This window comes from Hetaerina americana, unplaced genomic scaffold, assembly GCF_022747635.1.
Source record: "Hetaerina americana unplaced genomic scaffold, ioHetAmer1.1.p SCAF_74, whole genome shotgun sequence".
Classification (NCBI taxonomy): domain Eukaryota; kingdom Metazoa; phylum Arthropoda; class Insecta; order Odonata; family Calopterygidae; genus Hetaerina; species Hetaerina americana.
Window position 1 is genome coordinate 137,618 of NW_027287361.1, and position 72,089 is coordinate 209,706.

The following is a 72,089-nucleotide window of genomic DNA, read 5'->3' on the forward strand; positions in this document are numbered from 1 at the left end:
AATCGCGCTGTTCATGGCGACCGTTGTTTATCTCCGAGACTGTCTTGTAGATTAAGGTTACCGTGGCGACGCCTGGCGCGCGTTTTCATTTGCCATTTGAGACGACCATGGTGAAAGCATTTTTGTACATTAAAATATTGTCGGCGCAATGCCTCCACCCACAGACTAACTCGAAGTATTATCTTCAAGACATTTCTTAGGAAAGGATTGAAAGTCTCTCATTACCGGGCCACAAATGGTCGAGTAAAAAATTATTTTAACAAATAAATATGCGCAGTGATAAAGCACTAAGAGCGATGGAGGGAAAACTACATGAAAGATCTTTCGCATCACGGAAGACATTTGGGAAATTGATAGATGTAGCGGCAGAATTCTTTAACATACGTTTGATCAACTTACATCAGTGGTGCAAAATAAATAAATGGAGAATTAATCCACGGCCGTCAAAATGAAATACATTGAGAGAATTATCCCCACAAATAGGTGAAGACGGGGTAATTTAATGTAAGTATTAAAAAAATAAGCTTACAATTAAATTGAATAAAAAGGAAAATGATAAAAAATAAAAGGTCTGATCTGCGATCCACGAATCTGATGACTGAAATCGACGTCCCTCGTATGATATCAACTTGTTATAAACGAACTCGTCGGCAGCTACGAAACCTGATGCCTGCATGAGATCCAGAGGAGGTCGTAAGAGAATAAAAATATGCAAATTATATAGGAAAAAAGTAGCTGACAGCGTATGTTCAAACAATCCTACTAGGGTCCATGACCCCCATGTGTCGCAAGCACACACGCACTCAGGGTTTATGGTGATTTTACTACCGTGAAAGGGACCCATCAATCAAATAAATATTTTTTTTAAAGATAAATTAACTACAAATAAACTCTTACACGAGCTTGCTATCCATAGTTACCCCCGTTGGGCTGTAAAAGCACAATGCACTCACATTTAAGTTATCGGAGCAGAGTAAGTGCTCAGTTCCCTCAGGTGATCCCCCACCAACTCTGTGGTTTAAAAACAAACAAAATGGATTGGAGATGCTGGTTGGTATTAGGGATATTAGAAATGAAATTTTGTCTTTATGATGGAATATCCTCAGTTTAATGATAAGATGCTGCCTAATTTCCTCATGAAAAAGTAGAATTTGCTTCCTGGATGCACCTTATTTCCACCTAACCCGGGTAAATTTCCATGTGGGATAAATATTATTTCCACCTGTAATCCAACTTTTTGAACATAAATGCATGTATTTCACATATACCGCTGTCTCCTGGACAAACTTTCCTTTCGAAGGAACTATGCCACAAAAAATGCTGCGCCTGCTTTTAAAAAGCAGTTCCTGGTTCATTAGTCGTTCTTCGAAGAAAAGTCTAAATTATACAGGTATCTCAACTCCACCTTATTTACACCGTGAATAAGTGATGTGAAAAAGACAAACTTTCAGCTTCGGCCAATGCCATAAATTTTCTGGTAGATTTCTAGGGTGAGTCCAAAATTTTCTTAGTCGACTAAAATAGGCATTTATTTAGTTAAAGTTCATACAGGTCACGTTTTTGGGGTGATTTCATCCACTCAGCCGATTAAGGAAATATATTAATGAAATGACACCCCTTTAAAAATTAGACGTAAATAATTTAGAACACCGTCAACTCGGCTGTTGAATCTGTGGTTGAAATAGAAATTTTTACTGAATAAATGATCTTTAACACAAAATAATGAAATTCTTATCCTCAGATTCATACTGAATATACAATTCACGATTCAGTAAATGCTCTTGCTTTAAAAAGGTTTAATGCTTCAATTTGAAAACTTAACAAAAATTTGCCGACACAACCTTATCCTCAACTTAAAGTATATTTGAGACAAGAAACTTAAGATGAAACTGATAAGAGCCGCGTTACGATAGGATATTATAGGTAGTGTAATTGGGAAAGAATTTTAAGCGAGCACTATGAGATAAGAACTCGGGAAAAGCCCTGAAGGAGTCCGCCAAAAGCCTTACGTATTATCAATTATATATCTTATACGTAAGGCTGACATATTATCACTTGAGATAATTCAAAGAATTTAATGAAATAGAGGGAGAATGCATATTGGTATAAAAGGCAGAGAATAAGTCGTGTCTTCAGCACTCGCTATCACCATGAAGGGAATCATCGCTGTCCTCCTGCTGGTTGCCTGCACGCAGGTTAGTAGCATACCTAAAATTAATTATATGTTTGCACAAAAAATTTTAAGGGAGGCTAGGGACACCTGATATTATTTGTACCCTAATGGATAGGTGGTTAATTTGAGCATAGAGATAGGAACTAAAATTACTATAAAAAATAACTAAAATATACTAACACCGAAATTAAAGCAATCATTATGCCTTGGTTATGTACTACGAGGGATCGAGGATAGAGTAAGTTATTGAAATGGAATAAGAATAACATTTACTTCGGAAAAAGGATAATTCGATTAATCATTGAATCAGTTATTCAGATATCGCTATTTTTATTTGTTCTCGCGGAACGAAATCTAGCTGCCGCTCAGATCGTATTACGGAAATGAAACGCCTTTCAGACATTCATATACTGCGCCACTCCATTGTATTTCCCGTCGTTTTTGAACGCATGCAGAATGCAAGAATTCTCAGTAATCTACCAACCGTACAAACTCTTTTCTTTTCAAAAGGTTGTCGCGCAAGTCACATCTAAGAGAGGGAATTCGCATCAACGGGTGAATAGGGAAAGGAAGGTGTCAAATATATTCCAAAGTGTATCACGGTAATCCCTCGCTTCGAAAAAATCAGAGAATATACTGTTTTGAGTTGAATGGACATTTACAAAAGTTTTCCATGGGGGCCCTGCCGCGGAAAGGAAAGCCGGTATTCCGACTTAAGAATGGAACGGGGAACACATATAACCTCCGGACACACACCATTCCGTTGGATTGCAGGGTGTCATGCAAATATGCACATTTACACAGACTCGTGGCATAGCACTGTTTGGGACGCAAAATCTTTTGTCAAGATACCAAGTGCTACCATTCCTGTCCTCTGGCAGATTTACAAATCATTTGGCATGCACCAAATGGTTTGTAAATTTTTCAGCCACCCCAGGTTTCGTATTATACTTGACACAGTAAGGTTTGAAATTATCTGGGAAATTTTCATAGAGAGGCAGCTAAAATACTTGCCATTCCATGGGTTTACTGTACTAATACTAATGAATCTCTAAAGGATACAAATAAAGAAATTGGAATTTTTAACACATGATCAAAGAAGTAATTGTGAGGATTAATGTAGCCTAGAGGATTTTACTAAACCTTAGCTTATGAAACCTACAAACTACCTAAAACCTACTTTGAAATGAATTTAGTAAAAAAAGGTAATAAATGTATCAAATTTCTTTTCAGGCCATCAACTTCCGCAATTTGAAGCCGAAAACAATTACCCCACCAGTAATCAACCCTAAATACACTGGTGCTTACTGGGACCACATTAAGAGTAGTCAGGTCATTAAGCCAGAGGTATTCCCAGGCTTCAAAAGAGGAACAAAGCCACAACCAGGTAAAACTCTTTGCTTTAAATGTAATAAGTATAATATCCACTGCCCCTCCTTATAATGTCAAATATAATTGCTTAAGTTAGAGCAATAGTTTCATTTTTATTTGGTGGGTACCTCTAAACTGTCATCAAGGCGTTACAAAATTTTAATTATATGCAGGTGACTGACTGCTTATAGAATGGGTTATGGGTGTTTTGGGTGATATGGTACCATGGCTGCCATTAATATTTTCTGAGGTCTCTATCGAAACCAAATTATCATTTAAATTGTGTCTTTTCCTACATAATATTTATATATATTTGGTAGATACCCTTTTAAGTTTTCATGGTGCACAATGATTTATTAAAGCTTAAATGTTGTATGCATAGTTATAAATTCTTTACTTTTTAGATAGAAATATGAATACTCTAAAGTTTAAAACCATATATTACAAATTAAATTTAGAATTAATATAACATAAATGCAATGAAATCAGTACCTAAGTAAATGTAACTACAGCTAATCAAAGAGACTGAAAATCAGAATTGCTGGAATGAGTCACTTAATATTTTTACCTTATCTCAGATAAAATGTTTTTATATAAAATATGGAACAGTATGCATTACAGAAAGACATGTCTTTTGAAGATGCTCCTACATGATAAATGCAAAATAGCCATTGAAAACTGTGACAATATACCTTCTACTATCATTGAAACCATGTTCATAGCCACTGACTGAGTAAACATTTTGTTGCTTATTTTTTCTTCACTTCTCCACCACTCCCAAACTTACTCTCACCTGCCAAAATCTAAGGTTGCTGGAGTTTGAAGTCTTTTCTCATTGATTCAAAGATGGGAAAAAAATTCAGGGCATGCTATTAGAATGGGGAGGGCTTCCCAATTTGATTTCAGTTGGGAAATGACAAAACTCATCTGAATTCTACAAAAATGTATTTACCCATATATTTTTTTTTTACTCGCAGACCCTTATTCATATTATGCGTGAATTTCCAAAATTAAACAGACCATGCATTTCACAAGAATCAAATACATCTCATATATATTCCAAAACCCAACAAGAAACTAAGAATTTCAAACAAAATTATTGCAATAGTAGGGGAGGCTGTTCAATGATGATTTAATGGATATTGTTTACCATCTCGTTATCAGGGAAACAGAGAGTAAAGATTTTGTTTGAAAAATAGAAAAAAGAACTGCCAAGACAGAAATCAATGAGAAACATAGGAGTACATAAGTTTTGCATCCCTCGGAGTGATTCGATCATTTTCACAATGCCCCCTTTGATTGCTTTGAATATATTATATCATTCATGTGCTCTGGCATTCCAAATTGAGGAAGCATGAATAAATTTTCATATTATAAGATTTATATGAATAATGAGTTCCCCATAAAGAATTTTAAAAACTGAAAAATGTCCATGAAATTTTATAAAGAACCTCATTAATATAATCCATAATTAATGCCATTATTTGTTTCTTAATTTGTAATCACTTATATTAAAATACAGTATCATTTCATCCTCACAGCAACTGCAGGTATTTCATCAGTGCATCCACGCTATAGTTCCCGTATCACCGGTGGCCATCAAGCAAAGCATGGGCAATTTCCCTGGCAAGCTCTGATATCCATGGACAGTTCTTATGTGTGTGGTGGATCCCTTATCTCTGAAAATTGGGTTCTTACTGCTGGTCATTGTGGTTATCAGTAAGTATAGGATAAACTACAAGAGTTAATTCCATTACATCCATGAAACTATAAACATGTTTATATTGTGAAAATAATAGCACAAAAAAGATCCAAGATCAAAGTCAGAATAAACTAAAAGAGAAATGTCATAAAACAATTCTGAGATAATATCAGCTTCTGCATACTTGTACATACACTAGTTCAACTTTGCCTCATTAAAATCCTCCCGCATAAATATATATATATATATATATATATATATATATATATATATATGTATATATATATATATATATATATATATATATATATATATATATATATATATATATATATAATATTTGGATGGCACAAATGAATACAAATAACATACAGATAACACTTAAAAGGATACTCACTTGGTAGATTATTTGAATTCTTGGCCTTCTTCAAGTAAGACCATATATATACATATAATAGTTTTAAAGATTGTTTTTTTAGAAATATCATGTACATACACACATATATGCTTACATAGGTATGTAAGCATTTGTGCTAAATACTACAGACTAAGTACGACACACTTACTAAATACAAGCAATAGATTAGTAAAATAATGATAGACATTTCCTCAAAGTATTAAATAATTACATACACCCTTGGATATGCATAATAAAATTAACCCATTACAGTATATAGCTATAGTACAGAATGGTATATGTTACCAGTTATAACTTCAAGATGAGAGATATATAGAATTAATTGTATAATCTTTCATTAAATAAGTCCAAAATGTGCCAACTGAAAAATTTTAATTGATATCACCCTGCAAACAAGCTGAATCAAGTGATCAAAGTTTGGCTTACTTGAATCCTGTTTTAATAGATTATTCTTGGATATAGACCACCCTGGAATGTTTACCATGTAGAGGCAAGAGATGCACCTTTTATTGCAATTAAATCAGCCTTCCACATCATTGTTTAAGGTTATTAATGCAAATAAGTCATGACAGATAAGGTTTCATATGAATTAAGATCCAATCCTATATTTGACACTTTAAAGTTTCATTAAACAAAAAGGAATTTTATACCTGACCTATTAAAATCAATTTTTTCAGATTTCAAAATTTTGTCATCATTCTTGGAGCTGAAGATGCCTATGACAATTCTGAGAATGGAAGACAAACATTCCAGACAGAAGATGTCCATGTTCATGAAAATTATGATCCAGATACAGTCAACAATGACATTTCTTTGCTTAGACTCCCTAATCAAGCAGAGAAGACAAGTGAGTATCTGAAATTCATAAATACTTAGCAATTCTCAGTCATAAGATAGGAAACCTTTAAATTTAACACTCCTTGTCATTGTTTTTTTAAAAAAATCAATATGTTAGGTGTAATAAGCATTTTAATGAAACAATTTCAGAGTTAAGGCAAATGATTTTTATACTCTGCAATTGTTGCATTGAAATGCATATTAGCAGATAACTCTGTCAAAAAGTTACTGTTGCAGCATCTCCTGCAGTTTCTTGGAATGTATTATGCATAATTAACTTTGGATTTACCTGGAGGCCCCTAAGAAAATTTTCATTGATTTTTCTTTTACAGATTACGTCAATTTCATTGCATTGCCACCAAGGTCCATGCAGTCTGATGATTTAGTAGGAGACGAAGTCACTGTAAGTGGCTGGGGAAAGCCAAGCGACTGTGAGTAGTCTTAATTCTTTAAAGACTATAAAAATAGACAAATAAGTAGGGCATTAAATAAGCATACAGGCTTTTATTTTGCAGTTAAGCTAAAATAAATTTATATTAGTGTATATAGGAGTTAGTAGTATAAGATTACATTATTTTAAGTATAAATATAAAAGTATATTATACTTAAATGACTATAAAGCAAAAGCAAGTTTTTACTGGGATGATAATGCCCAAAATGTCTAGATAGTTCATTAGGTCCTAAAATGTACATTATAGACTATGTGCCTTTATTTGAAAATTTTGTATTCTGATTTTTACTAACTTTCAATTATACTAACTGGGTTGCTACTAAACACTAATTGGGTGCCCTTATAAAAGGTGCTCTATTATTTAAAGGTTAATACTATGGATTATATTTTCATACAAGAAACTAGCACAATTACTTAATCGCCATTTGTAGTGTTTTGTGTTTTTCACCATTTGTATTGATATAATTCGATAACATGGTAGAATCTGTAAATCACCATGTTGAATGAATTCCTTCCCTTGCAACTTAATTAGTAGTTAAATTAAAATTTCCACCACTGGGCATCTTAAAAAGATAAGGTAAACTAACACAGCTCTCCCTGCACTGATAATGAGGGTTAAATGCAATAGAATTTGCTAATGGTCAAACTGGAAAACTTTCAACTTTAAGGATATGATTCCCCTGTTCCAGCATGGATAGCAGAATCCAAACAATGATCATAAACCAAAGTACAAAATACAATCTACATAGCTACTTTATGTACCACATATCATTTCATTGAAAATACTGTATTAACCTTGTTAGTACATTGCACCTCTTCACTTATAATGCAATTACCTAGGTTTTAAAGAGATATTTTATTCCTTTACAGCTTCTCCGGGTATCAGCCAAATGCTGAATTATGTGTCCATGAAAGTGATGAGCAACGAGGAGTGTGCCAACACCTTTGGAGATATAATTACACCCACCAAGCTCTGCACAGACACAACTGGAGGACATTCATCTTGCAATGTGCGTTATCAAGTATTAATGTGAACATTAAAATAATGATGTCATATTCATAATAAGGAGTACATAATATATGGCATAGAGGAATGTTAAATGATTTTATGAAGTACTGAGACACAAGTAAAGGGTTGGGAAAGCATTGAAAGGCACGTTAAATGTTGGGAAGGCATTGAAAAGTATTTGTGAGGAGCTATTATAGAGCCTTCTATGACACATGAAATATATGCTTTTTACAAAACTTGCAATTAAGAACATAAAAGAGGAAGCAACTGAATGAAATAGCTTTTTACAATGGTTGTTGTTAAAAATTTATGAAAAACTTTTAAGGCAGTTGATGGTTAATTCTCCGGTATTTATTGAATATTCAAGAGTAAAATTAGCAGCAATTATTCATTCTTGTAACCTGATGAAGATGCTATTTTTGTCATCAGGAGATAGGATGTAATTTTTTATTATTTATTTTTATAGGGTGATAGCGGTGGCCCTCTGATACTTCAAGGACAAGATGGTAGATATGTTGAAGTTGGAATTGTCTCATTTGGTGCTTCAGCTGGTTGTGAACAAGGATACCCTGATGCGTTTACACGCGTTACAAGCTATCTTGACTGGATAGAAACTAATACCCAAATTGCAATCCGTGATGAATAATTATAACTCAAGACTGTCAGAGTAACCTTGGGTTGAAGATGATACAAGTTTAAAACCTGCAAATATATGTACTTTGAAGAATCTTTTTTGAGATTACCTCAATACATATTTCTCTGCTTTCTTGCATTATCATATTAAACATTATAAGAACAATGTATATGAAAATCTAAACTATACACCAGTTTGAAAATAAACATATTTCAAAATAAAACCAATATTTTTAATCCTATGCCTATTTATGGATCTTGACAATTTCGCAAAATGAGAATATTTTAAGCTAGTGAATCTCTGCTACAGTATTAATATTTTATATTGAATTCAGTGAATAAAGAAGTGTTTCTTCGCAGGATCAATTATTCACGAAGCTAATACAGTAGAAAGTGTCAAATAAATAATAAAAATGAAGTCTTAATTTAGGGTATGTACAGAATCTAAGTCCATGACTTGTATATTATTATTATTACTTTTGATCATCTGCTGGTTAAGGTAGGTTTTGAATGGACACAAGCTACCTAGCAGTATAGTGGCAATAACTTGTGTCTGCTAACAAAGCACAACCAAGCATCCTACACTACAACAAACCCTCCTCAAATCTGTATACTTCCTTCTTCCCTTCCTTTAACCTCCCTATCCTATTCCTGCCACTTACTTGCTGGCCTAACATTCTCCCCTTTATTACAGTCTTTGGCATCCCATTACTAATCAAAATCTTCTGTATCCATCTTTCTTACCTCCTTTGATAATCTCCCAACAATCCCCTCTTTAAAGGTTTACAAAAATGTGGGAGGAAAAGACTATATGGACTGATTTGTGGCATATATGAGGAAGGAATCTGGACGGAAGACTTTGTGATATTAGTGTTACTTCCTATTCAGAAAAATAAAAAGGCTACTCATGTGAGGACTACAGAACAATAAGTTTGATTTCACACACAGCTAAAGTAGTTTTCAGCATCATCAAAAAAACGATAGAGATTAGGGCAAATGATTACTTAGGAGATGGTCAGTTAAGGTTTACGAAGGGGAGGGGCATGCAAGATGCTATTTCAGTAATGAGATTACTAATCAAGAGGAATATAGAATACAATCAGGACGTATTTTATACAATTTATATCAGGGGCCAGTTATATGGAGTCATTACTTCTATATCTTCAGAGGAAGACGGATTGTTTCCGTCGAAATATCAAGAAAATACGTATGAGTGTTCTTTTTTTGTGTCTATATTGTGTGTTACTGTGTATTGTACTATATACTATCTATATATATATATATATATATATATATATATATATATATATATATATATATATATATATATATATATATATATATATATATATATATATATATATATATATATATATATATATATATATATATATATATATATATATATATATATATATATATATATAAGAGATATTTTATATATATATATATATATGAGATATTTTTTATATATATGAGATACCTTTTTGAGTCACCTGGCATTTTTCATGTATACCTGTGCCTTTTGTGGTGTCTAAACCAAGTTTTGCTGATCATTAGCCCCTACCTCCAGCAGAACTCAATTGTTTTCTCCCCGCAGTCATTCCTCGTGCCTAAATCGTAGTCCCACACCTCATCACTATCTCTTCCTTTGCCTAACATCACATTTCAATCCCCCATCATTATCAAATATTTACCTGCAGCTACACACGTAATTATGTCCTCTAACTGATCGTATATCCTATCGACCTCTTCCTCCTTATGGTTGCTTGGTGGCATGTATACCTGAGCAATGACCAAGTTTGTCAGTTCTGCTTTTATCTCTACTAGTAATATTCTATTCATTGCTTGCTCTATGTTGACTATGCTTCATCTACATCTACACAATACCCCGCAAGCCACCACAAGGGGGTGTGGCGGGGGGTGTTAGGTCACCACCCATAAAAATGAACAATACCATATGCAAAAACAACAACATGAAAAACTACACCCACATCAGCACACACACTCATGCAAAAAACCCTCCATCCAAAACTCATGCAAACACATATACCTTAAACCAACAAACAACTGCACCCTAGGATGCAGCACTAAAGCCATCCAACAACACTTGAGCCATGGCACAACAAGCAAGAATGCATAACTCCACCACCACATGTACATGCAACACAAAACACTCTCCCCCCCGAGGAGACAGTGACAGGCAGGAAATGCAAGCCAATGTTGCAGGTAATGAGCAGATACCCCATGGAGAGGGATGATGGATTGAAAAGGGGACTTAAAACAGATGAACAGAACACTAATGAGGTCATTTGGAAAGAATGAGTTATGATAACAAAACACACAAGGTTAGTGAAAGAGCATGCAATTGAGAAGAACTAATTATTCCCTAGATGCTGAGGGTGGCAAGAGGAATTTTTGCTATCTATAACCATGCAGTTGCTATCCTGTATTATCTATGGGAAGGAGGAGTCCTCGAGTCTGCTAGTTCTGGCATCTATTTCCCGAATTTTAAATACATGATCCAAGTGACCAATGTATGTAAGAGTGCGAATAATTTGTGAGATCTCGGTGCTGAAACATGCGAATCTGAATTTATTTAGTAATTTCAATCTTGCATTGAATCGTCTCTCTTCTAATGATTCCCACCCCAACTCCATAAGCATTTTGGTGACACTTCGTTTTATCGTAAAAATTTTTAACAAAACTAATGCTTCTAAGTGTTGTCAACATAGTCACCGAAAAAAGGGCGCCAAGTTCGGTCGAATGTGAAAGTTTTGCTTACAGTTCTCTTCGATTGCAGGGGGGTGGTGCATCATGAGTTCTTGCCACAGGGTAGCATGGTAAATAAGGAATATTACCAGCAAATTATGTGCAATTTGTGTAAAGCAATCCACCACACACACCTGGATTTGTGGAAGAACAAAAATTGGCTTTTGCACCATGACAATGCCCCTGTCCACACATCATTACTTTTGTGCAAATTTTTTGCCAAAAACAACACACTAATGATGCCCCAGCTACTGTATTCCCCAGATCTGGCCCCCAGTGACTTTTTTATTCCCAAAACTGAAGAGGCCTATGGAAGGATGATGCTGTGCTACTATTGACGAGATAAAGACTGCATCGAAGGAGGAGTTGAACGAGATCAGAAAAAATGATTTTTGGAAGTGCTTCGAGGATTGGAAAAAACATTGGCACAAGTGTATAATATCTAATGGGGATTACTTTGAAGGGGGCAAAATAGACATTCATGAATAAATAAATAATTTTTGAAAAAACTCAAAAGTCGCGATACTTTTTGAATAGACCTCGTATACATCGATGAGGATAGCTTAGGTCCAGACTTACTACATATCAGGCCAGCAGTGAGTACAATAGGAGACTCCCATCATACTTCTAATTACTTTTTCAAATTAATAAGACCCTTCGAATTTGGTCAACCAAAGATTCCCAAAAAGACAATAGGGGATTCTTGAACACATAAAGTTGAAGCTGTTTATGTAAAAATTTTAAAACTTCAAGTGAAGTAGAATTGCACAGAAATCAAATTTTATCTAAAAAATGTATCCCTTTAGTTTAGAATATAATTATATGATATGAAAAGAATAATGCTGAGACCTTTTTATTTCCATATCAAAAACTCAATCTCTTGTCACAAGCAACAAAAATCGGTTCACCTTGACAAATGATTGATTTGGGATAATAATCATACTGATAGTAATAATAAAAGATAATTCAAAGTGGTAATCTTATCAGGTCCCTCTCCACATGTGAGTTCTTCTTTTACCCACAATTCTATCCATAGCCTGATAACGGACATATATTTGGCAGTTGATTAGAGAAAGAAGTGAGAAGTCTTGACTTTAACTATCACCATGAAGGCTGCTATACTCCTCCTGATTTCTTTGTCCCAGGTATTCTAATATATCCCTATTTATGCTCATCTAAATTTCAAACATTTTCTGTTTGTCACATCAAATTTGCTGCATGTTTTTGGTGTTCTGTTTTTTGCAATATTTGATCACAATAATAGCCTTAACTAACAGACATTTGTTCTATCTGACCTGAATTTTAGAGTATCTTCCCACCCAACTGCATTACTCATTGATCTACACTATGTCATCATTTTAACCTTACATATATATTTTATATCAAATCACATAAGACCCCTAATGCTCTCACTTTCAACAATATCACGTTATTCTAATTTATAGCTTTTTTTATTTTATTATTAGGCAAAGAAGAACCATTCATACTCATGATGACTACAGGATATCAATATTTTGCCAATAATGAGTGTAATGCAATTAATTTGACTCACAGATTACTCAGAGTTGTGAAAATAGATCTCTGAATGACCATTGCTGTCCCAAGATATTCATTACTCTTTGATAACATGCAAAAGAACTGTACACTCTTCACTATCAAGTCTATGAGCCTGATTCTTTAAAACAAACTCATCTATCAAACTGATGAATAACAGAAGCGGGTTTACTTTTTGAGAAAAAGATGATACATGCACTAAAGAATGAACTTTTATCATTTTAGAGTTTCCTGATTGTTCAAATATCTCTCAGTCAGTTGGAGATTCTGGTTGGTGTGGGGTAGCATTTCACTTGGCGAATACCCTGTTATGCTCATGTGATAAAGCAGAACAAGGGACATAGAGAGTACGATCTTTTGCATACACAATATAACTGCATCTATTTTGCTCTGTGACTGCCTCTACTTTTCCACTGCAGGCTGTGATACACTTAAAATTCATAATTAATTACACAATGCCACCACTGAGTACTCTAGTGGTTAGAGCAATTGTGTCTAAAGAGTAATTTGTGTTCTCTTGCCTTAGTTCACACCACAGACACTGATATTCAGTTAAACAGTCAGATATAGAGTTTGATCTTTTATTTTGCATCCACGGTCATAATCAGTTCAGCCTGGCTAAGGTACCACCAGTCGCCCTGTGATAAGAAAGGAGTCTTTCCAGATTTTGCTTTTCTCATTTACCACAACTGTCTCAATATCATTGGGTACCACACAATTCATCCCAAATATATAATTAGGCAATAGGTAAGAAAAAAATGCACAAAGAAACACTATGTCAGGGGACACATCGTTATGCTTAGCAATCGACAAGTTTCACCATTCCTTTCTATGAATATTCACATTACAACAATGGCATCGCTATCCCCATGCATCCAAAAATCCTTCCCTTCCTTAGATCAAACTGATCTTTTAGTATGTACCTTGTTGTTCATGCTGTAAAGTAATGTTCTATTGATGACCTCAGTACTTTTACCACATGCGACCACCCACTTATTGTCTCATAGCCCTAAAATACTGTTGCTTTACTATTTATTGGGGTGGGAGCTCACACTGATCCAGTGAAACATTCTGGCAAATAATTTCCTTGTAAATGCTTGTTTAAGTCCAAACAATCTTTTCCTTCCATTTTTCTCAAAACTCTTAGCATTTCCGCAGAGATACTATCTATTCCTACAGCCTTGTATGATCATTTTCCAAAGAACTTTTTCAATCTAATTATCTAGTATTACAAGGCATAAACTAGCCTCGCCTTCATTACATTCCTTTGCCAAGAATCTGTTTGGTTTAATCTTTTCACCATACAATTCTTCCATGTCAATATGCTTTCTACCTTCACCTCTTTATATTCTGTTAATAACTTTCCAGGTTTATTTCATATTTTGGTATAGTTTTTCCTTTGTAACCTACTGACAATCCTCTAACCTTCTTGCAGAATGATTTACATTTCCCTGCCTCAGAAATTTCTCCTTTTCCTTACACTGATCTTCCCATCATATTTATTTGGCCCAATTGGTTTCGCACCTAAGTTTTTTTTATTTCATACATAACACAAAATTTTCTCTCACCAATTCTATGTTTAAATATTCTATTACTTTCTCTCTTTGACCCTCCTAATCTTCTTTCTTGTTATCAATAGCCTTTCCTTAGTGTTCACAATACCTATTTTATCCTTAGGTATTTCTGCTTTCCATTTTTGAGACCCTCCCGCCCCTCCTTCACAGTTCCCATTCCCTTATTTTCACTTTGATGTTTTAGAAAATTTTCCTATTAATAGTTCCCTTTTCTTCATTCTAAATCTTCAACATTATGCTTTTGCACTCTTCCAAACCTCCTGACAAATCTGAACTGAATTGGATATCCCCCTCCCGAAAGCTGGGAGTCAATGACACTATTCCCAAATCTACGAGGGTCATCCGGAAAGTAGTACCCGTTCGTGAAATAAAGACACAAAAGTAAATATTAACAAACATAAAAAATTTTATTTGAAAGAGGATACTTTAAACTACTTCTCAACATAATCTCCAAGCAAATTAAGGCATTTGTCATAACGTGTGACAAGTTTCTGTATTCCTGCTGCATAGTCCTTCGCCGCCAGCTCATTGAGATACGCGAGGGACCCATCTTGCACAAATTTTTGCATAATGCAGATGGTGTTTAACAATTTCATGAACAATTGTTCGAGAAACATTGGGAAAATGCTCACAGATGTCATCAATTGTGACGCGCCGATCGTTCCTCACGAATTCGTCAACTGAGCTCACCAGTTGGTCTGTAATGACAGACGGTCTCTCCGAACGCTCATCGTCGTGTGTGTTCCCCCTCCCCATGTTGAAGTTGCGACACCACCGCCGAACAGACGACTCGTCCATTACATTGTCTCCATACACCTCCTTTAATTGGCGATGAATATCACATGGGCGAACGTTTCTTGCATTGAGGAATTTAATCACTGCCCTCACTTCACAACTGGCGGCGTTCTCAATTTTTTTAAACATTGTAAACAATCACAGAAACAACACAGGCAATGCTAGCGTCACGCAACTTGGCTCAGAGAAGGCAGACAAGCCACTGAAGCTATCTGACCTCGTCCAGCGGCTACTCGCGTCGTCAGCACTTCATGCGGCACGAACGGGTACTACTTTCCGGATGACCCTCGTATATCTAATGGTAATGTCACAGGTACCTTCTTATTTTTCCCATCATTTAAGATGAGTACTTATGTCTTTGATAATTTTTTAATGAAACATTTGTTATTTCTAAATGTTTCTCATAAAAAACTCAATTGTTTTCTCCCAATGATTATTAGTGACATTCAGTATCACTTTATACTCCAAAGGTTTTTATGTAATAAAACCTTCCAGATTCCAGAACAGAAGTTCTCTCTCTTTTCTCTTGCAATAATAATCCATTAACAACAATTGTTCCCAAGTTAAAATCAAGTAACAATCACTAATTGACAAACAAAATAGAAATATAAAAAAAGAAATTTTGGGTTATAATGTTAACTCACAATACATCAATTATCCATCTATTGGCCACATTTTTTTAAAATTTAGAGTCCTGAGATTGTATCTCAGCTCTCGGCCTTGTCATCTCCTGCCACTTCATTAGGTTTCACCTCATACATAACCTGATATCATGCAGTGGTCATCAACTCCTGCATGAGCCTTCTCTGGAGGAATGGACTTCAACATGCACACACCATGACACAGTGTTCAAGCTGCTTTTAGGGCCAATTCCATATGTTTGTGGCAGCCCTGCCTGGTACCCATTGCTCCAGCTATTGGTCATATGGTATCATTATAAAACTTCTTGGGAAGACTAAAAAAATACCTCATCAATAAGCACTTCAACCTTGATATGAGACATTCCCACTTTTCAAAGCCTTACAGAAGGTTGCCACTCAAGAGAAAGTCCATAATTATTTTTTCTTATGCAAAACTCAATTGATTGATCTCTCTCATTGATCACTCATAATTTCTAAACCATATTCCCTCACCTCCCTCCTCCCTCTACTGATTTCCTCTCACTTCCATATCCAACTCATATGGACCAATTCTCCTTCTACATGAAGTGTATACTTCCTGCCACATCTCAATTTATTTCTTTTAGTTAGTCATTCAAACTATCTGATTCTCCCTCCCAGTGACTACTTTTTGGCAAGGACACCTAGATTACCACTAAACTGAGATCTACTTTCACTTCTATCAATAAAATTCTATCGCTCCATCTGCTTTGTATCCACTACTATTCTCCCAGTTCCCAATTCAGTAGGCAAGCCATTCTATAGTCACTGACCTGGCATTGGTGCTTCCAGTATCTACATCTGTGCCTGAGAACTCATGATGCCCTCGTAATTTTGTTAAACCATCATTCCTAGAAATTTACATATTGGAGGGACCTGTTTAGTTCTCCTCGTTCCATCCGTAATCTGATATAAATATCATATAAATGTTTATCCCATTGTTACAAAATATACAAATACTATCTCCTCTTTTCCACAGAGCTTAAATGGGCATGTGGATAAGACAGACCCACCTCTCAGTGGTCACAACCCATGGCTAGGTGAAGTATATGACAAAATATGCATTAGGATTACCATTTGAACTACCTACAGACATATAATTTAAACAGTGGGAATGTAGATAATTTGGTAAATTGATAGCTAATCTAAATTTATTGCAATGGAAATATGTATCACTTAGGACTGAATGAGTCACTATTGATATGTAATATAATATAATCAAATTAGATTAATGAATAATACAAACTTTAATTACCTCACTCTCTTCTGGCTGCTTTAAATCAGTATAATATGAGAAATTACTCCACAATATTAATTTCAATTAACCATTTTTTCATAATAATGTTCAAAAATACACAACCTAATCATATAAATCTTAGAAGTTTGAATCAATTATTTGAATTCTAAAATATGTCTTTTGATAGGATATTTTTTTATAATTAAAAGATTCAAGGATCACATCTTTTCAGACCCTCAGATCTAATATACTAGTAAATCTAATAGAGCATGTCTGAAAAACTTGGCAAAATAATATAAGAAACCCTAAGACAGTATCTTCTACTTTTTACAGGTTTTCACAAAATATCAGATATTTCAGCTGAATCAAGCTCTAAAGAAGATGATACTTATATGAGCCCTGAATTGCACATTACTGGAGGCCAAGTAGCTACTCGTGGTCAATTTCCATGGACTGTATTAATACAAGTAGACAACTCCTACATATGTGGTGGTTCTCTTATATCCGATGAATGGATTCTAACTGCTGCAGAATGTACTTATGGGTGAGGAAAAAAGATGTGGAGAGGGCTATAATTCCAACCAACAGATTCTTAAAATAAGAATATTTTAATGCCCTTTCATACCAATTAATATTCTCTCATTGTTTATTTCCTAGTTTGAAGGTCGATCTTTCAAAAATTTATTTTTTTATGATTAATATCACCTTATTTTTTGGATAAGTTCTCCTAAACAATTTCTAATTTTTTGGGTAATGAGAAGTAGCAATCTCAACTTTGGTAAATAAATTTCATTATAGTTCGTTGACAAAAAGCTTGGGTAAATGGAATGATTATTATAACTGTGAAACTTAAACTTATTATAAATTATACATGCTAAAAAATCATGTAGTTCATATTTTACAAAAATATATACCCTTAATTGTGTTCCGCTTAGGAGTAGGCGAAGTCAAAAAAGCCTGTTTTAAAGTTATTTTAAGTAACTTGATCCTTTTTAGTTATTTATTCATTCCATACTTCCTTGCATTGGCATATATCTTTCATCTCTATAGCATTTACATTCACACATGTTCTTCATGTGCCAGTGACACAATATGTTTCTTGTCCTGAGAGACTTATTGGCTTTCTTGGGCAATCTCTTCCTCACAAATAATGTACCCATCTCTGACATATCTGTTTGGTAATTCAACTCTTGTTCATTCTCTCAACATGACTATACCAGCATAGTACACTTCTTTCACAGTTGTCTACTACTAATGAATCCAAAACAACATTCATTCAAAACCCACTCCTTCTTCATTCTGTCTCCTACTTTCATCGTGACCACTTCCCAAGCACTTAATGAACACAGAACTCATTCAAAAATAATATTTATCCTGGCTTACCCAAGTACTATCGTACTTCCATAAAATAATATTTAGAGGAGTATGCACAGTCATTTTTGTCTCTTTAGACAAATAATTACTTTTATATACTCTCAACTAATAGCACAACCTTTCTTACTAGCATTTGCATGACTTTTAATCTCTTCATCTATCCTATTATTTTTTGCAATAATTCTACAAAGATACACAAAATCATCCACTTGTTCAATTTTATCATTGCTTACACCAACTATGTATTCATCCTCATTATCAACCACAATTACCAATGTTTTTATAATTTTGTTCTTATCATTACCTCCCTGATGCTATATAAGGTTCCTTGTAGATCTGTTGGGCTCTCATCCAGCATTATAAGATCATTGCCGTAGAGGAGGATAGATGCTACATTTAGTCTTCTAATCATTACGCTTCCTTATTTCATACTACAATTAATTCAAACCATTCATTCACTTTTGCCCAACTATTATCACAAATAGCTTCCATAGCATTAAAGAACTGCTCATCCCTCCAATTCTTTCAAAACCACCCATAAATTTTCTCTGTGTACCTTATTTTAAGACTTTACCAAATCAGTGTATACTGAATATGCTTTCTTATGTATGCATATGTATTTTTCAAGCACATACTTGCTGAAGTTAAAATAGAAGACTCATACATGCCTTGATAGGCATATAATCACCTTGTATTCACCAGTTTTTGATCCAAGTTATTTTCTGTACTCCTTCCATGAACTCTATGAACTGTTTAATGAACACCCTTCTTGGTTTTCAAACAAATCCAATCTTTAGGTAGTTAGTCAAAGTTATTTATTACAGATTTGCCATGTTTCAAATCTACATTGGAGCTCAAAACTGGCAGGATGATGAGGTGGATCGCTTGATTGTTGACACCACAAACCGTATTGCTCATGGAGATTTTGACCCAAACACTTTTAAAAATGATATCGCATTAATTAAGTTAAGAAACAGGATAGGATTGAATGGTAAGTTTTAAAATTTAATTTTTTATATTTTCAAACATTTTCTAAATACATTCCAGTTCTGTCATAATTTCATCTTGCTTTGTTAAGAAATATTAAACCATAAATAATGCTTGATTGGAAAGATTTATGGTAACAGGTAGAGATAAGTCGGGTAAGGTAATAGTTGACGCAGGAAAGATCCAAGAGAGATGGAAGGAGTATATAGAAGAACTGTATAGTCAAGAACTTAGACCAACAAAGTTAGACATAGAAAAGGAACATGACGTAGAGGAAGATAGCTTAGGTCCAGGCATACTCGACGATAAAATAGAAAGGGCATTAAGGGAGATGAAACTAAATAAAGCCATGGGGTTGGATAACATTCCTACGGAACTACTGAAATGTATAGGAAAATGTGGGAGGTGGAGGCTATATAGGCTGATTCATAGTATATATGAGGAAGGAATCTGGCCGGAAGACTTTGTGAGATCCGTGTTAGTTCCTATTCCGAAAAAGGTAAAGTCTACATCATGTGAGGACTACAGGACAATAAGTTTGATATCCCTTGCAGCTAAAGTTGTTCTAAGGATCATTAACAAAAGGATAGAGAGTAGGGCAAATGATTACTTACGGGTTGACCAGTTTGGGTTTAGGAAGGGGAGAGGTACGCATGATGCCATTGCAGTAATGAGATTAGTAATCGAGAGGAATATAGAACACAACCAGGAGGTATTTGCCTGTTTCGTAGATTCCAAAAAAGTGTTTGATAGAGTGAATTTGGAAAAACTAATGATTATATTGAAGAAAATAGGAATAGATTGGAGGGACAGGAGGCTAATCCGCTATCTGTACATGTCTTAGACTGCTCAGGTGAGAGTCAGGAATGGGGAGTCCGGATGGGTAGTGTTAGGAAGAGGTGTAAGGCATGGTTGCCCATTATCACCGTTGCTTTTCAACCTGTATCTAGAGGAAATGATTAAAGAGGCATGGGAAGAACTGGAGGTAGGAATGAAAGTGGGCGGGGAATTCGTAAAATCAGGTTCGCTGATGACCAAGCTTTAGTCTGTCAGTCAGCCAAGGGGTTGCAAGCATTGCTGAGTGAATTGGAAATTCAGTGCGACAGGCATGGGATGAGAATCAATATTAATAAAACAAAGGTTGTGTGATTCTCTAGAAAGAAAGAGGCTAAGCTAAACATTAAAGTAGGAGGGCAAAAACTAGAGTAGGTAGAACAGTTTACTTATCTCGGTAGTGTTTTGGACCAACACAGTCAAAGTAGTAGGGACGTAAGGAGAAGAATTGCGCTAGGCAAAGAGGCTTTCACAAGGAGGAGGGAGTTGATGACAGGGATGTTGAGTAAAGATGTTAAGAAGAAACATGTCTAAACTTTGAAATGGAGCATAGTTATGTACGGCACAGAAACATCATCACTGAAGCAGGATGATAGAGGTAGACTGGAGGCTTTTGAAATGTGGGTGTGGAGAAGAATGGAGAAGGTGAAATGGACAGAGAAGACAAATGAGGAAGCACTTGGTATGGTGGGCGAAGAGAGGGGTTTGTTGGGAGCAATCCTATGGAGGCAGGAAAAGTGGCTGAAGGGGGTATTTACCGGCAGCGGGATGTTGAAGACTGTAATAGAGGGGAGAATGTTAGGCAAACGAGGAAAGGGAAGGAACAGGATAGGGATGTTAGACGGGATGAAGGGAGGAAGAAAATACTCAGAGATGAAGAGGGACCTGATGTAGAGTAGGATGTTGTGTTTTGCTAGGAGTCACAAAATATTTAATTAGTAGCTATGTCCATCCCAAAACCTACCTTAACGGTAGATTACCTAATAATAAAGCATAATTGGGTTTAAAAACCTCTTTAAACAGTTTTGGGTAAGATGTATAAAAGCACATTGTATATGATATGTGATTCTAATTTGATATATTTCTATTCTCAGAATATATACAGCCAATCACCCTACCAAAATACTCCATGCAAACAGAAGACTTAACTGGGACTAATGCTACAGCACTTGGTTGGGGCCAAACTTCAGATAGTACGTTTTTTAATATAGTTATTTTGTACCCTGACAGACTCAAGCATTTAAATATCCAAACTGTTAAAAAATCACTGAAAAGCATTTTTCAAGAGATTGAAAAGATTTTAAAAAGGTTTAATAATGAAGAATACCTCATCTATGGCCATTATGCAGATATATGTTACTGACACTTTTTATTAAATATCTAATAATACAATTATGAATGAATGCTTTGCTAAACTTGATTAAGAATGCAATTGGTGCAGGGATAAAGAAAGAAACTTGATTGTCATACAAGTACTACTGAAACTTTTTCATTTTTCTCAATTATTTCCGGGTACCTTTAGTACCTTACAAAACCAAAAACATAGAATATTAAGGAATTTTTTTTCAGTGAAGTATACATAGCGAGAAGCCACTCATTCTTCATTTCTCATTCCTAGACACTTATTTTCAACAAATTTGAGTTTGATAAAAGTTTGCAAATTTGCAATTTCAAATGGAAATCATTCTGATGAATACTTCTGTATACATATAATGAAACAGTTTTAGAATATGGTGCATATGCACATCTTTTTTGATTCTTTAACAGTGGCTTTAAAATGGTAGTGGTGATCATGTTTTGCAATGCACCCAGCAAAAAATGACTACCACCAGGTGGGTATTTGGGAGCCTTATGATGCATATATCATAGTGATATCACTGATATCATTATAAGATGTGGAAGTAACATCACTGTGATATCTATATCAGAATGGTATGCTATATCCTTCTAATAATTTTATGGTGGTAATTTTTTGCGATGGAACAAGGACAAATAGTGCTGACTGTAATTGAAAAGTCAGTTTAAGAAAAACTATATTTGTAAATAAAATTGATTAAATTAACGGTTTAATGTAAGGTTTAGAACAAATTCCAGAGATATGAGCATTATTGAGTGGAATTCATGAATATTTGTTAAAAATGAGAATATACTATTTCCAGCAAATAAAATAGTTTATTCATGATCCAGTTTTTGATGTGGTGGTGGGGTAACATCCTTGCCTGCCAAGCCAGATTCAATTTACGCCTAGTTGGGTTTTTGTCCATCCAGGGCATGGGTGTTTGTTATTGTTTCTATTATTATATTATTGCCACAAGTCCAACATAAAGGCCAAAGTGCTGTGTTTGGACTAATGTGAAAAAAATAAATATTATCTTCAGGTTAAGAAAGTGGTTACAACTGCATTTAATATGGGAAGTATACCATATAAAGGGTTTACCATATAACTATATATATTGGGAAGTATAGGGAGCAGGAGTAGGGTGGTGATTGGGATTGTCAAATGAAGATGTTAAGTAAGGACCAGGGAAGGGGATAAAGGTTGTAATAGGAAGCTGACAATGAAATGATAATGTTGTTCATTAGTTCCTAAAAGACATGTTTGGGACATGTATGAAACACATCATATTGATTGCAAATACTGTAGACAAATATAGTTCGTTGCAATTAGAGTGATAATATGTACTAATGTGGATTCATAAACAGATATCTAAAAGCATTGGGGTTTGCATTATATTCCAAGGTGGAAGGATTTATGTCATGGCATTGCTTAGTCACAGGTGATGTCTCATACATCAGTTCGTAAGCATACCTATGGCGATCGGATTATGTGGTGGAGAGGTAGGGAAAACTAAAGGAAACTGATGGGAAGGAGGGAAGGATTAGACTTGTATAACTTCCTTTATGAGAGGAATATTCTGTTTCATACTCATGATTTCTATTGGCTCCAAGCCGTCTTTTTTCTTCCCTTTGATTTGAATATGAAGCACTTTTGCACTGAAGTCACAATTTTGATTACACTCTAATATGAACTTGGTTACTTTTGAGGTGAGATTTCCCTAAATGGTGCCAATTTTATGATCCTTAATAGTAGAGCATAAGTGGCTCAACATAAAGACTTTTAATGAAGATCTGGGTTTAGAGAATGCAAGCCTAAACTTACGCTTGGGAATGAAATTGGCTATTCAGTATAATGCATTTTTCACAAAGAGAATTTAACATAATATGTTCAAATTAACATTCTAATCAGATGGGAGGTAAGAGCTCAGTTTTACAGAGAACTGCAGCTGTTTCCTTGAGATAAAAGTGATGATGAGCATTTCATTAGAGCCTTGGTTCACTGATGAGCATTCCCTTTTTCTTCGCCTGAACATGAGGTACCCACATCAAAATCTGAGTTGTGAATATGTACAAATATTATTTCTGGAAAACTGCATGTATTTATTTTTAGCAAATGAGGTTTTTATGTACATTAAAATGGTATTTATCAAACTTAAAGTTAGTTATGGCATATAATTATTATTATTATTTTATTGAAATATATCTTAATATTTTTATGAAAACTCCACAGATGATACAACAATTAACACAGATCTAAGATTTGTGTCAGTGACAGTAATAAGTGAGGCTGAATGCACATCTTCTTGGGGAGATAATATTGGACCAGGAAATATATGCACTGATGCAACAGATGGAAAATCCACTTGCAGTGTAAGTACAATACAGTTGTGGATGATAAAACAATGATTCAATAGTTCACGGTAGTAGGTACTTATTTTGTTACTAGCCATCAATAATAATCTAAAATCATAAACTATTGTTTAAAAATGCTTCTCAATCTGGAAATAGTGTGAACATGAAAATTTTTGCTCTACATGGATGAGTGAAAATCACTATCTCAATTAATTATTCAAACATTGATTTTGTTCCATTTTAAAAATTAATTTCAGTCTTTCTCTTCATTTTATTCATTTATCTACATTATCAACGGTCCTAATTGAACTCTGTCATTTAAGGGGCAGTCAAATGAAACTGAACTCTTACCATAACACAGTCGTCACAAATAGTGGCAACACTGTTATTACATATTGATACTGACATTGCTGTGGTAGGAGAACTGCATAGTGACAACCCAAAGGCGCACGAAGTTGTTGTGTTATGTACTCGTTGGTGCACAGACTGATCTATTGTGTTCATCAATTAGGTTTTCATTTGACTGCCCCTCATAAAAATGATTTCCTAATATAAACTACTATGCAGATTTTCCAGATGCAGAACTCTGAATGTTAGTCAGTAACTTCAAGAATTGTATTTGAATTTACATAAATTAATTGGAGAATGTTAGTTTTAAGAGAGGCTATGATGCTAGGCATATTGCTACCAGATACAGTAGAAATTTGATGCATAGCAACAGTGCCCTGAGACCCATCTGTTTGGTAATACATATTAAATCCATGACATACCCAGTCAGGTAATATGAAACTGTGGATACTACTGAACAATATGTGATATATAATGTGATATTCATGCAATAAACCTAAATATTTTCAATACAAAGATTTGATGCAGGGATAAAAAATTGTACTGTACATTTCATGCATTAATATGCAGTGAGTTCTCTCTCTCTCATATATTCACATAATTGCATTATGCAATGGTTTCTAGGTCGTTGTAAACTATGATTAATTAAAAACTATGGGTTCCCAATAAGAAAATTTCGGGACAGGACTGAATGATGAACACTCTCAAATAATTTGGTGAACAACCCAATATTATGGGCAAATGAGTATATGAGATGAAATGCACTTATGGGAAATCCAATGGTCAAACATGGAAAGTAATACTGCTCACAATTATGGAACATCGGAGGGCTAAAGAAAATAAACAATTCCACCTCTCGGCAATTGCAAAGCCTGCATGGTGTAAACCAAGACATTGAATAGAAATCAACAAGACAAGGGGGTTGGCATTCTTTTTCCCAGAATCATTGCAGAAATTATGAAGAATAAGGAGAATTTCAACAGGGAGGATGAATATGTACTTAATTTGGTGTGGAAAAGGGCGATTTGAGCTCACCCAATCCAATCTCTTTGGGTAATTTGACCACTTCGAGTTCATTTGACCACTTTGGTAAAAGTTGGGTAATCAAACCTCACCCAAGAACACCCCCTCAGCCTGCTTCAGGAAATCCAGAATACAAAACACTCAATCAGGCAGTTTAAAACCAGCCATTAAACACTGCATATAGCATCCAAACAATGCAAATCACTTTGACTTGAAGAGGCTTCCAGGATTTGGGCAGATACTGGTGTCAGCAATACTTATGAATGTCACAAAAGAAGAATGAAGCTTTGAATTACTATATATCATGGAAGTCTTCAGAAAAATGACTGGCGCATACCTAAGAAAAAGAAATTTGCCTTTAAAAGTAGAAAGAACTCAAAAGTATGAATAATAATTGAGATTCAATTTTTATTACCCCATTCAGAATTAGCTTTAGCTTTTGCTTAAACTGCAAAAAAAGATAATGTGCATGTAATCAACGTTTCACCATAGTTAATAACCTTATTTTAAGACTGATAACTTTAAAAAAAATGTTTTCACACTTCAGCAACCATTTATTAGTAAACCATAAACACAGCAATTAATATGAAGGTTGGTTTGGTAGTTAATGGTAGAGCTCACCCTGTGTTAAGCCCAATGGCATTTGAAATTTACACATCAGGGTAGGGAGGCCAGTTACTTTCCCTGTGGTTTCCCAGAAAGATTTGGTACCCAAAAAATGACATCGCTTGGGTGGAGTTGAGGGTGCCCAGAGAGGTTTACCTGGGAATCAAACTCAGGCCCTCCGGTCAGTAGTCCAATACTCTAGCCCTGGAATCAAAACAGAAACCACCATTTATTAGTACATCATTGGAAATAATAGTATGGAACTCCTTAACTTAAGCCCTGAATAAAAGACTCATTTTTTCAATTACTTAAATATATCGAATTTTTTTTAATTTTACAGGGAGATAATGGAGGACCTTTGGTGTCAGAAGACAAAGTTATCATTGGTATTCAGTCATTCCTGGCTTCAAATGGCTGCCAAAAGGGTATTGCATCTGTTTTTACACGAGTCACCCATTATCTTGACTGGATTGAGGCCAACTCTAATATTGTCATCCAAAAATAGTTATTCTTTAATCAAGTATTTCATGCATAACTAAAGTTTCCAGATACATTACAATCTCTGTATTATGAAGAATGAAATTAAAATAATACTTATCAGATAATATATTTTTATGTGTTCATGCAATTTGTGTAATCATTAATATATTTGTAAAGGTACCTGGTGCCATTTTATGTCAAAAAATATTCAAAATCAAGGGCTTTGTTGAAATGTTTAATGGGCGATTTCAATGCTTTGTTTACAAGACAAGAGTATACACCTAGCTTGTCTTAACCATAACATCAATTATGACACGTCACTTCTCTGAATTAATATTTTTTAACCTAAAATATTATAAAAATATATGTGTCCACATGCCCAGCAGTTTAGTCAGGGTAATAGGATTGGTGGGGAAAATCATTACGATGAATAAACCCTCAAAGCATATGAATCTGGTCAACCGTATGCTAGAACTCTAATGCATGAAAAAATCCTTGACACCATATAACCATTCATTCAACTAATGACATTTTTAAAGGATAATAGGTTGAGGAAGGCAACCACAGTTTAAATGAGAATCTGAATAGTCAACTAGACAGCCAATTAGTCAACATTTTGACCAGGTTGGGTCATCAAACTCTATATCCCCAAATTATCAACAAAAGTCTGTTAGTCTTGGAGATATATGTGGGGTCAGACTTTGGAGATAAGGGTGGACAACTGCCCTTTCTTTAACATCAGCCATTGCAACAGAAAAAGTAAATGAGTTAATAAAATCTCAAAAATATGCACATCTTAGCACTACTATGTGCATCCTACTGGAAGGCAAAACAAAACTGGTTGAAGTGTAAGAAATTCACAGTGTTAAAATCATTTTCCTCAACCAGGATTAAAACAAGATCCCTTGATATCTCGCTGAATGATTAAAACTATTAAGTTATGGAGGCATCCTATTATGCTGTTAATTTTTATCAACTTTAAAGGAATAATATGTAGTGATGAATGTAGCGACAGACGACGCGCTCGCGCCTCGACTCTCACTTGTCCGACGATGCGCTCGCGCCTCGATTCTCAATTGTCTGCAATTGCCCTAGAGGGCCGAGCGGCAATGACCAGAATGGCCTGGCGGCAATGACTCCGCACAAGTAGTGTGCGCGCATCCACCGTAGTGTCCAGATCGAGTCCGTCAGTCGCTTCATCGAGGACCTTCCATAATGTACTCGTACTAAGTCGCCGCAATAAACCTTACTATCCAATATCACCAGCATTATTCCTACCTAACCACGTGGAACCCTACATTTTATACGAAGGACCCTTTGAGGTACTTCAAAGGGAGAGCAAGTTTTATTTGCTTCGCATCCGAGGCCGAGAAAGGCGAGTATCCATAGATCGCCTGAAACCGGCCTTCATCATCGCCTGTGAGATTCCACACGGAGCAGAGGGATCACCATCCCCTACCCAGTTATCACCGACAACGGCTACACCCGTAGTGGCATGGAGAGCTCCTTTGGCGAACCAGGCAGCCCCTCAGACAGCACCGGCACCCCATGCAGCGCCGACACCCCAGGCTCCCATTCGCCCAGCTGAGGGGCGAGCAACCCGTTCCGGAAGGAGAGTCCGTTTCCCAGCGCATCTGAGAGACTTTTCAACGTAGAGCTGTCCCCACCGCTCCGGACCCAGTTTCCCATTGTTTTGTTTTCCCCCTTTTCGTTTCCTTCTCTTTCGTTCCAGGATAACCACTGTCACTGGTGAGGGGGTGCTGTAGCGACAGACGACGCGCTCGCGCCTCGACTCTCACTTGTCCGACGATGCGCTCGCGCCTCGATTCTCAATTGTCTGCAATTGCCCTAGAGGGCCGAGCGGTAATGACCAGAATGGCCTGGCAGCAATGACTCCGCACAAGTAGTGTGCGCGCATCCACCGTAGTGTCCAGATCGAGTCCGTCAGTCGCTTCATCGAGGACCTTCCATAATGTACTCGTACTAAGTCGCCGCAATAAACCTTACTATCCAATATCACCAGCATTATTCCTACCTAACCACGTGGAACCCTACAATGAATTATCTTGCATGCAATATCACAAGTAGTCATAGTCACAGCATTTTACCACAGTCCATGAGGTTAAAGCCAAAGTTTAAACACAGTGATGCTGAGTTAGTTTGCTCTGTGCTTTACTTTAAGGAAAATACAATTGTATTTAAATGTTGACTTTAACCTAGGGCACTGTGGTGCATTGTCCAAAGTGATTGACTATGATTTCTTGTGACACCCTTCTACCTTCCCAACCAACCTTATGTTTGTCCTATACATGTGTTATAACCCCTTTTCTTTATATCATTGTGTCTTTATTATTCAAAAAATGATTACATGCAACAATGATGAACATAGAACAAAGTATTAGTCCTGGCAATTAATGAACATGGCCCTTGGAGAGACAAGACTTCCGAGGTCATATCATGGAATCCTTGCATGCAGGCATTATCAATTCGCTCAGTTTCCTGGGAGCAGATGTGGATTTAGGTTGTAGTTTAGTAAAAATGAAGAGTAAAATCAGACTAAAGAGGATAAAACAGGGAAGGTGGTTGAAGAAATGGTTTGTAGAAGCATTTAATGGAACAATAAGAAAGTTAGTCAGATTGTTGAAATAGTTTCTAGAGTAACAAATCTTTCAAGGCGCACAATAGTTCCTAACTTCTAAAAATTTAATAATAAAATAGATAATGCCGCAATACAAAACATCACATAGCTTGTATGAGAGATATAAAAGACAATAATACTTACATTAAAGAATAGATAGTGAAATTCTTGTATTCTAACTATATCATCAATTTGATGCAAGATTTAAAATTACATTAATTTCATTTATTATAATTCAGATGCAGAAAAAATTTGACTTTTCCTTTCTATTTTATTTTTGATGACTGGAACAGTAAAGTTTACTGACTTTGTTTTTCTGAAAGGAAAAAAGTAATATTTTAATCATTTCTAAAAGAGAAAGGAACTTCAAAAAAGGGTGCAACTCGAAGTATTGGCTGTAGGAAACCTAATGGCGAGAATAAGTCAGAACAGAATCAGTAATCAGTAAGAATAATTCAGAATATTTAATATTATTACTAGATAAGTTATACAATAAGGACATTCCTAAATGCTTTGTACAAAAAGAAATGGATGGAAGATTTAGCTTGTGACTCAATTCATCAGGACTCTTATGAGCTGTTCAAGTACCATAGTAAATTTGCTCTGCTTGTGATCGTATTTAATGATATGATTTTAGAATTTGGATATGAGATAAAGGAAGCATATTTCATTAAAGAACTAACCAATTTAAAATAAAGCAACCTAAGGAAAAATATATCCTTATATAATATGCAAATCCCATATTAAAAAAATTAACATTTCATGGGCATCAGCTACAATATACTCTTGGGTGTGTATTGAAACATGGTTTGTAAAATACAAGGTGTGATCAAAAAAATACCAGACTGATTTTATTCTATGCAAACCATTCAACAGATCGAAACGAGATACAGTGCGCCATCTAGCAACACATCTAATACTACAACGAGAGGTGTTGTGTTTGTTTACGTTGAGTCATTATGCAGCAGCAGCAGTGCGTGTCTTAACCTGATCGTTGCCGCGTGCAACGACAGCAATGAAGGAGCTAGAGGAACAGCATGTGTGTGTGAAATTTTGTTTCAAACTTGGCAAAAGTGCTACGAAGACATTTGGAATAATGCACCAAGTCTTTGTTAATGAAGCTATGAATCGAAGCCAGTGTTTTGAGTGGTACAGTCATTTTAAAGCGGGCAGAACCTCGACAGATGAAGATTCGCGAATGGGACAGTCCTTCCACTTCGACACACCCCAACCATGTCAATTTGGTGCGGGAAAATTGCCATTTAACTGCTAGGGAGATAGCCGAGGAAGTGATCATTAGTTTTGGATCCCGTCAGGCAATTTTGACAGACACTTTAGGTATGACGCGCGTTCAAAATTCATCTTGCTCACACATGGCGCTGACCGTGATAGAGTTTTTCGCCAGAACCGGAACCTCCATGAACCCACAGCCACCCTACTCTCCAGAAGTGGCGCCATCAGACTTTTTTGTTTCCAAAGTTAAAACAATCTTGAAAGGGCCCCGATTCGACTCTATTGCGGACATTAAAACTAATTGTACGGCAGACCTGAAGAGGATCTCTGAGGTGGCTTACCAGGCAAGATTCCAGAGCTGGAAGAAACGTTGGCAATGGTGTCGTCAGCCAAGGCATGTACTTTGAGGGCGACAAGTTCAATTAAGCTGTCTCCGTCGAAATAAACAAGTTATAAAATCACTCTTTGTCTTTTTTTGATCACACCTTGTACATGACATTTGTACTGGCACTCATTGAGGAAAAATAAAAATTTCCTATCATGAATATTAGAAGACTATTGATAGGGCTTAATCAGATGAAGTAAAACTAAGTCATTCATGAAAAAATGTGAGCATACCAACCTTCTCCAGATTTTTTTCCTGCCTTTTGATTTGTTCTTTTTTCTATATAAATAAAACCAAAGGCGAAGGCTAAAGAAATATATTAATTCAGCGGCACTTAATAAACTGCAACCAAGAAATAAGCCAGCTGTGCCTCCAAGTGATACTGAAAAAAAACAATGTAATAAGTAATTCAATGATTTAAGGCTCTCCCTTGTGAAAATTCATGATCACTGAATAAATAAATTTGGTATTTTTCACCCAAAAACTTTATTATAATACTACCAGTTTTGATGCATCAGATATAAAATCTCATAGATTCCCAGGAAATTTATATATTCTCACTAGGAGGTAAGGTGGGCTATGGAAGGAAATTTGTGGTGGGAACGGGGGTGGGGAAGTATTGGTTAGGACGCGGCCTAACCGATACTTTCCCAATTTCTGTTTCGTGGGAGGAGGGGGATTGTTACTGGAGGGTTTGTCACAGAATTCTTTGGAATTTTTTACCCCCTTCCTCCTACAAATCATATCTTAGTGTCTTTCGATGTTACGAACCTCTTCACCAGGGTGCATTTCTGAGGAAATCAATATGGCCAAGAAAGTGCTAACAAATTCAGGGGCTCAAACCCCAACACTAAACAACTTTGTGTTCCTCCTGAAATTATATGTAGAGCAAAATTATTTGCAATTCAATGGGGTATACTACCAGAAAACACAGGGGTTGGATATGGGTTCACCTTTATCCCCACTCCTGGTGGACCTATTTATGGACGAACTGAAAAAAAATCTTTTCAGAAAGTGCTCCAACATTTCAAAATAAATTTATTGCTGGTACAGGTATGTTAACAATGTATTCACAGTGTAGACTGGTATGGAGAGACAGCAGGCTATTTTTTGAGTACTTTAAACGCCCAGGGGAAATGTATAAATTTTACTTGTGAGAAAGAAATCAATGGAAAGCTCAATCTCAAAAATCAACAAAGGCTATGAGTTTTCAATTTACTGGAGCACAACCCCTGTATTCCATGATATTCCCTTTAACTCCTGCAACCATATTTCCCAAAAACCGTCCATATTTTATTTAGCATAGAATAGATAGCTAAATATTCCACTTTCAAAATTTAATTTTTAGAGAAATTAATATAATTAAAATTATTGCAGTTAAAAATGGATACCACGGACCAAAACTTCACACCAAACTCCTTGATGAAGGCCATGGTTTAGAATTGAAACTAAATTGTCAGTTTGCAACATATCCAGTCATAATTTAGCATACATTTTGGAGGGAGACAATGTGTTCATAGGATGGATGCATTAATTGACTTCTGCTGGAAGGAGTGGTCAAAGGGGAGAGGAAGGCAGTAAGGCAGGGGTTGAAGGCTTAAAAAAAGAATAAGGAGAGGCTGGAAGAGCGTAAGGTAGGAGGCAAAAATAAGAACTTGCTGGTTGGGATGAAATTTTAATTGTGATGGTGTCTGGTTTCTAAATGTCTCACTAAAGCCTTCCTACTATCGGTGAAATATCGATATTAAAGAAACATTTCTTCCACCTTCAAAACTCTGACTAGACCAAGATATCTTATTTTTTCCCCTCCCAATGACATAAATGTTGAAAGTATTGTAGTGGTTCTCAGCAATATAAGTAAAAATCAGACTTTGGAGGTTGAAGGTCAACTGCCTCACCATGTCTATGCCACACATGAATTGATAATAATTATACATCTTACCAAGCAAGTCCTCTCTACTAAAAATAATCTCTCTCTGTAGCCTTATCCTGGCAAATTGTTCCACAGCCAGCCTGAATTTCATGGTTTCCTTGTCCAATGACCTGCTAAAAGGGAAGTAAAAATATATTTTTAGAGTAAATATTTTATTGGTATAATAAATGGTAAAATAAATGGTTTTTTTCTATTTCTAAAAAATTGGAGACCTTATTTTTGGATTACCCTCGTACATACTTCTTACCAATTCCTATAATAAAAGAAAGCATAAGCAATAAGTAGTCTTTAGATTGAAATGACTTGAAGATATTGTTGGATCATTAAAATAGAAGTAGAATTTTTAATGCCCACAGCATGAAGGGTAGTGGAAGATTAAAAGCACTCAGACATAATTTTCCCAAACACTTTCAAGTCTTCTAGACTTCTGGCAGTGATCCTCTGATTTGTTCTCCAATAAATAAAAAATAGTTTAAAATAATATCCATCAACAAATAAAAATGATGAAGCAAATGGCATGATCTATAAAATACCAGAAGGTACATATTGTTGTAGTTTTTGCTGGAGTCACCTCAAACTGATAAAGCTTAGACATCAGGGAGGTGTTAAGAAAAGTTGACATCAATTAAGCTTTTCCAGAAGACTAAACACATTAAGCATTATAATCATGATGCTAACGTTCCAGTATTAAATAAAAATAGAGTTTTTAACATACCAGCTAGAAAAAATTATGACAAAATGATAGACACTTACCCTTGACTTTTTCCAAAAGACGGCAAGCAGAAAAGGATTGATAGTGAGCATAATTAAACACTGCAAATTTTAAAAACCAAATTAAACATCTAGTAAACATAGTTTTATTCAGACTGAAGTCTTACTTTTTAGTTGGATGATTTGTATCCACTAAGAAATTAATGTCATCACATTGTGGATAGCAATTACATTTGAAATTAGTTCCCCCAACAAATATGTTTGAGCCATCCAACTTTCTTAATAGATCTAAAAAATTAATTAAAAAATTACATGTGAGATGATGAAAGTGTCAGAAACACATTTTCTTTCAATTTGTTTTGCCAATTAACTCCTTGTAAAAAGCAGTTTAAAGAAGTGATATAGTACTGAATTTTTTGCATTAAAAATATTCTTACCTGAATGCTTGTGCAGGCACACAAGTCCACCAACTTTACAAACAGGAGCATTGACTGGTAAATGGTATTAGATAATAATTATTATTATTATTCAAAATTGACCAGTTAAGGTAGGTTTTTGATGGACACAGTTAAACAATGTTAGAATAATTACACCCTGCCTATCCCACAAAACAAAAACCTAACACTGAACATTTTTATAGGCAATCTATTGGTTAAGGTAGGTTTGGGTGGGCACAAATACCAAACAAATTCTCTCCTAACAAAATACAACCTAGCTCCTACTATACAACAGCCCTCTCTACCTCTCTGTATACTTCCTTCCTCCCTGATTCTGTCTAAGATCCCTACATATTCTATTACAAACATTTTCTCATTTGGCTAACATTCTCCCTTCTGTCACTCTCCAACATCCCACTGCCGATCAATATACTTTGCATTAATTTTTTCTGTCTACTTAGAATTTATCAGAGCAATACCCTCTCCTGCCCCAACATACCCAGCACTTCCTCATTTGTTTTCCTTTTGGCCCATTTCACTTCCTCCATCCTTCTATACACCCACATTTCAAAAGCCTCCAGTCTACCTCTATCATCCTGCTTCAGTGATGATGTTTCTGTGCCGTACATAACTATGCTCCATTTCAAAGTTTAGACATGTTTCTTCTTAACATCTTTACTCAACATCCCTGTCATCAACTCCCTCCTCCTTGTGAAAGCCTCTTTGCCTAGCGCAATTCTTCTCCTTACGTCCCTACTACTTTGACTGTGTTGGTCCAAAACACTACCGAGATAAGTAAACTGTTCTACCTACTCTAGTTTTTGCCCTCCTAATTTAATGTTTAGCTTAGCCTTTTTCTTTCTAAAGAATCACACAACCTTTGTTTTATTAATATTGATTCTCATCCCATACCTGTCGCACTGAATTTCCAATTCACTCAGCAATGCTTGCAACCCCTTGGCTGACTGACAGACTAAAGCTTGGTCATCAGCGAACCTGATTTTACGAATTCCCCACCCACTTTCATTCCTACTTCCAGTTCTTCCCATGCCTCTTTAATCATTTCCTCTGCATTTATGTTGAACAGTGCTCTTCCTAACACTGCCCATCCAGACTCTCCATTCCCTACTTGCATCTGAGCAGCCTGAGACATGTACAGGTTGCGGATCAGTCCCCTGTCCCTCCAATATATCCCTATTTTCTGCAATATACTCATTAGTTTTTCCCAATTCACTCTATCAAACACTTTTTTGGAATCTACAAAACAGGCAAATACCTCCTGGTTGTGTTCTATATTCCTCTCGATTAATAATCTCATTACTGCAATGGCATCACGCGTACCTCTCACCTTCCTAAACCCAAACTGATCCTCCCCTAAGTAATCATTTGCCCTACTCTCCATCCTTTTGTTTATGATCCTGAGAACAACTTTAGCTGCGTGGGATATCAAACCTATCGTCCTGTAGTCCTCACATGATGTAGCCTTTACCTTTTTCGGAATAGGAACTAAAACTGATCTCACAAAGTCTTCCGGCCAGATTCCTTTCTCATAGATGCTACGAATCAGTCAAAACTGATTGAGTTTTTTTTTCTTTTTTATGCATTTCTGTGTTTTTGTCTTTGCTCACAAATGCTAACTTCATATAAAAAAACCAAAAAACTAAAGGAACTTGGTGCACATGAAACAGCACATATTATGTGCAGTGCTTACCATGTAAACAGAACTAATAATAATTATTATTATTACTGTATAAGGTACTAAACTCCAACAAAATAAGCATAAAAATCTAAGCTGTCGAATACAAAATTCTACTTACAGCTGCTCCAAAAGTGAGGAACACAACCACAAAAGTAGAAAGCCAGTTTTCTTCTGCACGACATTTTACAAAGGTTATAACTAAAAATAGGAACCCCTAGAATAGAGAAAATCCATACAGATTTGTGATGTATTTCAATCAAAAATTGGAACCCCTAAAATAGATACTATTATAAAGAACTGTGATGTAATTGAATAACATTTTGATTTAATTATTCAACAGGTATTCAATATAAAATAAAATATAAATGTAGAAGGGTGAAATAGGATAATATAGTGATATACCTACCCGCTACATTATAATCACCTAAAGAAACCTAATCTAAACTAAGAAACAACTTGATATCACCTAATGTTTAGTAATTTTCCTGGATAAGAGATATATTTATGACTATTCTGGACACCACAAGTGTGCAAAATTACTGAAAACTTTCTTGAATCATAATTTTGCCTTTGAGAATACATCATAATAAAAGGTTAATAATGATTATGGCATTTGATATACATATACATTAAATAACAACTGCAGTAATAATACTCATTTAAACTGAAAAAATTCACAATAACGAGTATTTCTAGTACTTAAGTACTTATCTATGGCCACATCCTTTATTACTTCAATTTCCAACTTTCAAATTGCTTTTCATAATATGCCATAAGTAATTATAATGCATGAATATTAGTGAATCAATGTGTCAACATTAATGCCATGCCCGCAGTTTACTTTACATTCTCATTACCTGTACTTGATGGATCCCAAGGTTGGTCACTCAGACCATCATTCTTCTGGCCCTCATCTAAAAAGAGGCATTTACGCTGAGTCTGTTGCAACTGCCTAAGATTATGCGATGCCACAGTAATCAGAGGTACCACCGCGGTGTCTCTTTGCTGGGATTCATCAAAAGTAAACTTTTGGGATCCCCAGATTGGCACATCCCACGCAGAGTGTACATAATACTAGAACAACAGAAGTGTCCCTTTAGATGCTGATTCACCAATGAGTGAAAGTATTAAACAGCCTTAATGTAGATGCCTACATAGTGAATGGAGCAGGGAAGACTTATAAGTGAGAAAAACTTTATACTGTTTCCCTAAAGTTATGAATTTTTGGGCTTATTATGAGAAACCAGTAAGAGAAGTAAAACCACCAGCACATCCGGACTTCATTGCATGTACAAATATTTAAAATGGTTGGCAGGTAGATACTAACCTAAACTATTGAGGATTTTAAAGTCATTAATGAACTAAAGCAAATTGACCTTGTTTGGAAGACTGTTAGCTTCCATGACAGGAGGGAGTAGAAAGATTGCTTTGACTATTTGATTTACTATGTTGACTGCTGAAAGAAATGAATAAGGCCAAATTAGGTATTCCAAACCAAAGGCCAAGAACAATGATGACCATTTCATTAATTGAATGCTTACAAACAGCCATTCTAATTTCCCTCTCCTAGATTGATAAATGAATGAAATAAACTGTTTACAAAAAATATGGATGATTTTTGTAGGTGAAAGGTACTTACATTTATTTTCCCTCCAAATATACTGAACCGCCCATAACACAGAGAGTTGAGGATGTTACATTTAAGGATTTGAGGTGTATTAACTTCATCGTTATTCTCTTTTTCTTTTGCTTCAAGGACCCCTCTAATGATAAACAATTCAAGGTGTCAAATAAGTATATTAATAAGCAACACAAAAATGAGACAACATATGATTTCTCTAAATAAAGTCAAGATATGCATGCTATGACACTTCAAATAAGTAATAATCACAAAAAATATTTATTCTTATAGATAAGAGGGATAACTTTGAGTATAGCCATCTCTTCAACTTCATTCTCTAAATGTCATTTGTCCCTTCCATCTAGTAAGATGACACAAATTCACACAAATCTGTTTTCAATGAAGGCAAAAACAACTCTGGCCCTTTAAGGAATAAGAATTCATTAAATAAGGGGAAAGGAATTAAGCAAAATATTCGTATGCAGTGATTTGCTGATTATCCAACAACTTCTCATCCAATGGCTGGATTAGTTGTTGGTCCAAGAAGGTAGCATTCCTTAACCTCCTATCTACTTCTATTCCTTCCCCTCTTGCCTTGATGTTAGTGTCTAATGACATTCAATCTATTACCAAAATCATTCCTTCCACACTGAAGTAATTTATTCATGAAAATTATGATCATCAATATGATAAATCTTTAAAAACATCCCTACATATTATTAAGACTCAATGCATATGCATCTCTAACTAACAATTTTTTTTCATTTTCTTCAAAATGATTCTAAAATAAGAGGACCTAAATTTAGCTGTAATTTTGAATTGGCTGAATGCTGGAGAAATTGGCTGAATGTTGGAGATGTAAACACAATTTAGTTTATGAAAGCATGGATAGAAGGTATCTGTACCAAATACTTGGAAGTAAGGGTGGTCAGTGTACTCAATTTGATAGATCTGGGGCTTTTGTGAGAGGGCTTGGGTGGTGAGGTCTGGTTGCTGGCACCACTGCAACCTCCAAAAGGCCAATTAAATTAAACCATATGCTACTAAAAACCATTGCAGTATTTGATTCACTCCTGATCAATTTGCCCTTTAATTATTATCTTCTTTTTGGAGAGCAAAGGGGGGTACTGATGGATAGCATTGGAAGACCAATGAGTGCCAAGCCTATAACTACACTAAGTTAATTAGGGATGTTAGTTCAAACCAGTGGTCCTTTTTTTTCTATTGATATGTGGACCATTCGATAAGTTCTTAGGATAAAAATAGAAAAACAAATCATTATGGTAGATTTTTTAACATGATTTTGAGTGTATCAAGTTTTAGCTCAATACACTCTTCCAACTTTTTTAGGCTTTCCAAAAAGAAGGATTTTGGAGGTTATTCAAATTAGGCATCTCTATTGGCCATGACATCCTTGTTCAACATGAATCACTTCCCACCAAGCCATTTTTTCAAGTTTGGGAATTAATTAAGACATTTTGGGCCAAATATAGTGTATATGGTGCGTATTGCAATAATTTGCTTTAAATTCATGATTTATGCCATCAATGCCACACAGGTGTGAACCTAAGTATTGTCTTGATGAAAGAGAATTTTTTTCTTTGGCAAACAAGGATATTTTTTAATATTTTGTCCAACTGGTGCAATAATGATGCATAATACTCTCCATTTAACATTTATCCTTTTTACAATTAATCAATGCAGATTATTCCAAAAGAATCCCAAAAAACTGTGGGCCTCACATGGTCTGCCAATTACACCGTCTTTACCTTCTTTGGAGCTAGATTGCCTGTAGAAACCCAGTATTTTGACTGTTCCCTTCGTTCTGGGGTTTAGTAGTGTATCTATGCTTAGTTATTAATTTTGCTATAGAAAAGCACCAAACCAGCCTCCAAATCGACCACACGATTGCATTTATTCTCTTCTGAGAGAAAATGCAGTGCCCAGTATTTGTGCACAATTGAAAACAATGCACATACATTGGGATATGACTGTGACCTCAACTATTTTGCAAGCTTTGATTCATTGATCACTCTAAAGCATATCACCATATCATGGATTTTGTCAGTCATTTTAGGAGAAGTCATTTCCACTAAATGCCCTAAACAATTTTCATCATTTGTAGATGTACAGCCACATTTTAACTCATTCACTCAATTGTAAATAGTCACAAACACAGGAGCAGATATGCCATGAACTTTCTCCAATATGGTTGTCTTTGATTTCTTTTGATTTTAAGCCTTTTAAGTTGAAGTGCTCAATCACTGCACAAAATTCATATTTTTCCATTGTTCTAAATAAACAAAAGTTGCTTCTTCATTTGATTATGAAAATTAAACTGTGGGATGAATATAGCTGATGCTTTAACAACAGCCTAGTCAGAGATGAAGCTTAATAAAAGCAAACCTTTTTTGACACAACCATCTCTACATCTAGAATTTTCTAATGAATTATTGAACAACCAATGTACATCTATAAATTTTGAGAGTGATGATAATACATGGGTATAAACCTAGAATGTTGATAGAAATAGCAGGCAATTAGTAGGCAGCAACATTTTTAACTATCCAAAACTTTCTACCCAGTTAATTAAATGAATAACTGATTCAAAGAAGTGATGAAGAAAAAACAAATGCATACCCATTTTGCTTCAGGATATATATGAGACATACTTAATGTCTCCATAAGAATATGGCAATAATAGCCCAGAACTTACACACATCCAACTTAATTATCTATCATTTTCAATGATCAACCAGGGCCTTCCCTCAATTTTCATGGATTTTCAGTGCTCTGCTTCCAAATGATTATAATTCAACTGCAAACATAGTTACCGGAAGCCTTTGCTACGTTGTTTAGGATCATTTGCAAACTGCAATGGAGATATATGATCTGATATCAATGATCCCACAGTATAGCATAAGCCAACTTCTGTTAGTGTCCTCTTTGGAATAATATCTTCAACAGAATATATGAAGACAGTCCCTTGAAATTGTTTATTTACCTGAAAATGAGTTTAAAAAAATGCAATTGCCCTTATTAATTTCTTACTTAAACTGAAGAGAATTTTTCACCACAGTCACTCGTGTTGATAATTAATAATTTATATCTAGAAATTACAAAAGGAATTCACACATAGAAGAACAGATATACTTATAAATAATCCTCCATGTATAATAACGATACACTGATAAGCTGACAAAAAAGTGATTTGATAAATTTTTACATAATTTGGCAAATATGTACCAGTAGACTGCTGATGTGTATACATAATGGAAAAATGGCCCAACCGTGAGTTAATTTTGTCAGCAACTCAAAAAGTGTAAACAATATTACTAATGCAACCAAATGGTGGGTCTAATTTGTCCATACTAATTCAGCACTTGGTATTAATATGTTAACTAAAAAGTGATATAAGGTGCTTTTAATCATCAAGATGACAATTAATTAACATTGGTACCCAACATGTACTGAACTTGATTTTCATAAAAGTTTGCTTCAAAGAGATATATATTGTATTTTCAAAATTCACGCCAATTAAATGGAATCAAAGTAACAATAGATATTACATAGTAGATGTTCATGATATTTATGTACTTTCAAAAATTTATTGGTATGGAGATAAAATGAGGCTCTTGTATTTCCCGGGTAGAAATGAAAAATCAGAAAAACTCAATGACTGACAATTAACACTCCAGCCATCTCAATGTGATACATTCAAACTTCTTGAAATAGTTAGACTTGGAAGCATCATTATTTTTTTTACGAGTTCAAATAATTAATATTCAAATTAATAAAATTTGCTAACCTCTAGAGCTATAGGAAGGAGATCCACTTTACTAAGAACAGCATCATCAGTATATGGCAAGAAATTTTCTAGACTCATAAAAGATGCATTGGCTACAGCAGACAGGAATCCAAGATAGTGATTTAAGCGTCCATTTTCATTGATGTATTTCCTCCATTTCCTAAAGAAATATTAGTACATACCATTTAATAGGCTGTCAATTTGCTTTATCACATTTTGCGGTCTTACATGACCTCCTTTTCTTTGTACAAGCATGATTAAAACTCAAATTAATGTTTAAAAATCTTCAGAAGATTGGATGTCTCAAAGTGAAATCAGTACCCAATAAAATGGCAAAATTCAAAGGAGTCGACTCTTGCTAAATGAATTTACGTTATTACATTCTAGTGTTACCTTTTTTGAGGGCCAAAAGGAAAATACGAGAAAAGGTTAATAAAAGAGTTCATTCTGTGACTCAACATCATTATACACAGTAGGGAAAACGCTATATTTTAAAATATATATATTTTTGTTAAGGTGGTTCTCACTTCCTAATAAACCTTATGGTTGAAATGTAATGAAATAATTGACTTTGTAATTCCACACACTTTATTTAAAAACACACGACCCAGGTTTCGACGTTGAACGTCATCATCAGGTGGTCCTCATAGAAGCACGCTGGCTATATACTACCTTGATCAAAAAGTTCCCGGAATTTATTCATAAAATTAAAAATACAAGTTTATTCATCTAAATCTATATTGTCCCCTTCAAAGTAATCCCCATCGACTGCAACACACTTATGCCAGCGCTTGATCCAATCCACGAAACATTTTTTATATTCGGTTTTCGGTATGCCCATCAGTGCTTCCTGCGATTTTTCCATTACTTCCTCTCGGCTGCTAAAACGCGTTCCCCGTAATGGTTTTTTAACTCGATTGAACAGAAAGAAGCCACAGGGAGCCAAATCAGGTGAATTCGGTGGCTGTTGGATGGTATTTGTTGCATTTTTCGTCAAAAAATTACGAATAATGATAGCACTGTGGGACGGTGCGTTATCATGGTGCAAAATCCACGAGTTTTCTGCCCAGATTTCTGGTCTCTTTCGGCGAATTGCTTCACGCAAACGTCTCATAACGCCCAAATAATACTCTTTGTTTACTGTCTGGCCTTCTGGCAAAAATTCATGATGCACTACACCGTTGTAATCCATGAAAACCGTCAGCATTGCCTTCTTTTTTGACTGAAAACGACGTGGTTTTTTTGGTCTCGGCTCATTTGGTGAACGCCATTCACTTGCCTGATGTCTGGAATGCGTGTCGTACTCATAAACCCACGTCTCGTCTCCAGTAATGATCCTTTTGATGAATGTGGGATCGGATTCAGCCTCGCAAATCATGTCTTTTGCGACGTCAACACGGTCTCTTTTTTGCATGAAATTGAGGTCTTTTGGCACCAACTTTGCTGCTACACGACGGAAACCCAAATCATTAACCACAATGTCTTGGGCGGATCCATAGGCAATGTTCAAGTCCTCCGCTATTTCTCTGATGGTTAATTTGCGGTTATTGACCAACATTTCTTTTACTTTATCAATTTTTTCACCGACTTTCGATGTCGATGGTCTGCCACTGCGTTCATCATCTTCGATTGACTCACGACCACTTCTGAACCGCTCGTGCCACTGGTAAACGACCGTTTTTTTTAGAGAATCGTTGCCGAAACACTTTTCCAACATTTCCAACGTCCGTGCGCCACTAAATCCGTTTTTTACGCAAAATTTAATACAAGTTCGTTGTTGCAAATTTAAATCCATTTCTGAAATTGTAAAAAATCGCCAACACACACAGAGATAGATGTACTCTTGGCTACGTAACTTTTGCAAATGTCAAGTTATGACACTAAGATTTAAAGGGAATATCAACAACAGATGTACCAATTTAACAAAAAAAACAGAACTCAAATCGGAACGATGGGAGCGCCACACGGTGGTTATTCCGGGAACTTTTTGATCAAGGTAGTATACCTTCTGATCATAGGAGGGGGGGGTTGGTCAGAGAGGGAGGTCGGAGGGGTAAAAAGGTTACAATGTAGCTGGGAAGAAAAGAGAATTACATTTTTGATTTAGAAGAGTGGTAGGTCTAGGAGTGGGGAGTGGGAGGGATACAAAATTTCGTTGGCAAGATCATCTTTCCAACGGACACATTTCAAAATTTCTAACTGCTCCAAAGCATCGAGCCTTTGACCTTTTTCTTCAAAATGAATAATTTTTGTCACAAAGTCACTTTTGTGATCACTTTCGATGAGGTGTTTTGCAAAGAGGGATGTTATGTTCTTATTTTTTACACATGTTTGGTGTTCTTTAATCCTTTCTTTAAATTTCCGTCCTGTTTGTCCAATATACTTTGTGCTACAATCCGAGCACTTTAACTCATACACTCCACTCCTCTCGTTTTCGGGGACTTTGTCTTTAGTGTGAGAGATCAGGTTCTTAAGGCATGAACGACTGTAAAAGGCACATTTAATTTTTTCTTTAGGTAAACTTTTAATTACTTTTTGAGAAATAGTCCCAAGATATAGTATTCTCCGCCATTTGGCAGTGGGATCTTTTACATGTTCGGGGTTGTAAATGTGGCTTAAGGCTATTTTTGTAAGTTTATTCCGGTAAAGTTTATTTATTAGATCTTCTGAATACCCATTGTTTACTACAACCCCGAACATGTAAAAGATCCCACTGCCAAATGGCGGAGAATACTATATCTTGGGACTATTTCTCAAAAAGTAATTAAAAGTTTACCTAAAGAAAAAATTAAATGTGCCTTTTACAGTCGTTCATGCCTTAAGAACCTGATCTCTCACACTAAAGACAAAGTCCCCGAAAACGAGAGGAGTGGAGTGTATGAGTTAAAGTGCTCGGATTGTAGCACAAAGTATATTGGACAAACAGGACGGAAATTTAAAGAAAGGATTAAAGAACACCAAACATGTGTAAAAAATAAGAACATAACATCCCTCTTTGCAAAACACCTCATCGAAAGTGATCACAAAAGTGACTTTGTGACAAAAATTATTCATTTTGAAGAAAAAGGTCAAAGGCTCGATGCTTTGGAGCAGTTAGAAATTTTGAAATGTGTCCGTTGGAAAGATGATCTTGCCAACGAAATTTTGTATCCCTCCCACTCCCCACTCCTAGACCTACCACTCTTCTAAATCAAAAATGTAATTCTCTTTTCTTCCCAGCTACATTGTAACCTTTTTACCCCTCCGACCTCCCTCTCTGACCAACCCCCCCCTCCTATGATCAGAAGGTATATATAGCCAGCGTGCTTCTATGAGGACCACCTGATGATGACGTTCAACGTCGAAACCTGGGTCGTGTGTTTTTAAATAAAGTGTGTGGAATTACAAAGTCAATTATTTCATTACATTTCAATATGTTATGCAAATTCCACAAAGTTACGCCTGAGACAACAAAACCTTATGGTGTTTTGAAATTTAAATAAAGTCCCAAACACCACTATTTAGGGCTTTTTAGGCCCTTTTTTCCTTGCATAGCACACCTTCTCCTTGCTTTGAGCCACCTGTGTTTTCCCAATATACTTGGTATGATTCTTCAACCATGATTTCTATGATGTGAATCTCTACTAGCTTATCCAGGCACAAACAGGTTTGAGACTAGGATCTCTGGTCAATGGTTAAATGTCCTGTATCAAATAGGCAACTGGGGAAACCTATAATCCCACCACATGAATATGTACTCCTAGTCTTTATTTAGGCTATCCAAAAATAAAAAATAAATAATCTAAATACTCAAATTTAAACCAGTTTATATACCATGAAATTAATTTTTTAGCTTTCTCTACATCCATAGGATCTTCATAGCAAATTGTAACTGCAGGAAAAGTAGTATTCCAAACACGGAAGTCTCTTTCCAATGATATCACTGTAGGGCTGTCTTGAAAATGATTTATGTTGCTTCTCACGAGTAAACCAAAACCATATATTGCTATGCCAAGCATAAAGATCCAGAAAATCCTGAGAAGAAAAATAGATTTTGTGAATACTTTTATCATGAACAAATATGATATCCATACGTGTTAAATTGGAAATACCACCATTTCAGAGGCACCAATTGAAAAAGTACTGATTATTATTTATAAATGTAATCAATTTTCATTATTTTGCTTCCAATCAATAGTGAAATTTTTTATTTTTTGGTTCTCAACATAAAGTTTCATTTTTTAGGTTGCAAAAAATCAATGTATACATAATACATGGGTTTAACCAGTGCCTAATAGTACCTAAGCATATTAACCAGCTGCAGATATGTACTGACACAAGTAATAAAAAATGGAAAATAATATGGTGTTCAGAATTTCAATCTAAATTTGACAACCCTTGATGGTGCCGCAGTCTGACTGAAATGGTTAAATCTCACAAGAATGAAATGAGTACTATGGAAATTGCAAATGCCCAGATATTATGTATGGGCTGGCTGAGGTGGTGGAAAACATGAGTGGCCATTAAGCATTGGCACAATTTTTAGATTTATATTTTCACACATTTTGAATCACTCAGTTTACGCAGATATTGGACAGCCACGGTGGAGTTGATATGTTAGCCTTGCTATCACAAATTACTTTGCTTATTTATCACGGGATAATAAACTGCACCTAGGGCATTACTTATCATATAATGATTCTTATTATATCAGGATTCCAATGTAGGTAATAGAAGGGAAAAAATCAGCTAGGTTGGAAAAAAGGAGGATGCGAATGGACTTTTTAGATAGTTGAAGGTGGGTAGGAAGTGGGAACAAAGAAAGAAATTATAAAGGGGAAACAAAAGAAAGTCCATGCAAAATTTAACACTCAACACATCTTAGGTATTGCCCAAAACGGTACGTTACAGAACTTATCAGTGCTATTTTTGCATTGTTTTCCAATATAAAATGCTTGGTTGGTGGAACACTTACCTCTCAATTACGTGCCACCGAGGATGCAAAATATTACTAATTCCATGAAAAGATGTTTCCCGTGAATACTCTTTAATGTATTTCAAAGAACTCATTTTTCACTAAGACTTCCTTGGATTATTTTTATGGTAGTCAATGGTCTATTTTTTCCTTAATTATCCATTAACCATTATTATTTGTCTTTGTCCTGTAAAAAGTAACCTGTATGAGTTTTGAACTAGTATGGAAATTTATGTTTACATATCTTATTCAAGTTTTTCATTTAAAATCGTTTCTAGAAAATTTGATGACAAATACATGTCAGTTAATGAGATAAAATGTTGCATCGTCTAACAGTGGCATTTGGCTAGTATCTTATTGGTATATCTAAATATATATAATTGCACCTAATATTCTAGACATGGATTCATTTGAAACAAATTCACCAATATCCACACACACAAAACCCAGCATCAAACAGCTGTATATACATTACAAAAAGTGTCACCACTATACATTAAAATATCATCCATCCTATATGCCAATTCCATCTAAAGGCACAAAATCAGGAGAGTTGAAAATATACTTAGTATGTATTCAAAATTGGAGAAAACAACAAAACTCATAAACAAGCACATTATAAAGCCCTCCTCCCAATACTCCTAATAATACAAAATATGCCAATAGAAGAGTAAATCCTACATAAAACGTATTTTGAAGCTGATCTGCAGACCAAAATGGTCCTATACAACCCAATTTCCAACGAGAGCCATCTTTTGAACTGCCTTAAATTGTAAATGCAAGAAATTCAGTAACAATAACTTTTGTGGGACCACCCTCTGGAGTTCACACAAAGGTGAAAATTTTAAAGCATAAAAATCATTTAACTTAACCAGAACTCAAACCCAGACCACTTGATATCTGACCAAGTAATTTTGTCAGTTAAACTTCCAAGGCATCCTAAAACACTATGAAATTCTGAAAGCTCTAGAGTAACAAGATGTTCAGATGAATTTCCATGCATACAATATCACAAATTAGTTGCATTGCACCAAAGTCCATTTCGTTAAGGTCAGCGTTTAAACAAATTGGTCAATCCTTGTTAAATTCAAAGAATGTTTGGAAATAGGTCAACATTAACTGAGGTATCTGGGTTCCAACCCTGATCAAGGTGAATGATTCTCTATGACATTCTTGACTTCCTGTGCAATTGAAATGCATTTCAATAATGCTCTGAAACCCTTTTTCTCCTACAAGGCATCATTTCCCCAGAATTGTCACCATAGGTTATACATTCATCATCTTATTCTTCACGCACGCTCACCCTCTTGTCCAGCATCCATGAGACAAAACCTGTCTCTAACTCAATTTTGACTCCCCAAAAAGCCCCTAATATGCAGAAAATGTGATATGTTACCCGATCCAGAGTATAACACCCCATTCATGATCAAAGGAGACAGTTTGCTTTTCTGCATAGAATTTTTTATCACAAACTAGGTTTCGTTACAGCGTAAAATCTTCAGGTAGATGAAGATGTTACACTATATTGAAACCTAGGTCGTAATAAAAAAATTCTATATGGAAAAGCAAAGTGTTTTATTTCATAATGAAGGATTTCCACCATGTTATGCCTGAAACTGTCACCCACCCGCATTATAGATTACATATAGTAACCCCTTAACCTTTTCTCTATCACAATTTTTCCATGAAAACTTTAAAACTACTTCCCATCTCTCTGCACCCATTGGCAAAGCAAAAGTTTGTTCCGAAGAATCACTCTCTCCAATGCAGAAAAGCCCCCTGATTCCAATGGAATTCAATATGTTTGAGCTAAATTCCAAAGAAACTGCGGGAGATGCCGCAACAGTAACTTTTAACGGAGTCATCCGCTAATGTGCATTTTAATGCAACAATTTCAGAGCGTAAAAATCATTCGTAATTCGTCGAATGATTTTTACGCTCTGAAATTGTTGCATTAAAATGCACATTAGCGGATGACTCCGTTAAAAGTTACTGTTGCGGCATCTCCCGCAGTTTCTTTGGAATTTGTCAAAGGGAAAACACCATACGTGTTTAAAGTTGGCTTTTAACCTCGTGGACAGTGGCGCCTCGCGCACGACTACGAATGCATGTGACATTGTATGTACGGTATTTCGTCATAACATCTAGTTCCTTTAAAAGTCCCAAAATTTCAGAGTTTAAGAGGACGCCTCGGTAGCTTAAGTGGCTAAAGCACTCGACCGGATATTGAGGGATCTGGGTTCGAGTCCTAGTCAAGGCGAATGATTTTTACGCTCTGAAATTGTTGCATGTTTGAGCTACCCTACATTCGACTTTCATCTTTCCCATTAGTCACTATCATGTTGTCCCAATATGCAAAAATTTTCCATGATCATTATGAGAGGTTCCATGGTCCAAAAAAGCACTATCATGGCAATCATAAACCCAAAGGTTAGTTTCATAGGTGAGGCTACAGCGTAATTCTAAGCCAAATAAATTGCTTGGGAAATTCACACATTGACGATCGAGCAACGTTATGCGATTACGAAGTTTTGTGCTGAACTGAAAAAATCTCTTGAGGAGACTAAAAAAATGATTCTCGAGGCTTACAGGGACTCGGTTCTGTCCTACTCACAAGTTTCGAGGTGGTTAAAGGCCTTTAAGGGGGGCCGGAAAGAGGTTCACGACGAACAACGCTCTGGGCGGCCGTCAACCAGCAAAACCGACAACAATGTGGCTCTTGTTCGAATTTTGTTGGACTCGGACCGTCAATTGAGTATCAAGATGGTTGCCAATGAACTGAACTTGTCGTCCACTGTTGTGTTCCGTATTTTTACTGAAGATTTAGCGATGAGGAAAGTGAGTTCTAAGCTCGTGCCCAAGGAGTTAAACAACTAAAAGACCAACCGAGCGGAAATTTCAAATGAACCTTTGCAACGTATTGAAAATGAACCTGATTATTTGGAGCAACGTCATCACTGGTGATGAAGCCTGGGTTTTTTTTTAAATCGACCCAGAAACAAAATGCCAAAGCTCTGAGTGGCACACCGACCAATCCCCCAAGCCCAAAAAAGCAAGAATGAGCAACTCAAAAGTGAAAACAATGCTCATAGTATTTTTCGACAGTAAAGGAGTGGTCCATAAGGAGTTTGTTCCTCAAGGACAGACAGTTAACACTGCCTACTACGTGGATATGCTGGGAAGACTTCCGAAAAGTGTCATCAGTACGAGAAAAGACATCGCCGCTACCTGGCAACTCCATCACGACAACGCGCTAATAGTCCGCGAGTTCATGGTCAAACACCAGGTGCCAACGCTGCCCCACCCCACCTATAGTCCAGACGTCACCCCCAGCAGACTTCTTTTTGTTCCCTCGGATTAAGGCAGCCCTGAAAGGAACCCGTTTTTCGTCCATAGAAGAGATCCAATCAGCCGTGACGAAGACCTTGCGAGAGGTACCCAAAGACGCCTTCCAGGGCTTGTGCCGATCATGGCAGATTCGCTGGATATAAATGTGTAGAAGCCCAAGGACAGTACTTTGAATAATTTTAAGTGTTTGTGCAAATCTGTTCAATAAATTACTTTTAAAAAGTAATTGCATTACCTTCCGAACGCATCCTGTATGTCCACAGCGCCGTGGGAACTTCAAACGCGGAGAGGCAGCAACATTGCATCCGTTAAGAGCTGTAGGGGATTAACAGGCTAATCCTTTGAAGCCCCACCGCACACCAATCGCAAATGCATGATCTAAATGGATCAATATACATAATTAAAGCCGTTAACATTCTACGACAAGAAAAACCCATTAGCGGTAATGGTCGTATCCTATGAAGATTAATTGATTAAGCAAATAATGGCAGCTTTCAGATTCTTTTCATTGCGTAGGTAGTGTTTTGACTTAATTATTTTCTGCCTTCCTTCTCCGTATCGAAATTTACTTTCCGCATCATCCTATTTGTCTAAACTTCGTGCAATATACGAAATTTTCCTTTTTCCAAAACTCACTCAGAAAATACATGTAATCAAAAAGCACTGAAGAAATTAAATGATTCGTAACCGCTAAATAATAACATACGTTTGGATAACAAATGGATCAACAAATGGATAAGTTCACAGTAATTTTATTTTGAAATTCTGTACCCCCGAAGAAACACCGTATTTCCCGCTGGGGAAAATGTGCGAATCTCTCCCTTCAAGGCCGTGAAATCGTAAATTTTCCGCGCTCAAATTTCCGTTAAGAGCTTTCATTCAGCTTCGAGTTCGGAAGAGACGAGTCTGAAACGCCCGATTGCCATCAATTCTTTGAAATTTTTTATCCCACAAACTTGAGTTTTTACGAAACACGCCTCTGAAGTTCGTCGCTGCGGCAAGTGACGCCGGAGAATTGGTAACGGCTCGACGTTGAAAATACAAAAAAAACTTTCTTAAGGTTCTATAAGAGACGATGACTCTTTTATGTTCATCCAGTTTAGAGAAAACTCCTGTCCTTTGCGTCTAACGTATTAACATTACAATGGAAATACAGAAGATTTGGGTATATATACGAGTATGTTTGCTAATAACCCTATTTTATTCACAAATCGTGTCAGTAAGGGCAAATTCACGGCATTGCCTTGTACACCCGTCAGATTATGAATCACTGAAATGGGAAAATAGAGGTGAGGCAAGGTACCTAATATGCATTCAACTTCTGTTTAAATGAAATTCATTCCATTTGCTTTATCAATCTTTTACAGAATTGTGCAAAGCTTTTGATCTACAAACGTCTCTGCTGTCTGGAAGATATCCACATCGTGTTTGGGAAGGCAAAGGCTATATCAGATTTCTAAGTAGAAGAAGTGCAGAACTGAGCTGCGATTTTCAACAACCAAAAAACATAATATCAGTATGTATTTTCATATAACCGTTGATGGCAATGTATAAGTTGAAAACTGTGACTAAAAAGTTTTTGTAGGTACAAGCAATTGTTAACATTATATCCTGGAATCTTTTAATTGCAGTTTACAATGGTAAAATGTCACTTTTCACATTATCATGTAGGCCTCCAGATGTGAAAAACCTTAAGATTTTAGGGCATAGCTAGGGGTTCTTAACTGGTGGAATTAAGCCTCATGAGGGGAATGACAAAGGGGTACATATCGAGCTAGTGAGAATTTTGATTGCTCTGGTAAAGCAGTAGTAAATCTCAACTGTAAGCTGTAAACAGTAATCAGTTAAAATAGTTCTTTGGGTAGAGATATTTGGAGGCCATGCAAAAATCTATTTACATCAGGAAAGCTTCTCCAACTGTGCTATCAGCATCTAATGTCATAATTGACTTGAGTTCTGTTGTATGCATTTGTTTTACTGGTTAATCATTTTTAAGGAGTGGACAGATTATTTCAGAGGGCAAATCAGTTAACACAGAGTTAAAGTGTGCATGGATATCTTATGTGAGTTTATCTTTTGTATAAGGACAAGATTGACAGCAAAGTTAATGCCTGCAGTCCTCTAGGTCAGGCAGTCAATACCAATCTTTGAAAAAATATTTCTGTCCTTAGTATGCTAAATTCATCATCAGATTCATCATTAGAGACAATACAGAATAAGTATTCCTAAAAAGAAACAGTATTTTTCAAGGAATCTTGATATAAAAATTGAAAATATTCATTTTAATATGCTTAACTGACATACTATCAATATATCTTCCACGAGTTCCCTAGCTTTTAAGATTTTCCAAAATTCGATTCCAATTTTGAATGATTTGCATAATTTTACTAATTGCAAAAACACCAATTCACAACTGGTTACTAATGAAAACTCTAAAGCCCTATTTTAAACCATTGAAAATACGCATGAAATATAGCTGGAGCAACCTCCTGCAGATGGTGATTGGCAGCAGATGGCATATAATTTCCTTATCTTCAATTTATATTAGAGCTACAGTTTGTTGTCCCTAAATTCCGTGGAAAAGAAAACTTCCCAAAATATATACATTAACAAAGTAGGTATTAAACAATGGATGAAAAATGAGTTAATTATTTCTTTGCACTGATTTTTCAAAATGAAAATTTCCAACATTAAAATTATTACATTGAGTTTTAAACAGCATTTTTTTTAGACCTTTAAAATAAAATGAGCTTCCTCTCTGCATCTACATTTCATTTCTATTAAATATTATAAAACTGCATGTATGTACAAGTATATTGTTTATGGTACTAGTATATTACTTTGTATCTGGGATATGCTGTAAGCATTTAAATATTTAATTTAACAATGTAAAATCCTTGTACCTATTTCACAAGGCAATCACAAATAGTATATGTGCACTGCATTGTTCAAGCCAAATATTTTGTCAGTTGAAAAAAATATCCAAGTATCTATTTTCATTTAGCTGTAAAGTAACAAAGTGATTTGATTTGGCTTAATTAGGACAGATAATTAACAAATGATTATTTTTCATTTATAATGTGATATTTTACATTACAGAATGTAATATGGCATAAGGCGGCAAACCCTAGAGTGACAAGTAACAATTTGTATGAGAAAAGAGCACCAAATGATGGACTTTTCAACAATGGTTTCCTGCTATATCCTTTCAACTACCCAAAAATTTATGCTCTGAATCGACCTGCTGGATCATCACTTTTCATTCATAATGTGAGTCCCAGAGACTTTGGAACATACAGATGTTTTGCAACACGCTTTGCCACACCATTTACTTATAAATATCCACAACTAATTACTGTATACCAAGATATAGAGTTTTACCCAAGACATCTACAGTATGAAGTCTTTGAGAAATGAAGTACTTACGCAAAATATGTAAGCAAACCATTACTTCAATTTTCACTCCTCACTAAATGACTTTGAACCCAAATGGAGGTATTCAGCTCAGCTAATCCTGAAATTTTCAATTTAAAAAATATTTATGATTGTCTGAAATTTCAGATGAATGATTTAAGTTACTGCAATTTGTGAAGTAAGGATAAAGGGACAAAACTAAAAATCTACAAAATTGCATGTTGTATTCTCCCACCAAGAAATTGTCACTATTGCCACAATTTTGCTGGAGCAAATAATGAAAATGTATCCAATAATGCTGTATCGACCCATAAGTTCAATAAAGTGTATTTGTTAAACATTAGATGTACATGTTCTTTCTGAGTTTCCTCTGATAGGTGAATATTATCATTATCTTCATGAGTTTTGATGCAAAAATTTTGAGGATTTGGCATGAGCTGATTGGGTCAAAATTACTCTAACTCCTCACCACTCATGTCCACTGATCTTCTTCTCATTTTATTTTGCTTATGGTGCAGAAAAGAAGTGAAAGAACATGTAATTCACATCAGCGACACAAAAGAGTATCATGGATAGATAACTTCTAATGGAGCTGTCTCTGAATAATGATAAACTTTGATCATTTAAATGATGGATCTTGCCAGTAGAAAATTGTCAAAAGGAGGATGTCAATAGATTAAGAATAGGATATAGAGTGCATACCCATTCCTTCCTTTTCACAATGGAGTGTGTATCAATCTCCAATCATGTGGTGACTTCCAACTTATACCAGAATGTATAGCATTATTTTCCAGTACATGTTCTCAAAAACTTTCTCCAGATTCTCAACTACAATTGGTATGGTTGGTCTCACTGTATCCTCTTCTTTATGACGAGTCTGAGAGAAGGAATAGATTCTCTTGTTGCTTTTCTTCTCTTAAATCAAAAGTTGTCATCACCCTCTTCCACTTTACTATTCTTTGGTATACCACTTTTGTCATAACATTTGATGAATCCAAAAGATACCATCCCATCCGATTAATTGTTCCGATTGTTTACAACTATCCAGCCTTTTCCTTTTTGACATAAGGAAAATTACCATCCCCTGAAAGTGTAACAGTATGTTACCCCTTGAATTCACTGCAGGCATGGTAACAACTACTTCAATGGCTACAACACTGTAATTTGGAACACAACAGAGGCTACACTGAGGATATGTAGCTTACATTCCCATGATTTGGCAAATACAAATACGTATTCTGGTTTACCAACCTTATATGCTCACTAATCATTGAAACCCATGAATAATTCTAAGTGTAAAGTTTTCAAATTTTTTCTTGCAAATATGTAATTGCCATTCAATCAAATAATTTTGAACTAATTTTATATTTAACAGAATTAGGTCATGCTCAAGAAGGTTTCAATTGAAAACATCATCTCCAAGAAAATTTTGGTGGTGTAATGTCAAATTTAACACTGTCTCAAGTGAGGGGCCAATCCTGATTTTCTAATGTAGCAATATTTTTTAATTGCTTACTGACATGACAAATTTGAACAAAACTGATAAAAATTATTGGAAAAAAATAATTTTAGTCTTTACACTATATTTTCATTGTAGTAGAACTGTGGAAGAATGGAACCTTTAAGCACAAGAATTTTTGATTGACTGTACTATATAGTACTGAATAGATTATTATTAGTTATTTTTGACTGACTCTATGCAGAAAGTGTGATATAAAAAGCATTAATGTGTGCATTATGCAATAGGTTTACATTGAATATTTCATATAGGTATTTCATTCTTGATGCTAATGTATTATTAACAGGTTTACTTTGCTTTATATGAATATGTTTGGAACCTTTTAAAATAAAAGAATCACCTCAATTGTCTACCTTTCTTCATGTCTTCATTCCTACTATCTGGTTTTTCCAACTCTTTTAAATTGATATGTACGCATATAATAAAATTAATTGTGTGTAATTTAAGCATTTATTGCAACATAATTATGCATTCAACATTTGACCAACAATAAAATGTTTGTCTACCCCTCTCTAGTATAGGGATTAACAACCTATTTCAATGCAACATAGTTACCACAAGCATACAGGTAATATGTTATAAAATCATAAAAATTTGTATTACACACATTATGTAAATGCTTAGCACTAATACATTATACAACTTTTAAAAGTAAAACAATGATGTTTTATGACTTATTTATTCATCATTCAAACCAAGAATGTATATATTCATTCATAAATAGAAACATAAACAACTAATTTGTTTCTTAGTTGACACAGCCAGCAAGGGTATCAATGGATTACATGATGAGCTCATAAGCATCTATAAGTCTCCATTGTTGATCATTTTGAATCGGCAATTAGATAATTATTTCATATCAACAATCATTAAAATTAATCAGCAGCCAAGATCAGGTCCATGTAACCAAATTAAACATCAAGTTACACGGATTACCTCTGTGGTAGTAGAAAGAGGTCAAGCCTGAAAAATGAAAATGAGGAATTACATTTATAATTAGCAAGAAAATAAACTGTATCTGTCTTCAACTTCTACAGACTTTTTAGGATTGTAAAGTCATCAAATGCGTCATGTGATAGCTTTATCAGCCCCCTCTGCTTGTGCAAAAATGCCACCACCATATTCAATGACTGCTAATGACTAGGTTACCTAATATTTTAACGACTCAATATGTATTTGAATATTTTAGCTTTTTCCTCCATCATCACATGTTAAAAATATCAAAGAAAAAAACATTAGCAATCATCTAATGGCACATTTTCTGAGAGTGGTTGGTTATTCTTCACAAATACCAAATACAGCTATGCCATGAAAATCATGAAAGTATAGTACGCAGCTGAACTACATTAAGCACATTTCATATGTAAATGACTCGTAGTTTTCCAGTGTTCATCAAAGAATTTTTTTAAAAACAACATACAATTAAAACTAATTACATTTATGCTTGTTTTAATGTTCTACATGTTAATAAGATTTTAGTAGTATATCAGATAATTTAGTTGATTTTAGCTGCATAGTAGAAAAACAAGGAATCCCCACAAAAATTCATTCCCATTAATTGCCTCATCGGAAATCTTTAAAATAATTTTAGCATCATTGGTGTTTGCAAATTGCGTGCATTCTTCTTATATTATGTAATTATTTGGACTCATACCAAAGCTTCAACTTAAATGCATTTGGATCATTGAATCTATTTAATTCAGCCGTGAATTCATGACACAATTTGGGTTTTCTGATGAATAAAAATACTATCTATCTTAATTAAAAACTACTGCATATTAAAAATCATAAAAATAGTGAAGAGAAAAAAAATTCTTAGCAAGAATAACAATTTACTCTGACCTTTATACAATATCATGACCATTTAGGCGGAGGCAACCAAAATTATCATAATGGCTTAAATATATGCATATTTTTCTACACGTCTTTGTATTTGATTTTGGGACAGAAGAATCATCCTTTGGTGTCCAGAGTTAACTCACATTCATGAAACAGAAGGCTGTCTAGACCAGAAACATTCCAATCTAAGTTTCTCAATTACTGTCACCGTGTACCTCCACTATAAAAATTTAACCTATTTTGGACAATATTTTCCATGCATGATCAAAACTTCTTTGAAAGGTTCAAACCAAAGGATAAACACATCCAAGAGCCATCTGAAATGTGGCCTATGAAGTTATTTTAACTATCTTAAGCTAATCATCACACAACAAATTTCAAAGCAAATCTTTTCCAGAAAAGTTATAAAGATTTCATTTCAGAAGCATACATTGATATTACTGCTCCATTTATTTTTACACTGATATCAACTGTATTTGTGCATCAAAAATGGTAATTCTTATTTTCACCAGTCAATTTTGTCCAGGTATCATAATTTGCAATTTTAGCTTCACTTTCTTACACAACCCTAATGGGTATCATCATTGAAGTGCCTACTTCCTCAAAATTTGCCAGCGTCGATCATGGTGACGTTGGCACTCAAGAGTTGAGATGTCATTTTTCCCGTGAATGATGAGGGAATTAGAACAGAATTATCTGACCACAATACAAGGGAGAATTATTTTGTGTTAAAAGTAGCCTGGTGTGAAATTAACCCCCCCCCCCCCCACACACTTTAGTAATGGCTTTCATGATACCAAACAGAAAAAAAGTTATAGAAACAAACTAGGTTCGATATTAAACTTTTTCTTGATTTATCAATCTTCCAACTATTTTGCATACTCCTAATCAAGAGAAAAACAAAATTAAATGCACTGATTTAATGCAATTATAAGCTATTTTGGATCCCTCAGCATGAAATTAACTTTAATTCAGCACACAATTTCATATTTAGTGATTTTGGTCATAACCGGTGAAATTTTCACCATAGGTCTGAACATCAAACTCTTCAATTGCACCTGCATTCCCAGAATACTAAAATTTACTGAAGGATAGCTGTAGGATAATTCACCAACTATTTTTTTTTAATCTTGAGTTTTAATTAATGCAAATGGTGAGACTGAGTATTTTCAGAACCATTACCAGCTTAGCAGTTATTTGACTCAAATTTGGAACCAACCCTGAAAGTTTCAATAAATAATGTACCTTGTGCTGTTTCCGAGCAACAAGAGTAATTGCAATTAGATTAACTTCAGGTACATATAGAGGCCATGACTTCTAGTGTGACATGTAATTCCAAAATCTACCCAGAAAGTCAAAGCCCCCAAGAAACAAGAGCGGGGCCACCATGTCATATACACAAAAATATGTTGTCTCTAATCCTACTCAATAATTGAGAACACCAACACTATCACCACCATTTACTGCCGAAGAAATGATCTATAAAACTGGCAAAAACACCACAATATAACTCAAATAAACATTTAAATATTTAAAATTCCTATCATGATTTTCATTTAAAGAGATTTACTTACAGAGATTTCAACAGGTTCAGAATCCACATTCACCCAGAATGTTGAGAATGATTCAACAAAGGTCCCCCTGCAAGGTTCATAATTGTTAATAAAATATGAGTCCAACTTTTTTAACATTTTAATATGACTATTATTTACCCAATATACAATTATTATTTACCCAATAGAGGGAGGTATCATGGAAAGTGTGATGTAGAAGGACGGAGTAGATAGAGCAAAGTATACAACATAAAGGAAGCACCTGAATTTTTCACTTGAAACACAGTTAATAGCATTGCCATATCATAAGCTACTCCCATACTTGGAAAGATCAATATACCGCTAATTGATAATATCAACTAATACTAATTCATCATAAATATGGGTTATCAAACTGAGGGCTGGTCAGTAGCATCTGTTAACTACCAATCGCTTCATTATTTATTAATTCTCTGCACTGACATCTTCCATTATCTAATTCTCATAGTTCATCCTTGGCCTACCTCAGTATTTTTTTCTATTTATCTCAATAGTTATGGCCTTCAGTAGCCATCCTGACTCCTAACATGACCAATTTACTTTCTTTATTTTCCTTTAAGTGTTATCTATAGGCTCCTTCTTCGCCCACTCTTTAAAGTACTTCATCAGTTGTTACTCTGCCTATCCAATTAATGTTCACCATTTTATCATACCACCTATTTACATTTCTTCAAATCTTATTTTCTTGGGTATAATTTTGTTGATATCTCACAGTTAACTCCACATATCTACTATTATTCTCTTTCATAAGAATTTACTCACAAATCCTAACAAATTATATACATTCCAAATGTAATCATTCCAAATCATTCATCATTTCAAATCACACCAAACACAGAAGCCACCAAGTGTACTACCAAGTCGTAATAATTTTAGCAATTATGTTAATTTGTCTTCAAACATTTTCTTTTCAAATAATTAGACTAGTGAGTCAAGATAGAGAAGAGCTGAATGTGTGCTACCAGGTCACTGGATATGCAATATATTATTTAACTGAGCTAATGAGAAAATATTTACAATTTGGAATGCCATGAAAATATGGCTCTTGCTCTTTACTAATTATGTAATTATACATCTTGATGAAGTTCTACTCTACTCATGTACGATGAGTTATGATGTCCATAATCAACTCAGAAACAAGAGAGGACTTATTTTCCAGAAAGCTCTTAATTCATTATGGTATATCATTAAAATTCAAATATCATTGAAACACTACTTAGATCTCTATTTTGAAAGTTAATTTTCCCCACAGCATTTCAGTTGCTCAAATGCTCAAAAGTTCCGTTTCAATGTGCAATCTCACCACCTCACAAAACTTTGAGCAGATATGTTATTCCTATATCATGTGCTTTTGGATAACATGCCTATCAAAATATGTTTGGATGTTTATATAAAATTATACTAGGCATACAGTAAATACCAAAAATGTGCATTGCTAGCCAAAAGATAAAAATCCCCACATTTATCTACATTCCACTGAAAAATTAATTTAATTGTAATGCACACTTTGAGAAATTAAAAAAACTCAGTTAAAATTTAATATAAGTTATGAAAGCTATTCAAAACAACAAATGAAAATTTCTACTATATCCTCATATGATCAATATTGATTTAAATGTTAAATGTAATATTGGCCATATGGGGATTGTACTAATGAACTGAGGTACAAAATTAATACCCCAAGTGCATTTATACTTCCAGTAAAACTGGTGTCCAGCGTTGATGAGCATTTTAAGTTTAATAATTTACACCTACATCACAATAATTACCTGAAATATATTTTTCCTGAAAACTCCTGGGGTACTTTCCATCCCAGTTTTAAGTTTTCAATTGGTTCACGGGAAATGTAGCTAATGGCATTCTAGAAAATTTGAATCAAATAAAAATTATTAATTTTGAGTTCAGTCAATAGATTCTATACATTTCATGAGGGATGAAATGACATATTTTACCTCGCTACCAGGCGGACAGCTGGATATTCTGATAGCAGCATTGACTTGTAAATTTTCTGGGGTAAATGTGCCGACTGCTTCTGCTCCAGCTTCAAATACTCTTGCTTGCATGTACAGTCCCAGGAATTTTGCTCCCTCAAGCCCCGTAACAGAAACTTAAGTTATCAGAAATAAAAAAATTAACACATGTCAATATGAGTTAACTCCTACAAATCATACACTTATACATGCACAATTGGTCTTTTCTTCAAATAAATGCATATATTAGCTGATGAAAAAGCTTTTCAATGTAGCATAATATAAAGTCTTCATTCATCAAAGAACTGTATGTATACCGCTATAGATGTTGTTGATCAATTAGATAGATAGAGGTATTTATTAGGGGTCAATTGAGACCACAGAGAGGCACAAAGGAAACAGTAAAACAAACCATGAGCATATTATAAATAGAAACACTTAGAGCTCAGTTCAAAATATTCATTGATCCAGAGCAAAGGTCTTTCAATCAGCAATTTCTAAATTGTATCTTAAAACTTATTGCAACTAGCAAGTGCAATGCATGTGGAAGCTTATTGTAAATTTTTTAGGGCAATATTGCATGGCTGCCTGAATATTTTTGATAATCTACATGGAGCAATGTCTAATATATTTTAAGACCTGGTGTTGTGACTAAACATTCCACCTCTTATTTGGAATTTATTCAAATTATTGTTATCATAGATAAGCACAGATTAATGTCCCAGTTCAAGACAGTCATAATATTTACCATGATAAAAAGTAGATAACAAAGTTTTCGTAGACCAGATTTGTAATATATTAAGTGTTAATGACTTCGAAGTTTAGGAAATCATCAATTCCAAAAATAAAAGAGCCTATATTATTTCCCCAAATGCACTCTCTCTATAACCTGCTCATCAGTCATGCAGTAAAACTGAAATTTAGGATTACTTATGAGCAATTAATCACAATCGCCATTGACCTGACCTACCCATTATTAATAGGTTGTTCATTTAAGGACATAGAATTGTGACTGCACCATACAATGCACCGCCTTTATCCATCTTTTGATGGCAAGAGATAAAAATTAATGTAACACTCATGCAAAATTTAAAAACATTTGATGTGCATGTAAAGTTTTTGAGCACAATTCTTGTTTTTTTAAAACTTGATCTAAAATGTATTTTGGACTAGTTTTGAAAATTAATTAATATATCAATTAAACAAAGGTAGGTAGGTGCTGTTACGTTAACACCATTACAACTACAACAAAATTCCACATGTGATTTCAGCTTTTCATATGCACAACATGTACTTTTGCATCTTTTATCTATAATTCTTCAGGTGACCCTTCACTTCTCTAAGGTCATGTTTAAGTCTTGGATTTTCTATGTAAATTTCTATAGAAATCAGCAAGGGAAGATTCTTTCCTATCATCATCATTTAATAGTGTGCCTTCAGAGCTATAAATTTAGAATATTTTATCAAATTTATATATGCCTGACACCTGGATGCAAACTCCTAAAGACTATTGATGATTGGCACTGGAGCATAAGTTTTCACTATGCATAGCTTTATTATCCTGAGGCATATTGTTTATGTTAATTTAACTTTCAGGAGTAGAGGGGAGGGTTTGTCCCATTATTTATCTACTATAACATGATTTCCTTTCATCAGCCACCCAATGTTCATACTTAACTAATTAGGTACCAACCTTCAATAATTTCTCCTGGTGCAGCCTTTCCTCTAGATGTAGTAATAACATATGGGGAAGGGTTTGTAGAAGGCAGAGAGTCATTATGCAGTGGCACCATGCTCTCACAAACAGATGATGGCACATGGTTTGGATCAATGGACTTTTTATGCAGTGGAATGGTAGCCGTGTAAGCCACATAGAATAGGCAACATGCCACATTCAAAAGCACAAAGAAATTCATTTTATTGGCTTCTTCAGATCCTCCTGTGAGAAGATGAAATCAAAGCATGAAAAAAGTAAAACTATCACAAAAATTACAACCATGACTTCATAAATGTATGTCACAATTAATGTATAAATTATGTTTCTCATCATTAGTATGCCAATCAAATTGTTTTATTCCAAATTTAAATAATAACAATAACAAAATGGAGTAAAAATGCAGATATGCCAAATGCCTCAAGCAAATGTAAATAGGTATCATTTTTATGTGCATTTATTTTTCTTCAGTTTATATGTAGTACCCACAAGGATTGTACAAGAACTATCTGATAAGAAAACCATGACAATTGCTGACTCTTTTCTAAGTTAGTTTCATTTTACTAATCAACTTCCAAGTTGCCATCCGAAGCAGAATGAACTTTTTGCTGTTATGTAATAGAATATGTTAATATATCTTCCATCAACCCATTATGATCTGAGTCAGACGGAGAATACTTAATAATAAATATATGTTTAAATAGAAACTCTTTTTTACATGATTTATGAGTTGTTTGCTATGTTTTTCTCAATATAGAAAGGGTTTTTCTCGATGTTCTGACTCCCCTTTTCCCTCTCCTAAATACTACTGTCTATTGCCTGCCTCTACTGCTTACCTCAGGACAGTTTACCCTCCTAAAATATGGGCAGGTGACCTGTCACATATTTGTCTAAATTTATCTATTCTTCCCTTCTGTTATTAATTGTGAGTTAACATCCAGGCTGACACATCTTTTCCATATTACTCACCTTATAGTCTCAAAGACCTAACTCATTTCCATCTAAAACCTTTATCTCCCTCCTAACATACCTACAATACCTATTAGATTGTCTTGATGATGGCACATAGAAGGGAAACCATGGTTTGTTAACTAAAAAATTATGAAAATTTACCAAATGATTTATCATAATGAACAATAAAATTTCCATAAAGTAAGGCCTGGGACTGTAAGATTCTTTAAAACCTTAACAGAAAATATTAATGGAAAATTAGGTAAGCAAAGCAATCAAGACATAGAATGAAGACAAGACATTCAATGAAGGAGCAACAAGTGTAGCTTATTCTACAGTCTGCACCGTACTGCTCACTAGACAAATTTTTTCAAAGTAATTCTATTTTATGTATGGTCGTTCAGTATTTTGTGCAGTCTAACTTGTTTGTGACTGTTCCACTTAATAAATTCTTAAAGTACCAACATTTTAGGTGATTTAAGTATTATTATAATGATCATTATTATTAATGTGGTGACAATAAGTGAAAGAGCAAAGCTAAAGAAACAAAGGTTTTCCTAAATAATAAAATGTGGAATAGGAAATATTTCTCCCAAGTAAACCGAAGAGCACTTTTTTGTGTGAAAATCTATAAATATTCATGATGTGAGAATCCCTGAAGAGTTGCCAATACCCTTAACCCTATTCTTTGAGCAAAGCACACCTAGGTTTGGTTTGACCATCATAAGTCTAAAAGTGATTGTTGCTCAGAGAGGGACCAAGAAGCTAGTTTACAAATGCCTTACGCTCACACTGGGTCTGATCACAGAAAAGTTTGTCAAAAATCCTATTTTCATTTTATTCACAAAAAAATTCAAAATTTAATCCTTCGGAGTTCTCTCATTTCGAATGATAAATGAAAGACATATTGATGCATATATACAACTAAATAAATGAAAGATGAAAGGTTCAACATGTGAAAACCAGTATTTAGCAGATATGTTTTGGTAAAAAGGATAAAGTGATATTTTCTTTCGAACTATTTTCATAACCTCACCCACACAGATGATTTAGGAAATCACTTGCATTAGCCCAAACAGCATACATTAACTCAAGTGCACATGAGGTATTGAATATTTTCATGCCTTAAATAAGATTTCACTGTTGCTAAACCATCGGGCGAAGCAAATGTGAAGCGCCTGTGCTAGCAAGGGCTTTGGTGAAAATAGCATAGATCTTAAGTGGGTAATTCATTCAGCATCCTCCCCATGGGAGAAGATTTTCAGGATACAGAGCGACCTCCCATCCGGGGAAGATTGGCCGCAAAGCGAAAATTTTAAATGGAGTCTCTCTCTCGTATTTTTTCTTTGATCACATTTTTAACGTTCTGTAAGTTGTGTTCCGCAACTCAGAATGGTTGACTGTATGGTTTAGTCTGCATTTTCGGGGTGTAATTTATTGAAATAAAAGAATTGGAGGATAATAAAGAAACTTCGGTAACTTAAAAGTTTTGGATTAAGGAATACCTTAAAAGAGCAGAAGAATTTTCACTCTTAAAGCTTTCCGATTTTAATTGGAACCATTTTAAGAATTATTCGAAAATGAGTAAGGGCACTAGGTACCAGCACTTGCTATTCCTCGTCACCCCAGAATTGAAATAACAGGACTCACACATTTCAAGTGGGTTTATCTAGGCACGCGAGTGCATGATCCTACTCACATTTTCCGGAAAAATTGCGTATCTGTGCCAGACGAGAAACTTAACTGCAAACCTGTATTTTCGGTCCTAAAAAATTCACTCAGGGATCCCTGCTCTTGCCTGACCTCTGAGAAAACAATGCCTTATTTCATGCCTTTCTATACGGCGGATTCCCCGGCGTTTTGTCCCAACCGGGGAAGCGGTATACGAAAATATCATACGTGAAATAATAAGACTCCACTAATGCAGGTTGGATGACGGAATGAACCCCATCTCGGAGTGTGATATCCCACCTACCGAATTAAAATATCCCTTTTCCTCTCATTTTCAATATCAATATAAGATTACACTTACTGCAATGTCGAGGCACCTAAAAATACGAAACAAAAGAAAGATGACAGAATTCTTTCCTCAGCGAACTCAAGTAAATGAATAAATTTTGAATAATGCCTTTACTGCGAGTAAGATGGACTGATGTACCAAATACCTCAATAATTACAAGAAAAAATCATCTAATGACGTAATATTCATATGCACTTAGAAACTCTGGACAATCTCTGCATATGGCTTCTCTACGCCTTTTGTAGTTAGAAAAGAAAACAAAGATACTGCAATGATGAAAATATATAGCGTATGCATTCACGCGATGTACGAATGTTCCGCGAATTTGTATATCATGAAACTAAAAACATTTTTCAAATATTTAAATTACAATAGTCCGATCTTTTTACCTGATAGCGCGATTATCCCAAAATTCAATAAACAATCCATAAAATCTAGCCGATGATGATCCCCAATAGTATCCAAATATTTAATTTTTCACCCTTTGCTTGAGGCACAGAGGTGCGTGACAAGTGCATTTCTGCCAGAGGCACCCCGCAGTCTGCAGGCTCTTGTTCTCCGTATTGTCAGATAATCTCAGAAAATAAGAGGACACCCGCGTTATGATTAATCTGTTTTCGTTAATTTCAGAGTAAACGTTTACTTTCACAGATGATCATTAAAATGGGCATGGCGTGTTCAATGAAGTGCCATAAAATTTACGGCAATCAATCTTTCTTTGCTAAAAAAAACACTCCGCAGAGACAAACAAACTGTCGGTGGTACAATCTACATTTAGCATGCATAAACATGAATCCAGAAACAACGAAATAAACAGCACAATGCATGCACGCCGACATTGAGGCGCAGCCAGTATTTCTATTTGGGAAAGCTTAAAATGAGGAGTTAATCAAAAAAAGTTAACCCAGACTCTATGAAATAAATATGGAACACATTATACGCTACATAGAGGCGAAGCAAGTCACATATTCAATTTATATATTCGCGCACAACTAGCGTACAAATTGCTTCAGACGGATAGCGAATCTAGTGAATCGAGGAGCATATGGACATGATAATAGCAGCACTTTTCTTTGGAGGATTTCAGTTCAATTCAGGAGGAAGAGTTTAAATGGTATTACAATATTTTTATACAAAAACAAAGAATGATATCTAGGAGGGGAGGAATGAAACCCGATACATCGTGAATGAATGGGTGGGGCAAGTCTCCTCTTCGCGTTGGGTGCAGTAAAAATGTGCCAAGATATTTCGTTTCACAGTAGATATTCCCATGATGTATTTAAATATTAGTTTGAAAATTTCTTATCTGTTCAATATCAATCACAAAAAATTAGATCATGCAAAAACAATATTAATATTTTTTCCTTGCATGGGATCGAAAAGGGCGCAGAGTCCCCCTAGTCACAGTAACAAGAGAGGGTTCAAGAAGGCTCAACTCACCTCGTAAAGGAATTCCTGCTGCACTGAAAGCGCGATCCGTCGACTCCTCATTTTATAGTGCCAAACGCAGGACAATTCGTGTAACGTTAGAATCATGTGACTTCCAATGAAGCATTGCGGAAGACGCCCTCTTTTCCCAGGTTGCGGTAAAACCCAGCACCATAAAGAGGAAAAAAGGTACCAAAAAAGAAACTCAACTCATTTATCTTGCCGGAGAGCAAATTTATGGCTGCCTTAAGTGAGGGAGCAGGATCTACCTCTTCCCCGACTCCCGCAATTACGACTCGCCAAAATCGCTTCATCATGAACCAAATGGGCACGGGTATGAATTGGATGCTTGTTAATCACGACATATTTGAAGAAATCTTTATGAACTCTGTCTGCGGGAACATGACGTTTTACTTGCTCATGCAGATTAACTTGGAATAGAACAGGTCCGGTTTAAGGGGTGGGGTGGTTGACCGGGGCCCGAGGACATTCATTATAATTAATTCTTCCAATCCAAAGATTGGTTGAGTGCACCCCGCTATTTTCCCCTGGGCACGCTCATTTCCTCGAGCCCTGATTGGCCCGCCTTTATTTGGTGCACGCATTATCCCCATGCTTTTCCTCGTGAGGTAATCCTTAAGAGTTATTTCTTCCTTATTTTATGTCTAATCCATCGATTCACAGTGTTTGCGGATCCGACTTATTCTTTTTTCCGTATATTTCTCTGCACGGCCTTTTCCTCTTCTACTTGTCCGCACACTTCCTCGTTTTCTTCATAAAAGTTAATATTGGATGCTATTGAAATAAACAAAGAGTACAGTTTAATAATATTTCTACTAACTACTGATTCATCTAATTAGAATGAATATAAAGTTATGAACGCCCTTTAGAATACCGCTCCGCAAAAAAATATCAGATGGAGATTGCCTCACAGAAAAACAATTCGGATTCAGGAAAAACGGAGGAGCTAGAGAAGCATTACTCAGCTTGAGACAACTGGAAGATAAAATAATGCACGTAAACAAGCCGTTATATGTGGCATTCGTAGAATTGGAGAAGCCCATCGACAACGTCGAATGGAAAAGGATGTTCGAGGTGTAAGATACACTATAACGACAGGGACATTAACTCTATTAGAATCAGGTAACAATCTTTAGGTGAATAGCGAAAATATACTCCAGTTCGACGTTGACATCGCAGCGGTAGCAGAAACGCATAAGCACTTGCAAGAAATTCTGAATGTTATGGAGAGGCACTTTGGAAATATAATGTGGACATCAACAAGAAGAAATAAAATACTTGAGTGTCGAATAGAGAAGCCGAAGGCAGATAACACAATTTAATGAGTGAAACTAGATTAAGTGGAATCCTTCATCTACCTGGGTAGAAGTACGTATAACTTGGGATATAAGTTTGGCCGACATTAAGGGAAAAATATATCAAGCCAGTTAAACGTTCACGAAGGAGAAGACACAATTATGTTCAAACAACCTAAGTTTACAAACAAGGAGCAGTTCGTCAAATATTTCGCATGGAGCATGAGACTTTACGGTTCAGGGACATTGGAAAAGTGGACTTGCGAAAAATAGAAGCCTTTGAGACATGGTGCTGGGGGAGAATGCTGAAGATTAAATGGAAAAAGGCCACCAGCCTTGAGGCACAATGGATTACTTAGAAACATATTACAATGAGGTAAATTGAACGGAAGACCCCGCAAGAAAGACCAAGAGCCAAGTAAATTGGCAAATGAAGGACGTAAAACAGAAAATCTATCATGGAGGAAGGCACCATGGGGTGTGAGGGAATTCAAATTAAATAGAGGGTGCACTTGGACACCAAGTTGTTGAAACGTCACCCACCAGTAGGGCGCATTCTCGTACATGTTTGCGCCAGGACACCCATTGGCACCCATTGCGCCAGGATACCCAGCGGTGTCTCCTGGCTACTAATGGGACCTCAGACTGAAAGACTTATTAGATTTTTAGACAAGAAACATACGATATTTTGAGACTAAGGAAAAAGTAATTTATGCGAAATAAGCAATGAAATTTTTATTTCATCATGAAAATTATTCTTGTTTATAGATCAACCCACGCTGCGTCGCCTGTTTACAATAGAAATATCTGACAAGAACGCTACGTGCCCTTGGTCTAATCCCTGGACTCACTTAACATCCTCCTCACTTAATCCCTCACTTAACATCCTGAATCATCTGCCCCTCCTAAACTCATAATTTTAGTGACTGGGACTCACTATAATTTCTATTGCAATCTTTCAAAAAGCACTCTCTCACGATTTGCACAAATCAGTGGCTCAAAACTCTTATTACAGCTTGCGAAAACTATTTCGTTGCTTCTCATTTATTATCTTATAGTCTCAAATAAATTTAGCTCACGTCACTATTTCCGAAAAGGGTTCGCGAACCACATTAGATTAACTGTGAACCGTCAACTGCCTTCTTTACCCCCTTGCTATCACTCTTCTATTAATCCCAAAGCTATGAAAATACACTCTAATTACACGAAAACGGTTTTTACAAAATTAAAAAATAGCTAAAATTGCATGAAGAGGAATAAAAGAGAATAAAGAAAAATACATTCAAAGGCAATAAAGATGTTCACAAAACATATGGTTCTTCCCATGATTTAATTATAAACGTCCATAACAGTATGGTCTATATAGCACGACTTTAATGCCCGTCATAAGATAGTCGCAAAAGTCTATTATTCAGAAAAATGTATAGTATCTACACACGAAACAAATATTTGGACCAGAATCTTTTATTTATCCAATTTCATTCAAATGAAAATCACATTTGACAAAATTCTCGGCAGCTGGGTGGTAGAAGTTGATTTATTTATGTCCAGTAACTTAATTGACTTGAAACAACAATTAGAAGCGTATTGAAGGAATGGCGCAGGAGCCATTGACATGACAGCTCCGATAACAAGGAAGTCTTTCGCCGAACAGTTTTCCAATTCAGAAGTGTACAAGGTTAATTTCCCCTACATTCATTCGAGGGGTGACCTTCAACGATGAACGCGGAAAACCGGTCACTTTCCGCGAGCTACGATATAACGGGCAAAATGGCAAAAAAAAACGAAAAGGGCTTTAAGATGAGCGTTCGTTAAACTCTTAGGTATAAATACAAGAATGCACATTCACTCATACTCTTCCGCGGTCTTACCAACGAAAAGTGTAATCCGTTTTTCCATTAGTGAACGAGAAAAATATTGAAGGGGAACGTAAAATTGCAAACCAGAAAGATACACTAGAAGCAAATAAATATTTCCCATTACACTGCCTCCCTTTAAAAAAGAAACAAGTCTTTAAAACGCGCAGCCGAAGCCATGGCGCCCGGAGCGACTTGGAAAAATATACTAAATACCGGACGAATAATCGCATAGGAAATTCTGGTGGCATAATATATACAATACATATTGGAGCACAGTATCTCTTTGATGTATATTGAATATTTTCATATTGCGATTGTTTTTTGTAATATATTCACAGGCATCGTATATTTTACATCTTAAAAGCTCTCGATTAAAAACAGTTGACTGACTGATTGATCTAATTTCACACAAAGTGATATTAACTGATGGTAAACCATTTAATTAATGAATAATATGGTTTTTATCGTTATTTTCGTAACCAACGCAACTTGTGCGTTAATAAAGCACCCATTGTGTAACAACGGTTTTATCATTTTTTGAACAATTACGTAGGAGTGGACATAGTCCTGATTCGATGTAACCTGGAAGGAGCTTTTTCTCAATCTCTAGGAATTTTCCGCCGGCTTTTCGCAGTAACCTGCGAGCCACCTGTAAGGTGTTTTGCAGGAGGTGATTACACACCAGACTACTCTTGACCTAGAACCCTCCTGCCGCGGTTGGACTGACGTTAATTTATTCTGATCTCTTACCATCTGTGGAAAAAATGAAATCTTAAATCTATATGTCCAGCAATTAATCTCCCGAATTTTATTGGTTTGATATCTCCTACCGTAGTACAATGGGACTAATAACACATTTTCAACATCATTGCTAGAGAGACATATTTCCACTTCCACTTATTTAATCTGTAATTTTACCTTCGCTCCGTGAGTTTCCCAGGCTAACTGCTCTAATTTGGATACGCTACTCCGTTTGTCATAACGTTTCACAAATCTAGCTCCTCTGAGCTGCACGCGATCCAATTCGGCAATCAATCCAACTTCGTGAGGACCCCATATACTAGCATATTCTAAAAGAGGCATAACCAGCAAAAAACATTTCTCTTTAACCTTTTCATCACACTACCTTAACCCACTTCTAAAATATACCAATTTTTTAGCTTGTTCACAGACGAGGGCGGTTCATTAAATAGCCGTGTTTGACGACAAAGGGCGTTCCTGAGGGAAGTTGATGTTATCATCGTGCGCTGCCCTCTATCAAACGACGGCGAAACAAATTTCAGACTGATTTAAAGGTTAGTTTGGATTTGGCAGCCATTCGAGTACGACGTGTTTCGTGATTTTCGCTATGATGGAAAAAGAGCAGTATCGTTCGGTAATTCGCTTTTTGTTTTTGGATGGGAAGAAATGTGAGGAGATAAAACCAAGTTGGATGCGGTTTATGGGGACAATTCGCCATCTATGACCACAGTTAGATATTGATTCAACGAATTTAAACGTGGGCGAACATCTGTCTTTGATGAGGAGCGACCAGGACGCCCGGCAGACGTGGTTACCGAGGAAATCATTCAAGAAGTCCAGGCCATGATTCTCGCTCAGTGACGAACGAAAGTGCGCGAAGTAGCAAAGGCCGTGGGTTTGTCGACCGGAACGGCAATTAATATTTTACATGATAAGTTGGCGATGAAAAAATTGTCGGCCCGATGGGTGCCGCGATTGCTCACGGTGGACAACAAGCTAATTCGGCTGTCAACTTCATGAACTGCATGAACTGTTATGAATTGCCGCCGCACCCCCCGTATTCACCCGATCTGGCTCCCTGCGACTTTTTCTTATTCACTAACATGAAGAAATGGCTCGCGGAAAAATTTTTTAGCTCAAACGAGGAAGTTATCGCCGAGAAAGAGGCGTATTTTGGAGAGTTCGACAAATCCTATTTTTTGGAGGGGTTAAAAAAATGGCTGTAACGTTGGGAGAAGTGTATCTCTCTAAAAGGGGACTATGGTGAAAAATATAAAAAAATGTTTTTGAAAAAATGGTTTCTTCATTTCTAACACGGGTACTTATTGAACACCCTCGTAGTCCCCGTATATATTTCACCCAGAAGAGGTCATGGGTAAGGGTAACGCCTGCCCAATGTAAAATTATACGTTAACGATAAATTGAATAAGCTAATATAAGTAATTTTCAAGAAAAAGGGAATTTTTATGAAGCTTATATAATGTTCGATTACAGCTTCCATCAACGTCATAAATAAACCCTTAATATTGGTACGGTAATAATTTTTTTCATGTGAATTACTTTTACAAGGACTGATACTAGTAAAGTAGTAAATATTTATAAAATCCACAGGCTATGATTAACGGCGGGTTAATTTATTAAATAATTACGAAATTCCTTCGGGTAATGCTCAAAACTCGCAACAGTCTGATGATAAGTCGTTAAATATCAGTAAAGACCACGTGATGATGACAGTAAAAATACACTTCAGTACATGCCGCAAGGAAAATGAATAAAATATTTTATACATAAAAGAAGTTAAGTCAAATATAATAAAATCCAATCTAGGATCGCATTGACCGGCTCGAAGATTAGGAAACGGACACACCTCGGTTTTTGGGATTAATATGCTGATTAGAATGTGAATAAGGACTACAGAGTGAACCGTGGTGTCGCCTTAAAATTTGGTACTCGTGCCTTCTGGAGAGTTAGTCCGTAACTCGCGGGGTTGGGATGGCGCGGGTTCGATTCCCGATGGGAAACGATATTTTACAATAGTATCTCGATCCATACTTGGTGCTATGTGGAGAGCACTTGAAGTGGAGGAAGCTGCCCGTCAGATGACACGTAAAAACGTGGACTCCTTGGCGCTCCGTTTCGTCGTTTCGTTTCATTCATTCCATAAATATTTTACCACTACCAAATGGCCCACCTCTCTCTAATGGTGTAAATAACGTTATCTGTCCGTCTTCTCCTCAAATAACTACTAGAACTCGCAATTTGTCCCGAATAACACCAGTAATTATTCCGTAAAAATGTCGAGCATTAGCATCGTCAAACGGACAGATGCCATTTCTGGTGACGAAGAAGCTAACGAGAATAGTGAAGTTAATACCTTTCGTTAAGGATTATCATTGTGCGTTGGAATTCATTTGCATTTCTAGTGGTAGTAG

General features: G+C 35.5%; 4 protein-coding genes across 5 annotated transcripts; 3 read left to right on the forward strand and 1 right to left on the reverse strand.

Moving 5' to 3' along the window:
- Positions 1–2,150: 2,150 nt before the first annotated feature.
- Positions 2,151–8,607, forward strand: LOC139697375 (brachyurin-like). The gene is made up of 7 exons (XM_071596054.1): positions 2,151–2,195; positions 3,407–3,560; positions 5,086–5,263; positions 6,342–6,499; positions 6,822–6,932; positions 7,823–7,962; positions 8,428–8,607. The coding sequence occupies exons 1-7, from the start codon at positions 2,151–2,153 to the stop codon at positions 8,605–8,607; spliced, it is 966 nt and encodes a 321-aa protein (XP_071452155.1).
- Positions 8,608–10,804: 2,197 nt separating this feature from the next.
- Positions 10,805–24,874, forward strand: LOC139697376 (chymotrypsin BI-like). Its single transcript, XM_071596055.1, has 5 exons — positions 10,805–10,823; positions 17,519–17,729; positions 19,384–19,550; positions 21,475–21,573; positions 23,949–24,874. The coding sequence occupies exons 1-5, from the start codon at positions 10,805–10,807 to the stop codon at positions 24,122–24,124; spliced, it is 672 nt and encodes a 223-aa protein (XP_071452156.1). The 3' UTR covers positions 24,125–24,874.
- Positions 24,875–48,285: 23,411 nt separating this feature from the next.
- Positions 48,286–52,740, forward strand: LOC139697377 (uncharacterized). Its single transcript, XM_071596056.1, has 3 exons — positions 48,286–48,376; positions 50,662–50,810; positions 52,394–52,740. The coding sequence occupies exons 1-3, from the start codon at positions 48,286–48,288 to the stop codon at positions 52,709–52,711; spliced, it is 558 nt and encodes a 185-aa protein (XP_071452157.1). The 3' UTR covers positions 52,712–52,740.
- A 2,150-nt stretch (positions 52,741–54,890) lies between these two features.
- Positions 54,891–65,872, reverse strand: LOC139697367 (putative defense protein). Of its 2 annotated transcripts, none has more exons than XM_071596043.1 (6): positions 65,754–65,872; positions 61,322–61,567; positions 59,611–59,765; positions 59,428–59,519; positions 57,641–57,707; positions 54,891–55,190 (listed from the first exon to the last, which is right to left on the reverse strand). In XM_071596043.1, the coding sequence occupies exons 2-6, from the start codon at positions 61,542–61,544 to the stop codon at positions 55,185–55,187; spliced, it is 543 nt and encodes a 180-aa protein (XP_071452144.1). In that variant the 5' UTR covers positions 61,545–61,567; positions 65,754–65,872; the 3' UTR covers positions 54,891–55,184. The 2 variants fall into 2 exon arrangements, with proteins under 2 accessions (XP_071452144.1, XP_071452143.1); XM_071596042.1 differs by lacking the exon at positions 65,754–65,872 and adding an exon at positions 64,703–64,757.
- Between the last annotated feature and the right edge of the window lie 6,217 nt (positions 65,873–72,089).

What these genes read in the sequence shown, in the direction of transcription:
- LOC139697377 (XM_071596056.1), top strand. Translation starts at nt 48,286, where the DNA reads ATGTTGTCCCAATATGCAAAAATTTTCCATGATCATTATGAGAGGTTC. An exon ending in TGGCAATCATAAACCCAAAG is followed by an intron (nt 48,377 to 50,661) that starts GTTAGTTTCATA and finishes AATCTTTTACAG; the next exon opens with AATTGTGCAAAGCTTTTGAT. An exon ending in AACCAAAAAACATAATATCA is followed by an intron (nt 50,811 to 52,393) that starts GTATGTATTTTC and finishes TTTACATTACAG; the next exon opens with AATGTAATATGGCATAAGGC.
- LOC139697367 (XM_071596042.1), bottom strand. Translation starts at nt 64,742, where the DNA reads ATGGATTGTTTATTGAATTTTGGGATAATCGCGCTATCAG. An exon ending in ACCAGGAGAAATTATTGAAG is followed by an intron (nt 59,766 to 61,321) that starts GTTGGTACCTAA and finishes TGATAACTTAAG; the next exon opens with TTTCTGTTACGGGGCTTGAG. An exon ending in GCTGTCCGCCTGGTAGCGAG is followed by an intron (nt 59,520 to 59,610) that starts GTAAAATATGTC and finishes CAAATTTTCTAG; the next exon opens with AATGCCATTAGCTACATTTC.
- LOC139697376 (XM_071596055.1), top strand. An exon ending in GCTGCAGAATGTACTTATGG is followed by an intron (nt 17,730 to 19,383) that starts GTGAGGAAAAAA and finishes TATTTATTACAG; the next exon opens with ATTTGCCATGTTTCAAATCT. An exon ending in AAACAGGATAGGATTGAATG is followed by an intron (nt 19,551 to 21,474) that starts GTAAGTTTTAAA and finishes TTCTATTCTCAG; the next exon opens with AATATATACAGCCAATCACC.
- LOC139697375 (XM_071596054.1), top strand. Translation starts at nt 2,151, where the DNA reads ATGAAGGGAATCATCGCTGTCCTCCTGCTGGTTGCCTGCACGCAG. An exon ending in GCTGGTCATTGTGGTTATCA is followed by an intron (nt 5,264 to 6,341) that starts GTAAGTATAGGA and finishes CAATTTTTTCAG; the next exon opens with ATTTCAAAATTTTGTCATCA. An exon ending in GAGGACATTCATCTTGCAAT is followed by an intron (nt 7,963 to 8,427) that starts GTGCGTTATCAA and finishes TTATTTTTATAG; the next exon opens with GGTGATAGCGGTGGCCCTCT.